Here is a 72,089-nt window from a genome sequence, read left to right as displayed (position 1 = left end):
CCCAGAGAGGTAGTTCAGGGTGGTAGGGCCCAGCCCCGATGTTAGGCCATTCCAGCTAGGCCCGAGGCTAAGGCTTCAGATGCAGTCATTGCAGGTATTATTCTAGTTTGTGATAGAGATGCTTCGCTGCTATTTGATCCAAGGTCTACGTACTCGTATGTGTCGCCTTATTTTGCACCGTATCTGATTATGCCTAGTGATTCATTGAGTGATCCTGTTTATGTGTCTACACCGGTGGGTTATTCTATTATGGTTGATCGAGTCCATCGTTCTTGTATTGTGGTGATCGGGGGTCTAGAGACTCGCGTGGATTTATTGCTTCTAGACATGGTCGATTTCGATGTTATATTGGTGATGGACTGGTTATCCCCGTACCACACTATCTTGGATTACCATGCCAAGACTGTGACCTTAGCCTTACCGGATTTGCCCCGTTTAGAGTGGAGAAGGACTCCTGGTCAATCTACTCGTAGTGTCATTTCGTATGTGAAGGCTCGGCGTATGGTCGAGATGAGGCCTATTTAGCTTATGTTCGTGATTCCAGTGCTGAGGTTCCCTCTATTGATTCTATGCCCGTGGTTCATGAGTTTCTTGAGGTTTTCCCTTCAAACCTGCCGGGGATGACACCTGACAGGGATATTGATTTCTGCATCGATTTGGCTCCGAGTACTCAGCCCATTTCTATTCCGCCATATCGCATGGCCCCGCCAGAGTTGAAAGATTTGAAGGAGCAGTTGCAAGACTTGCTTAAGAAGGGTTTCATTAGGCCCAGCATTTCGGCTTGGGGTGCGTCAGTGTTGTTCGTTAAGAAAAAGGATGGATCGATGAGAAAGTGTATTGATTACCGGTAGTTGAACAAGGTTAGGATCAGGAATAAGTATCCACTGCCGAGGATTGATGATTTGTTCGACCAGCTTCAGGGTGCCAAGGTATTTTCAAAGATTGACTTGAGATCTGGCTACCATCAGTTGAGGATTAGGGCATCCGATGTCCCTAAGATAGCATTCCACATTCGGTACGGGCATTATGAGTTCTTGGTTATGTCATTCGGGTTGACAAATGCCCTAATAGCTTTTATGGATTTGATGAACCGAGTGTTTAGGCCTTATTTGGACTCATTAGTGATTGTCTTCATTGATGATATCTTGATATATTCCCATAGCCAGGAGGAGCACGAGCAACATCTTAGAGTGATTCTTCAGACTCTGAAGGATAGTTAGTTATATGCTAACTTCTCGAAGTGTGAGTTCTGATTGAGTTAAATTGCATTCCTAGGTCATGTTGTGTTAGCAGAGGGTATTCAGGTTGATCCGAAGAAGATTGAGGCAGTCAACAACTGTCCTAGACCAGCATCAGCTACAAAGATTTGGAGTTTCTTGGGATTAGCAGGCTACTATCGTCGGTTCGTGGAGGGATTTTCATGTATTGCAGCCCCGATGACCAGGTTGACCCAGAAGGGTGCCTAGTTCAGATGGTCGGACGAGTGTGAGGCGAGCATTCAGAAGCTCAAGATAGCTCTGACTACGACACCGATGTTGGTTTTGCCCACAGGTTCAGGGCCTTATACAGTTTATTGTGATGCATCTCGTATTGGGCTTGGTGCAGTGTTGATACAGGATGGAAAGGTCATTGCCTATGCTTCGAGGCAGTTGAAGATTCATGAGAAGAACTATCTGGTTCATGATTTAGAGTTGGCAGCTATTGTTCACGCATTGAAGATTTGGAGGCACTATCTGTACGGTGTAGCGTGTGGATCATAAGAGTCTTCAATATTTGTTCAAGCAAAAGAAGTTGAATTTGAGGCAGAGGAGGTGGTTGGAGTTGTTGAAAGATTATGACATCACTATTTTATATCACCCAGGGAAAGGCCAATCTGGTGGCCGATGCCTTGAGTAGGAAGTCAGTCAGTATGGGCAGTCTTGCTTATATTCCAGTCGGTGAGAGACCGCTTGCCTTGGATGTTCAGGCTTTGGCCAATCGGTTTGTGAGGTTGGATATTTCTGAGCCTAGTCATGTATTAGCGTGCACGGTCTGTTGTTCTTCATTATTGGAGCATATCCGTAAACGACAGTATGATGATCCTTATTTGTGTGTCCTTAGAGACATGGTGCAGCGTGGAGGTGCCAAATAGGTTACCTTAGGTGATGATGGAGTTTTGAGATTGCATGGTCGAGTTTGTATGTCTAATGTGGATGGGCTTCGAGAGTTGATTTTAGAGGAGGCCCATAGCTCCAGGTACTCTATTCATCCGGGCGCCGCGAAGATGTATCAGGATTTGCGGCATTATTGGTGGCGTAGAATGAAGAAGGATATTGTAGCATATGTAGCTCGGTGTGTGAATTATCAGCAGGTTAAGTATGAGCATCAGAGGCCTTGTGGATTGTTTCAGAGGAGCTTCCCAAGTGGAAGTGGGAGCGGATCACTATGGACTTCGTTACTGAACTTCCGCTGACTCGGAAGAAGTTCGACGTAGTTTGGGTCATTGTTGATAGGCTGACCAAGTCAGCGCATTTCATTCCTGTGGCAGTCCCTTGTTCATCCGAGAGGTTAGCTGAGATCTATATTCGGGAGATTGTTCGCCTTCATGGTATGCCGGTATCTATTATTTCGGACCAAGGTACGCAGTTTACTTTGCATTTCTGGTAGAGCAGTTCAACAAGAGTTGGGCACCCAGGTTGAGTTAAGTACAACATTTCATCCTCAAACGGAAGGGTCGTCCGAGCGAATTATTCATATATTAGAGAATATGCTCCGAGCTTATGTTATTGACTTTGGAGGTTCGTGGGATTAGTTCTTGCCTTTAGCAGAGTTTGCCTACAACAACAGCTACCATTCGAGTATCCAGATGGCTCCTTATGCGGCTTTATATGGTAGGTGGTGTCGATCTCCGGTTGGATGGTTTGAGCCGGAAGAGGCTCGGTTGTTGGGTACAGATCTGGTTCAGGAGGCCTTGGACAAGGTCAGGATCATTCAGGATAGGCTTCGTACAGTTCAGTCTAAGTAAAAGAGTTATGCAGACCGCAAGGTTAGAAATGTGGCTTTCATGGTTGGTGAGCGAGTATTGCTCCGAGTGTCGCCTATGAAGGGTGCGATGAGATTTGGTAAGAAGGACAAGCTTAGCCCTAGGTTCATTGGTCCGTTTGAGATTCTTGAGCGAGTGGGAGATGTTGATTATAGAATTGCATTGCTGCCGAGCTTATCAAGCGTGCATCTAGTGTTTCATGTGTCCATACTTTGGAAGTATCACGACGATCCATCCCACGTGTTAGATTTCAGCACTGTCAAGTTGGATAAGGACTTGTCTTATGAGGAGCAGCCGGTGGCTATTCTAGATCGGCAGGTTCGTCAGTTGAGGTCGAAGAGTTTTTCTTCTGCTCGTGTTCAGTGGAGAGGTCAGCCTCCTGAGGCATCGACCTAGGAGTCTGAGTCTGATATGCGGAGCCGTTATCCTCATCTTTTCCCCGACTCAGGTACTTCTTTCTTCTATCCGTTCGAGGATGAACAGTTGTTTTAAAGGTGGATAATTTGACGACCCAAAGGGTCATCACCTATTTTAAACTGCATTCTATGCCTCCAAGGCCTTGAAAACCTCATTTAGAGTTGCCTCAATTTGCGTGCGCAGTCCAGATGCGTAGCCGGAAAGCTTAAATATGAAATTATGTGAAAATGATGAAATTTGAGTTTAAAATGAATAAATTTGACTTCGGTCAATATTTTGGGTAAACGGACTCGGACCCATGATTTGACGGTCTCGGAGGGTCCGTATGAAAATATGGGACTTAGGCGTATGCCCGGAATCGAATTCTGAGGTCCCAATTCCGAGAAATGAATTTTTAAGTAAAATTATTTTCTGAAAATGTTTAAGGAATTTTGAAATGAAATCTGATTAAAAAGCGATGGTATCGGGCCCATATTTTAGTTCTGGTGTCCGGTACAGGTCTTATATATGGTTAAGTCATTTCTGTAAAATTTGGTTGAAAACGGAGTCCGTTTGATGTGATTCGAACCTAAATTGCTAAAGTTGATGTTTTATGAAGTTTGAGAAAAATCCTTTGATTTTGAGGTTTGATTCATTGTTTTTGAGGTTATTTTGGCGATTTGTTCGCACGAATAAGTTCGTATGAAGTTGTTGAGTTAGTACGTGTGTTTTGTTAGGAGCCCCGAGGGCTCGGGTGTGATCCAGATATGTTTCGGAGGGTTTCGGACTTAGAAAATGTTGCAGGTTTCTCAACTGTTGGGTTTCTGGTACTTCCTTCTTCGCATTCGTGGGAGTACCCACGCAAACGCGATGGGTTAATTGTTGCTGAAGGAATTTCCTTCTATGCGAACGCGTAGCTCAGGTCGCGAACGTGAGGCTTTTGGGGGGGAAGGGTAACCCTTCGCGAACGCGGTCCTAGCCACGCGAACGCAAAGGCCAAATGGGTCTAGGCAGGGGGTGGGGTAGTTGTCTTACGCGAACGCGAACCCTTGGACGCGAACGCGAGTGCTCGAAGAGATTACTCTCCGCGAACGCGAGCCCGTGTACGTGAACGCGAAGGGTCAGTTGCGAATGCGAAGGACATTTTCGCCCAGTGATTTTTAAAAAGGCAAAAAACAGAACACTTTCGTGATTTTATAAAAATTTCACAAACTTCTTCTTCTCCAAAGCTCTTAGGCAATTTTTGAAGCTTCTTGCCACGACACAAAGTCCACTAAGGGTCGTGATGGTGCCGAACACCACTGTCAGGCAAGCCACCACTGAAGTATTAATAAATTTTCATTTTATTTAATTATTTTGAAATAATTTCCTTTAAACAAATAAATAATGAATAACAATCTCCACTAAATAAATGAGGATGTCTTTACAAAATTTAACTACTAAAATAAAATCCCGTGATCATCCCAGAACCCGGTGTCACAAGTGCATGAGCAATTACTAAGGAATCGAACAAAGCACCATAACCGTCCGGAATACAAAATGGACAGAAAGTAAATACAATACACTGAAAGAGACTGTACTGGCTGCGGGTCGCCTCGAGAAATGAAGCTCACCTAAGTCTCTGTATCAACCATGCTGCTACGCCTACTAGGCCACTAGATGCATGTGCCTGTGCAATCAAAAATGCACAGAAGTGTAGTATGAGTACGAAAACAATGCGTACCCAATGAGTATCCCGTCTAATCTCGAAGAAGTAGAGACGAGAGGTCAACTTCGACACTTACTAGCGGTCCAAAAATAATATAATAAAGATGTGAGAAAATCATGGATTTATATAGCAGTTATACTCACAAAGTCGGAAAACAGGTAAACACCTTCAACAAACGATAAAGGATTGCTTTTAATTATCTTTATCAATTTATATCGGGCTATGAAAGGTAATATCAACATTTAAAACTCTCAGGCAAGCAATATAAGCATGCGCGTATCATGCCGAGATCGTACGGCCCGCTCCAACAGAAATGTAAATTGTGCACTGCCGAGGGTCGAACGGCTCAAACCATAGATGCATCTATTACCCCGTTCGCGAACTATCCTGCAACGTGGTCAACATAAACTAAACAAATACCCTGCTCGCGAATCATACATGCGACGCAGGTACACATAGAAATACATGCTCAAACAACCAATTAAGGATTTATCGGGGAACATTTATCCAACTAAAATCCAATCCTCTTTTAACAATTTAAGAAAATGAAGTTTAATCTTTTTAGAAATTCATTTACTAATTCAATGTGTTTTAAGTAATTCAAGATGTCAATAAGTTTACGATTAATCCAAGTATAGCATACTTTTGGGTCCTAGACTACCCGGACAATAGCATAATAGTAGCTACGCACGGACTCTCGTCACCTCGTGCGTACGTAGCCCCACAAATAGGAGCACATAACCAATTAATTCACCTATGGGGACAATTCCCTCTTACAAGGTTAGAAAGGAGACTCACCTCGCTCCGAAGATCCATAACCGGCATTCCACGTTCTTCCGATGACTCGAACCGATGAACAAAGCTCCAAAGCTAGCCAATAATGATACCAATCCATTAATATATACTCAATTATTCATTAAAATCCAATTTATAACAATTCCTAACCCCGATCGAAAAGTTGACGAAAACGCCCTTGGGCCCACGTGCCCGGATTTCCAAAATTTTCAAAGAATAAGTTTACCCATAGCCTCACGAACTCAAATATATGATTTTCTCTTAGTTACATACCCAAAATCGTGGTTAAATTCCAAGCATATAAATTCTAGGTCTTTCTACCAAAAAACCCAAATTTCTACCAATTTACATGCTAAAATCCATACATAATCGATGTAGTTAACTCAAGATAGATGGGATTAGCTTACATTATCGCTGATGATGAAAATCCCACTTGAAGCTCTCCCAAAAATCGCCCAAGCCAAGAAAATATGAGAGAAAATGGCCAAATCCTGATTTTTATAACATCTCTCTGCCTCCAGCATTTTCCGCACCTGCGGTCCCTCGACCGCTTCTGCGGTTCCGCAGGTGCGGCCCTACTACCGCATCTGCGGTCCTTCCCAGGCTGCCTTTTTTCCACTTCTACGTCTTTTCCACCACAGGTGCGGTCCCGTATCTGCGGAAAAATGACCGCATCTGCAGTCCCTTCACTTCCAGTCCAAAACCGCATTTGCGGCTCTTTTGGCCGCTTCTGCGGCTCCGCACCTGTGGCCCAATTCTCGCAGGTGCGGTTATGACAGCAACCAGCAAGTTCAGCCTTCCAACAATTCCGTTTTCGATCCGTTAACCACCCGGAATCTACCCGAGGCCCTCGGGACCCCAACCAATCACACCAACCGGTCCCAAAACACATTACGGACTTGCTCGAGGCCTCAAATCACATCAAACGACGCTAAAACCACGAATCGACCTCCAATCAAAGTTTTATGAACTTTAGAATTTCAAACTTCAACTTTCGATGTTTAAACCTATCAAATCACGTCCGATTGACTTCAAATTTTGCACACAAGTTATATTCGACATTACGGACCTACTCCAACTTTCGGAATCGGATTCCGACCCCGATATCAAAAAGTCTACCAAACTTCTTAAAAACCTTCAAATTTCTATCTTTAGCCAAATGACTTCAAAATGACCTACGGACCTCCGAATTCACTTCCGATCGCGCTACCAACTCCAGAATCACCATACGAAGCTATTCCTAGACTCGGAATCCAAAACGGACATTGCTCACACTTAAATGCACTTCAACCCAAACTTATGAAATTTCTTCCAAAATGCTAACTTCCACAATAGGCGCCAAAACGCTCTCGGTTCATCCAAAATCTGCTCTGAACATATGCCCAAGTCCGAAATCATCATACGAAACTACTGGAACATTCGAATCCTGATTCCGAGGTCGTTTACTCAAAAATCTGATCTTAGCTAATTCTTTCAATTTAAAGCTTCTGAAATGAGAATTTTCTTTCCAAATCAATTACGGACTTCCCGAAGTTCAATTCCGACAATGCATACAAGTCATAATACCTGAAGTGAAGTTGTTCATGGCCTCAAACTGCCGAAGAACGGGCCAAAGCTCAAAACGACTGGTCGGATCGTTACATTCTCTCCCACTTAAACATACGTTCATCCTCGAACGTGCTAAGAACTGCGCTGGAGTTGTCTGAAATCACAATTAAACACTTTGTGCACCTATCCGTGCCACCACAACTCCGTTGAGCACGTTAGCTCGATTAATTCTGGAGATATTCCCTTTTATTCAAGCAAATAAGCCTTAGAGCCCAATTCCAATATCCGAAATTCTATGCCAGACCCGTTTCCAACATACGCTCACCATATCAATAACTACACGCAACACCAAGACATGACCGCATACCTTAGCTGAATTCACACCTTGCACCATTTTACTCACATGACCACAATAACATTCTCTGATCAATTTAGTCGAAATTCCATGGATCTGATACTCCCATTGCACCTCATGACATACATAGGTCTTGCTCTAACTCTTAATATACCGCCACGACGGAAGAGATGTGTAGAAATTCATAACCAACTGCTGAATCAATAAATCATTGGGTCTATACTCCCGACAAGAACCATCACCTTATTCTGAACCAAATAATGGTCTTAGCTACTTAATATACTTCATATAATCAGATTGCGCTAATCCTAAATCCAATGATCCCGTCTCACCTAGTACGAACTGCTCAGGCAATAAGCCATCCTAGACATATCAAAAGTCTCACATGATGCCACAATGTGCCAATAGGCTACCAATTCGAATGTGATACAAAGGAAAACAAACTCTGAAAAGGAAATCCAATTGCCCCGCTCGCGAATCATACATGCGACGTGGTCAACATAATTAAATAAACTCCCCGCTCACGAATCGTACCTGCGACGCGGGCACACAACTAATATGAGTTTTCCTCAGAAAAATAGGAAGCAAAACACATAAAAAAAGATATGGGAATCTGTACTCAACATCACACTGTTGCGGCGCGCAACCCGATCCAAAAAACATACCCATGGCGGCGTGCCACCCGATCCACACATAAAATTCACAAAGGAGTTACATACCGAGCCAGACTCAATACAACAAAATACCGAATATTGGTCACAAGCACACTAAGTGCATAATACCATCCCTGGGGAGACATATAGCACCATAGGCTACAAAACTCAAGCACAACTAAGGTGCGACATACGATCTGAATCTCGAGAGCTATCTTGCTCATATAACATCATCTCTGCGTGGAACTTCAACACATAAGAAATTCACCAAGTCGTCTCGCAACTCATACGACGCAATATTTCATTACATGAAATAGTTGACGATGAAATAGTACCCCAACAATTCTTCCATAAGGAGCACATTGCTGAAATGAACTCATCTGGCCCGATATAGAGCCCATATTCATATTTAAATCCATCCACAGACCTCAAGCTAATTCTGATTGCACTGAACTAGGCTAATAACCTTTCAAAGGTCCATAATGGAACAACCATCATAACTGGAGTAATCCCCCACAGTCCATAACCCAATAAACCGAGTGCCCTCCAGGCATCAATTCTCAATTTAACGACATCACTACAATCTTCATACTTGGTTTAACTTCTTCTATCAATCAAACGGCTACATGCCATGCTTATACAAGTCTGTATAACAGGCCTGTACATCCAAACCACCGGCCATTCTAACACTGAAAAGTGATCAGGAATCCTTAACCAGGATGCGAAGCCTTTTTCACAAAGCACCAATCTCAGGTGACGTTAAGGACAATACCAACTTACTTTAAACATCGAAACTCCTTTCCTACTCATCTGAGCTCGTGACATCCTTGTCAACACCGAACTGCAACCTTGATCCTCACTTCAAATTGCATACCACTCACTACACCCAACATGTCAATATGCGATAGAACACGTTTTTCATCATAACTTCAGAACCAGTAATAGATTAACACTTCATCATATATAAAAACTTTTCACTTAACTCATTTCAGGAGAACTATAGCAACACATGTGAATTCTCATAACCGTAGAATATGCAAATCTCTAAGTAGTGGTCTAAGCCACCATAGCTCTTCCAGGATCCGCCTACACATACCAGGTCATAATAGTAGAATACTTCTAAATAACATCGATTACGGCGGCCGACAAGCCTCACATGTACCGTCACCAATCACTTGCACAACTTGATCACACCGAAAGATCTGATCACTATCACCAATATGCCAATTCAACTATGGCCAACCAATCTATCTTTGTCCAATTCATCCTTGATTGCCTTTGAAATAATAATAACACCATTCAACACATGGCTCACTCCATCTGTACTCATCCCTAGTACCTAGAATCACGAGACCATACTGTCTCAAATTCCACGAACTATTTCATACCTCCTTTGTGCGCACATTCGCATCCTCAACTGGTACGCCCATCCTGATAATATCTTTACGAATCCGAAGTCCTTTCTCATTTTCCTCCCAAATATAGCATTGCAAGTCAAAACATCATAGAACATTCTGGGCCTCTTCTCATAAGCTGCTACAAAGCTTGAATCCTTAACCGTACCTATAGGCTCGAAATCATTAGGTGCCACACTTTACCCCTTTGAATACACTAGGACCGTTATTGAGAGCCACCCGCTCCAGCTTGGTCCCAAATATAATCAACTTTATGATTCTTCTAGCACATGCATACCCTAGCGACGAAGCACTCGGCAGAATCACTTCCCTCAAAACCTGCACTTATACAAGGCATAAATCTTGAATCCTTCCCCAAGTCTGGGCCTGAGCCAATAAGGCCAATCATAGCACAACTTTAACAATACCTTTGCTCAAATTACCACTTATGTCCCTTTCCCGTAGCTGAAATAACCCATCAATATGCTAAAAACCAGAAACCTCGCAAGCGGTTAAACATGCAACCCAATCATAGGCGGTAGGACTCTCCCACTTAGCTCGAAGCCACTATTACACAACTCTGGAATTCACCGGGATTCTTTATCTCTTATTGGCATAATCTTGTGCAATCAACCGCCAAAATTCTCGGAATCTTCCTGTAAAAACCCCTTTTATACTCTAAATCATCAACCACATTCGCACGATCGATCTCTTTGTCGTACAACCAATAGAATTCTTTGCAGAAGCCTCGCCAACCACGCGACCGCTAACTGCTCACAGGGAATAATCCACCTGTGAAAATCACTTCCCGACATCTTCCAACACTGCTGCACGGGGTACAATCACTATGACATCAATAACTCATCCTGAGTCCGAGCTCACTCTCTAGATGCACCAGTCTATTCACTTCTTATGGACATCAATTAAGTGCACGGTGACATCTTTCAAATTCAAAGTTAGGTTGTATCCTTCTTCATTTCAAGCAGCTCCTTTCCGTTATATCAAATCTCCTTCCGCATAATAGTCCATACTTCAAATTAATCAGTAGACCCTAATCGTCAATCACTAAAATTCCTAAATCGCTCCAAACCCTCCTTAAGAGGTGTAGTTATCTTACCACCAAGTCCATATGCAACTCCGCCACTCTCCCACTTTGGTGGAACTCACCCTTTTAATCGACCACTCGACCTTTACTTCTTATACCTGGCCTTTTAGAAATTTTAACCACCGCCTAACACTCCCCACATGTCCTTCCTCACCCATTGCTGCTCAGCCAATGCCTTAGACCGAACTTTAACTTGGTAGCATTTGAACCAATAGACCATTACTCACTTTTAAACCCTTATGAAGATCATCTTTCTCGAGCCGTCAACATTAAGAACACCGATTCAATCCTGAACCACCGCACTCCAAGATATCTAACAGTCGTTTCTCCAATACCATTTCACAATATTCTACCCCAAGGGCGAATTGTAGAAGTTCACATCACCGGCAAACCTAGTTCCTTCAACAAGGACAACGACACCTCATCATAGAAGAGAACTCCACCATGCTCGCAAATACCAAGTCTCGTTACCCCATCAACCCAAACCTGAACATTCTTAGCCTAATTGTTTTTCCCCTATCGGGAATAAAATACCGAATTCTCTAGATCATGCACTGAGTAAACCTCCCTTCAAGACATTCACTGCCCCGACACGTAGGCAAGCATCCTACCATCACGTCAATACTGCACGACAATTGTTCATAAGCACCATGGCAACTTGTCCCTAGCCTTAGAGCTCACAGAAGTACAACTACTGAGCTGAAACGACAGAATATCCTTCCATAAGGCGATTACAATAGTCCAATCAACTACGCCGGGAGAAACACCCCACACCACATCTGTAGTACCATTACAATCCTTTAAATTTTCGATTTATAACCAGCGGTTCGCGTCGCGTAAGATTGAGTAGGAAGAAAACAAGGGCATAAACCTCAAGGAATCAAATCGCACTATGAGGAATCAAGAAGGGAAGTACTTCTAACAGCCCTATAGCCTCTCGAAGATAAGTACAGACATCTCTGTACCGATCCGCGAGACTCTACTAGACTTGCTCATAACTCGTGAGACCTACGGGAACCTAGTGCTCTAATACCATGTTGTCATGACCCAAAGTCCACTAAGGGTCGTTATGGCGCCAGACACCACTGTTAGGCAAGCCACCGCAGAAGTATTAATAAATTCTCATTTTATTTAATTATTTTGAAATAATTTCCTTTAAACAAATAAATAATAAATAACAATCTCCACTGAATAAATGAGGATGTCTTTACAAAATTTAACTACTAAAATAAAATCTCGTGATCATCCTAGAACCCGGTGTCACAAGTGCATGAGCAATTACTAAGGAATCGAATAAAATACCATAACCGTTCGGAATACAAATTGGACAGAACGTAAATACAATATACTGAAAGAGACTGTACTGGTTGCGGGTCGCCTCAAGAAATGCAGCTCACCTAAACTCCGTATCAACCATGCTGCTACACCCACTAGGCCACTAGAGATGCATGTGCCTGTGCAATCAAAAATGCACAGAAGTGTAGTATGAGTAAGAAAATAACGTGTACCCAATGAGTATCCCGTCTAATCTCGAAGAAATAGATACAAGAGGTCAACTTCGACACTTACTAGCGGTCCAATAATAATATAATAAGAATGTAAGAAAATCATGGATTTATATAGCAGTTATAACTCACAAAGCCGGAAACAGGTAAACACCTTCAACAAATGATAAAGGATTACTTTTCATTATCTTTATCAATTTATATCGGTCCATAAAATGCAATATCAACATTTAAATCTCTCAGGCAAGCAATATAAGCATGTGCATATCATGTCGAGGTCGTACGGCCCGCTCCAACAGAAATGAAAATTGTGCACTGCCAAGGGTCGAACGACTCGAACCATAGATGCATCTATTACCCCGCTCGCGAACTATCCTGCGATGTGGTCAACATAAAATAAACAAATACCCTGCTCGCGAATCATACATGCGATGCAGGTACACATAGAAATACATGCTCAAACAGCCAATTAAGGATTTATCGGGGAACATTTATCCAAATAAAAGCTTATCCTCTTTTAACAACTTTAGAAAATGAAGTTTAATCCTTTTAGAAATTCATTTACTAATCCAATGTGATTTAAGCAATTCAAGATGTCAATAAGTTTACGATTAATCCAAGTATAGCATGCTTTTGGGACCTAGACTACCCGGGCAATAGCATAATAGTAGCTACGCACGGACTCTCGTCACCTCGTGCGTACGTAGCCCCCACAAATAGGAGCACATAATCAATTAATTCACCTATGGGGACAATTCCCTCTTACAAGGTTAGAAAGGAGACTCACCTCGCTCCGAAGATCCATAACCGGCATTCCACATTCTTCCGACGACTCGAACCGATGAACAAAGCTCCAAAGCTAGCCAATAATAATACCAATCCATTAATATATACTCAATTATTCATTAAAATCCAATTTATAACAATTCCTAACCTCGATCGAAAAATTGACGAAAATGCCCTCGAGCCCACGTGCCCGGATTTCCAAAATTTTCGAAGAATAAGTTTACCCATAGCCTCACGAACTCAAATATAGGATTTTCTCTTAGTTCCATACCCAAAATCGTGGTTAAATTCCAAGAATATAAATTCTAGGTCTTTCTACCAAAAACCCCAAATTTCTACCAATTTACATGCTAAAATCTATACATAATCGATGTATTTAACTCAAGATGGATGGGATTAGCTTACCTTATCGCTGATGATGAAAATCCCACTTGAAGCTCTCCCAAAAATCGCCCAAGCCAAGAAAATATGAGAGAAAATGGCCAAATCCCGATTTTTAAAACATCTCTCTGCCTCCAGCATTTTCTGCGCCTGCGGTCCCTCGACCGCTTCTGCGGTTCCGCAGGTGCGACCCCACTACCGCATCTGCGGTCCTTCCCAGGATGCCTTTTTCCGCTTCTGCGTCTTTTCCATCGCAGGTGCAGTAACGTATCTGCAGAAAAATGACCGCATCTGCGGTCCCTTCACTTCCAGTCCAAAACCGCATTTGCGGCTCTTCTGGCCATTTCTGCGGCTCTGCACCTGCGACTCAATTCTCGCAAGTGCGGTTATGATAGCAACCAGCAAAATCAGCCTTCCAACAATTCTGTTTTCAATCCGTTAACCACCCGGAATCCGCCCGAGGCCCTCGGGACCCCAACCAATCACACCAACTAGTCCCAAAACACATTACGGACTTTCGAGGCCTCAAATCACATCAAATGACGCTAAAACCACGAATCAACCTCCAATCCAAGTTTTATGAACTTTAGAATTTCAAACTTCAACTTTCGATGTTTAAACCTATCAAATCACATCCGATTGACTTCAAATTTTGCACGCAAGTTATATTCAACATTATGGATTTCGGAATCGGATTCCGAACCCGATATCAAAAAGTCCACTTCCGGTCAAATTTCTCAAAAACCTTTAAATTTCTATCTTTAGCCAAATGACTTCAAATGACCTACGGACCTCCGAATTCACTTTCGATCGCGCTCTCAACTCCAGAATCACCATACGGAGCTATTCCCAGACTCGGAATCCAAAATGGACATTGCTCACACTGAAATGCACTTCAATCCAAACTTATGAAATTTCTTCCAAAGTGCTAACTTCCACAATAGGCGCCAAAACGCTCCCGGGTCATCCAAAACCCGCTCTGAACATATGCCAAAGTCTGAAATCATCATACGAACCTGCTAGAACCTTCGAATCTTGATTCCGATGTTGTTTACTCAAAAATCCGATCTTAGCTAATTCTTTCAATTTAAAGCTTTTGAAATGAGAATTTTCTTTCCCAATCAACTCCGAACTTCCCGAAGTTCAATTCCGACAATGCGCACAAGTCATAATACCTGAATTGGATCTGTTCATGGCCTCAAACCACCGAATAACGGGCCAAAGGTCAAAATGACCGGTCGGGTTGTTACACTTTTCTTCACCATAATCTCTTGGTAAGTAATCTTTAACTTGTTTTCTTCATTTTCCATCAACACTCACTAGATTTTTAGGCCTAAAACATGTAATTAAGGGTATAAATTAGGGATTTGGGTAGAGTTATGGCTTTTTTATTATTTGTGATTTAAACCTCATTTTGGGGTCGGATTTGAAAATAAATTATATATTCGGGCTCGTGGGTGAATGGGTGATCGGGTTTTGGTCTGAACCTCGTGTTTTGACCAAGCGGGCCTGGGGTCGATTTTTGGGATTTTGGGAAGAATGATTGGGTTATAATTGAACATTGAAATTGGATTATTTAGCACTTATTGATGATATTGAGTCAATTATGTATAGATTCGATTGGGTTGGAGCCGAATTTGAGAGGAAAAGCGATGTTCGAGGCTTGAGTTGGCCGTGAAAGTTTGAGGTAAGTGTTCGGTCTAACCTCAGCTTGAGAGATTAAGAGTTGAGTCCTATTTGCTACTTGCTTCTTATTGAGTACGATGTATAGGCATGGTGACGAGTATCTATACATTGCTGTCGAGCATGACCGTGAGTCTTAAATTTGAACGTTGTGGTGCTCTTAGATGGCACTTCGGATGCTTTAATTAATGATCTCCTATATTAAGTAAAGATTGATTTTATCCTCGTAGATCTTAGTTATGATTGAGTATTGTCATTAATAGATCTGAGTACAAAATGAGTTAGGATTTGGTTATAGCCGATTCTCCCTTACCGGGATGACTGTTTCGATATTGTTGTTCCCTTGCCGAAAAGTTATTATATATTTTTGTTCCCTTGCCGGGATTTCTTGAAATTTTGTGATGACCTGTAAATGGGAGCGGGTGGTACACCTACCACAAGATATAATGAAATGGGAGCGGGTGGTACGCCTACCACAAGATATGATGAAATGGGAGCGGGTGGTACGTCTACCACAAGATCGATGAAATGGGAGCGGGTGGTACGCCTACCACGAGATATAATAAAATGGGACCGGGTGATATGCCTACCACGAGATATAATGAAATGGGAGCAGGTGGTACGCCTACCACAAGATATAATAAAATGGGAGCGGGTGGTACGCCTACCACAGAATATGAGAAATGGGATTGGGTTGCACACCTGTAACAAGATGAAACTGAAAGTGAAAGTTACCTTATTTCTTTTTATCCGTGTTAGAAGTTAAATTGTAGTTTCCTTATTATTCTTTGATATTCTGTTTTATCTGCTACCCCCGAAGCATGTTCCCCTTCCCCAACTTTGATTGCTTATTACCTGTTTACTTTTTCCGCTATATATTATATAACTGCACAGGTTTATCTAGAGTCTGGTCCTAGCATTGTCACTACCTCGCCGGGGTTAGTCCAGACACTTACCAGCACATGGGGTCGGTTGTGCTGATGCTACACTTTGCACTTATGTGCAGATACCGGAGCAGCATTTGAGCAACAACATTATCTCGAGCGCCAACCTTCAGTCCACCTAGACACCGAGGTAGCCTTGCAGGCGTCCGCAGGCCCGGCGTCTACTCTATCCTATTTTATATTCTGTTATCTCATGTATTCGAGATAGATAGCATTATATTTCTTTCAAATTGATGTATGTAGTATTCTTATAGTCCGTGGATGATGTGACACCAGGTTCTAGGTAGAGATATGTATTGGTTTCTAGATATTTGGGTTTCATATTTATTTAAGACTTCCGCTAAATTTTATTTTCCGCTGTCATTTAAATGCTTAATCATTGATAATTTAACTAGCGAAACATGTATAAAAACGAATAAGTTAGTGGTTTCTAAGTTCATAGCTTGCTTAACTTTTACGAGTATGCGTCATCACGACTCCCGAGGATGGGAATTCCGGGTCGTGACACCCACATATAGTATTGGAAGCTATATAACCCAGTGTATTATAATGCAGAGAAGTGTAAAATAGTGCAACATTGGTATCTAGAACAAGTTAGTGGAATTAAATAATTTAAAATTTTGTTTCCTATATATTTTGCTGGATGTATATATTGCGAAACCATAATGTCCCTACAAAAGATGTGCACAATCCAGATTTTTTACCCTAAGTTTGACCAATTTATTAATTGAAATAAAGTTGTAAGGATTGAAGATTATAATTTCAATGGTGTGTTTTTAAGTATAATATGTTAAATTTAATAATTTTTGCTGATGCAACTCTTGTTGGAGTTCTTTGCTTGTTTCCTGTAAATTATGCTGGAAAAACTATTTATTAATCCATATAGGCCAATATATTATTATGAAGATGTGTAAAATAGTGGAAAATTTCCTCTTTAAATTCAAGAAATAACTGAATAATTACCAAACTTTTACGGTTAAATTTGTGAACACAATCCATAATAATGGAGAGAAGTGTAAAATATTACAAAATTTAGAATTACTGGAATTAAATAATTTAAAATTTTGTTTCCTGTATGTTTTGCTCGAGGTATATATTGCAAAACTATAATTTTCAGTATTTTATACTGAATGTTCAGAATCCACATTTTTAACCTATGTTTGTTGATGCAATTCTTGTTGGAGTTCTTATTTTAGTTGCTTTCTGTAAATTGTGCTGGAAAATCTAGTTATTAAGCTATAGAGGCCAGTATATTATAATGGAGATGGGTAAGACAATGGAAAATTTGTATATACTATAACTTACTGGAATTAAATAATTTAAAACTTTATTTCCTGTATGTTTTGCTGGAGGTATATATTGCAAAACTATAATTTCCAGTATTTTATAGTGGATGTTCAGAATCCAGATTTTTAAACTAAGTTTGCTGATGCAATTCTTGTTGGAGTTCTTATTTTAGTTGCTTTTTGTAAATTATGCTGGAAAATCTAGTTATTAAGCTATAGAGGCCAATATATTATAATGGAGATCGGTAAGACAATGTAAAATTTGTATATACTATAATTTGCTTGAATTAAATAATTTAAAAGTGCACAATGCAGATTTTTTTTAGCACCAAATCAAGAAACAAAAAAATAGACTAATAATATTTTGAAAAACAAAAATACCGAACAAATTATTCGGGATTACAATCAGTTTTTCATATGAGCCAATGCAACTTTATTGTATATAATCAATCATTTTTTTCCTGTATTTTCTTGCATAAAGATGAACTACAGCAGAATTTGTGCAATTTGTTCTGTTATGCCCATATTTTTTGCAACGACCACATCTTGGTTCCTTCTTGAATTCTTACCAGAAACATGTCGATTCTTCTATCTTCTTCCTAGCATTACTTTTACATCTGGAGGCTTAGTGATTTCTGATTTAACATTGTCTGGTATAACCCATGTTGTTGAATCACCTACAGAATTTACTTGTCCTTCATATGTTTTCAATTAAAAATCCCTTGAATAATAGGCTGATCAAAAGGTCGATTTCTTGTGATATATATTGTCAATTGCAGCAATTACATGTTCACAGGGTATCTCATCTAGCTGAAATTCCGAACAATCACATGTTCTTTTGTCTAGATCAACAATAAATTTCATACCCCTTCTTTGACAATGAATTTTAGTCGATCAATGGGCAATACTCTAAATGTAAAAGCTGGTTTAATTTTTTCTTCCAATATTGTTTCTGCCCAATTTGATATCTCACGGAATATTCCTTCTGTGGTTGTCCTTCTTTCATAGAACCAGCTTTGCAATTTTTCTTGTATGAAATCCATCATTGTTAAAAGTGGAAATTCTCTTGCACATCTCAAAACATTATTCATTGACTCAATAATATTTGTTGTTAACATATCATATCGTCGTCTTGGACAATTTGAACGAGCCCATCTTCCTAGTGATTCCTCCATCAAATAATTGAATGTTTTCTTATCAACAACAGCTATTTGGGACATGAAGTCATCAAATTATGATTGAGGGTATACTCTTGCAGCACTTTGAAAAAGGTTTATTACAGTGTTTCTCACTCTTTTTTTGCTTTAGATTCTTTTCTAAATGATATATGCAAATACCATGGTATCACTCAGGGAAAACTTTTGAAATTCCATTTGCAGTGGCCCTGTGTCGATCTGACAAAAATATTAAATCTTTACGAATCCCAATTGCTTTTCTTAATTCTCTGAAATACCATTCATATGATTCGTTATACTCTGAATCCGCCACGCCAAATGCTATAGGGAATATCTGGTTATTTGTATCTTTTGTAACAACCACTAACAGGACACCTCTATATTTATTTTTAAGAAATGTTCCATCAACAACAATAAGTAGTCTACAATACTTCCACCCAGAAATTGATGCCCCATATATAAAAAACATGTAAACAAACATGTTAGATTGAAAAGTAAATAACATTCAGTTATACCATATGTCTAGCTGAATAGTAATAACATAGTGGACAACAAGCTTAAAGACGATAGATTTCCATTAAAATATACTGAAATCAAAGAAAACTCAAGTATTATATACTGCATTAAAGATCATAATAAAAAAAGAAGACAAAAATCACTCAAAAAAGGTAATGACAAATAAAACAAAGTTCTAGGTTAAACAGAAATCATCTAGTATAATATAATGGAGAGAAATCTTACACATGACAGACATCCAGTAAAATATACTGGAATCAAACATAACTCAACTATGTTATAATATTCATCCAATATAACATATTGGAAAACCTACATTTACACGAGGCCAATTCGAGGGGCAAAGGCGTCGCGAGCTAGAGAATTAGCCAGTTCGAGGTGAGTAATGGTTGTAAATGATGTCCTGAGGGTTTGAAACCCCGGATTGCACATCGTAGTGCTATATTGAGGCAATATACGCGTTGAATAATGAGCGTGGGGTCTTTCACTACTGGGATTGTGACTTGGTCCATCCCGATTGATGATTTTACCGAATATTTGATTGAAATTCATTGGTTATCATCATGATTTGGGTTGATTGCCATATTTGGGCTTCGTGCCAACTATTTGAACCCTTCAGGGATTTTTATCACTGTTTCCTCACTACTTGACTTATTATTTGAACTCAGTCCTGTTGATATCTACTGTTTTACAAACTCAGCCACTTTTACTCGGTTTTGAAACTAAAATGATATTTCTACATCATGTTTTGGGTTGAGGACTACTGTTTTACTAATGCCCAAGGGGCTTATGATGATTTTCGGACTGAGTGAGGCCGAGGGCCATAAGTGAGGACATGCTAAGTGATATGTGGCCGATGGCCTGAGTTACTATTTATGCCACGCGGTGGCTTGAGTGATGTGAGGCCGAATGATATGAGGCCGAGGGCCTGAGATACTTTATATGCCACGCGGTGGCTTGAGTGATGTGAGGATATGCTGAGTGATGATGCCACGAGGTGGCTTGATATAGCGCTTGGGCCGTAAGGGGCCCCTCCGAAGTCTGCACACCCACAGTGAGCGCGGGTACCCATTGTTCTAAGTGATTGATGCTATGCCCGAGGGGCTGATATGATTGATTGTGAGGTAGCCCGAGGGGCTGATACTATTCCGAGAGTGAGCCCGATGGGCTGATACTGTACTGAGAGTGAGTCCGAGGGGCTGATACTATGCTGAGCGATTAATATTGTGCCCAAGGGGCGGATTTCTACTTGTTATTTACCTGTTTTACTTGTTTTAAAAAGGAATATCATTTGATTCTTCACTGATTTACCGCTTTAAGTGATTTTACTGCTTAATATGGAATTGCTTTGTGTCTTTACGTGTTTTCATACTTTCAGCCATTATTTATAATTGTTACTCACTGATTCGGAGTACTCACATTACTCCCTGCACCATGTGTGAAGATTCAGGCATCGCAGAGTCCGCTCATAAGTGCTAATTTCTCCTAGTCCAGGCAGTGATTTGGAGACTATGAGGTAGTTGTTGGTGTTCGCAGCTCCGTGCCTCCCTTATCCTAGCATTTTCATGTTTTTTTCTGAACTATTATATCGGATTTTGTGTTCAGTAGACTTGTATCCGGACTTCTTAGTTGCTCATGACTTGTGACACCCCGGTTTGAGCTATGTCGGGATGGTTCTTGTTGTTGTTAACGTTAAAATTCCGCAATTTATGAGTATTATCTTATATGTTATTACTATTTATGATGATTAACTGTTTAAAAGAGGTGTTCCATTTTGGTCTGGCTGGCCTTGTCTTCACGAGAGGCGCCATCACGACCGGGTTCGGGGATTGGGTCGTGACACAAATCAATTTGTGATTATAGAAGAAATTTAAACTAGTTAAATTCAAACAATCAGACAAATAATTGAGAGAACTTACTTGGATTTGCAGATTGACGCCGCAAGATTGTGCTAAAGAAGAATATGAGGTCAAGTCGCGTAAATTTAAAAAACAGAGTAGGGGTATTTTAGTCAACAAATTGTTACCGTGCTAACTTGGCGGCTAAATATCGTTGACCTTTGATTGTGTGGCTAAATTTAATTGACCAGGCGTAAAACTGGCCATTTATAATTTTTTCGCTTTAATACTTGGGAAAATGACACTATATAGCTGCTCCCAAAATAATAGCAAAAAAATATATCTCTCTCTCTCTCTCTCTCTCTATATATATATATATATATATATATATATATATATATATATACAAAAAATTATACAAATTTTATATAATTTTCGGCTACAGAATGTAAATATTTTATGGCGCAGCCTAAAAATAAAAATACTTCTCATTTAGGGGTCGTTTGGTAGGATGCATTAGATAAAATAATGCTTGCATTAGCTTTGTGTATTAATAATACCTTGTTTGGTAGACATTTTGAACTTATACATTAGTTATGCAAGCATTAGTTATACATCCTATTTGGTATTATTCTATGCATAACTAATGCATAAAAAACCATGGTATTAGCAATGCAATGGGTTTTAATGCATGGATTAGCATAGTTAAAGACAAAATTGTCCTTCAAAATTTATGCTTGATTAAAATATGCTAGTTATTATATTAATGCAAGTTTAAAATAATTCAAATAGTGAGAAATAAAATTATATCTCTAGTAAATAAACAAATACTTAGCATATTTCCTTTTTTTTATAAATAATATTTAGTTCTATATTACAATATAGGTAGACAAATCAAATAATTTTTTTAAACTTTTTCATATAAAAATATTTTTCAATATATGTTTCTTTTAAAAAGTTTTAGAGTGATGGACTGGTTTTTGAGGGTATTATAAACAAGCAATTCTTTAAGAAATTGTGTAGTACTTTAATACATCAAACCAAATAATGGATAAGAAATATGCAAGCATAACTAATACCAGCATAACTAATGCAAACATAACTAATACCAACATTACTAATATACCATATTAAGCATTATTCTTATGCACCCTGCCAAACGACCCCTTAGGGTTGTCATTTAGGGCTGGGCCTCCTCCTATTACGTTTGGGTTTCCTTGATTCAGTTGGGCTTCTACAACGCCACAATCCACAAATAAAAAGGACTTCGATTTTATCTCTTAGTACCGGAAAATGGAAGAATAATCCGGACGGTGTTAGAAGAGTTAATGGACTCGTTGTCTTTACAATCTCATCTCAGTTTGAGGAGGTAATTTGTAGTTCTCTTTTGTTTTCTTATAACAGATTCTTCATGTTTTAATTATCATAAAGTTTAATTCTTGATTAGTACTTAGTTTCAAAGATACGTTTAATTGGAAATTCGACTGAGTAATTGATGTTCTTTTGTGGTGTTGAAACGATGAAAGCTCAACCAGTACATACCCAGCAAGAAAACCAGGAAGTGCAGTTCCTGAATTTGTAAGATTGCATAAAGGTCCTTCAAAATCCAGATATTTACCACAAAGGTATTGTATGGCCACTGCAAGTAGGGAGGGGTTGAACGGGATAGGAGAAGGCGATGGAGTTATAATTGTGGATCATGGTTCCCGCAGAAATGAGTCCAATCTTATGCTAAGTTAGTTTCTGGCACCTTTCACACTTTTCAATTTTGATACTGGTTTATTATGAGTTTGCTTATAGTTGTAATTTTGATGATAAATGTCAGATGAATTTGTAGCAATGTTTAGGGAGAGGACAAAATACCCAATTGTAGAGCCTGCACACATGGTAAGAATGTTTTTATCCCTCCCTCTTTGTATGATTACGGTTGTGGACCTTGTTGTTCGTTCATTGTTTCATTCCTGATGCCTTTTTTACGCGCTGATGTTTGGAATTAGAAAACGGATGAGGAAAGAAAAATGCAGTGGAGAAGGATAAGAAATGAGGAGTCTTCAAGTATGTTTTGATGTTAAGAGCAAAGGTGAAGGAAAATGAAAAATTTAAAAGTATATGTTTTCAGGAAAAAAATTAACAGAAATGGTATCACAGAAAGGGAAAGACAAAGTAGGTTTGGATGTTAAGCACAAAGGCAAAAATATAAAAACAGAAGTATATCTTTTTAGAGAAAAAAAATGATATCCAATCTATGTAAAAGAAAATTTTAGAATATATCTTGTGCGAAAACCTAGGAAATCAAAGATTTTTGGGATTGAAAGGATAGAGGGATCTCTTTAGGGTTGGTGAAGAAGTGGTGATAGGAGTAAGAATGTGGTAGGAATAAGAGAATCCTAATGTTTTCCCTAGCCACAGAGTACAAAACTATAGATTTCTAATGAATTTATTTTCTTTTCCTCGATGAATACTTAGTCCCAAACACAACCTTAAGCTCTCCATTCTCCTTTATATTTAATCTTCTTGAAAGGTTGGAACTCTTATTTTTCCTCTGTATCTCTTTTATGACAAATTAGGAGCTAGCAGAACCATCGATCCGAGATGCATTTAGTTTGTGTGTTCAACGAGGAGCACGTCGAGTAATTGTGAGCCCATTTTTCCTTTCTCCTGGACGACACTGGAACCAGGTATTGTTCGTCTCATGTATTCTAAACTTGTGCTAGGTTATCTAGAATTTCCTTTGATGTATTATGCTAGGTCTTGGCCTGATACCTTTCCCTCTTCAGGATATTCCTTCTTTAACGGCTGAAGCTGCAAAAGAACATCCAGGAGTATCATATGTCATTACAGCACCTCTTGGTCTTCACGAGTTACTTGTCGTAAGTTCTTGTTATGCTTCTGTAGCTTTACTTTCACACCAGTTATTCTTTTCATTTAGATATGGCATCCAACAAATATTGAAACCTAACGTTATTCCTACTCCCTGGTTTGAGGTTTTGGCTAAAAGTATCTCTCAACTAAGGTACATCCTTGTCTTACCTAGTGAATAAAAAACATCCCTGTACTATCCAACTAGTTGCAAGATTCATCCTTCCCGTTAACTTGTGTCAAAAAACTAACGACACCCACAAAAAATGTGATAAGCACGTGACTTTCCCCTAAGTTTCCCTATTATGTGTTATCTTCCACCTTCAGCGAAGCAGATGCTAAGTTTTCTTTCATTCTAAACGGCCTAGAGCTTTTGAGAATTTGCTGGTGCAATGGTGTACTGCAGCATATGGGTACTGGCTTTTGCTGATTTTCGCTGCATGTTATTGGGGTTTTCTGGTGTTAGTGTAGAGGTCTCAAGATGTGAAGGGTATACAGGTGTGGAAAAGTGTTTATTGTTGCTGGTTTTTTATTGATTTGAAGTGCCGACAAAAATGAAGTGTTAATTGTATAAGAAACGAAACAAATACTCTTAGGCAGCGGGAGTACTTTTCGTTTAACATACATAATAAGTTTAATACAATAAGTGCAGATAAAACGACTAGTACAATAAGGTTTTGCGAGTTTTTTCCTCTTTCACTTCTCAACTTTCTTTCGAATTTCAAGACTATTTGTTGCTCTTGTTGTAACGATCTTTAAGTCGTGCCTCGCGATCAACCACTATTCCTGAAAGCTAATGGATCACATGAACGGATCTTCCACTAGGCTCTTCATTGCTCCAATTAAAAGATTTGCATGGTTTTCTTTTGCGGGAAAATAGAAAAAATTTAAATATCTCCACGCATGAAATGGTCCTTGATGTAAAATTGTAACCGGAAAAACATGCTAAATATTTCCATCTCAAAAAAACATGCTAAATATTTTCTTTCGGGGCGCAATATGTAGTTATATACCATGACTGATGAAACTAACAGAGTAAAGAAAACAAACATTCTAGAATTGACATATAGTGTGTGAGCACCTAATTTTTGCCTCACATAGGAAATTACTCCTAAAAATAGTCCAAAAATAATTTTAATTGTTTTTATAAATTTTAGGAGTTTTTGTTTTATTTGTTTTGCATTTATTCGCATTATTCATGCATATTTAGAAATGTGTTAAATCATAAAAATCATCAAAAATAGAATGTTTCAAGTTGATGGTTATTCTAACTTTGGGCTTAATAATGGGCATGAATACCACGCTAGCCTAATGTCCCTATTTATTCCATAATTATAATAATCAAATCTTACACCCTTCCACAATAATTTCCTTAATCAATGGCCTTTCACTAATAATCTCAAACTTAGGAAAGGGTGTAATTTATGAATATTCGTAGGATGCTTTAGTCGCGTTCTAATTTATTATCGTGATTATGTATATGTTCGCGTGACATAATTATGATTTTCCACAAATAAATCAAAGTACGCGTTCGTGCGACTTTGGCCGAACAACCTTAATAATTAATAAAGCGTGATAAATTGTGTACACGTTCGCGTGACATGATTTCAACGCCTCAAATAAAACGGATTTACACACATGTAATCCGTTTCAAAGATTAAATCCATAGCGCCATAATTAAAAACGGTAAAAAAAGTAAACGTACATAGGTTCTAAAAATGAGTAATTAAACAATTTAATTAAGCCAAGTATGATTAAAGCGACCGTGCTAAAACCACGGAACCCGGGAATGCCTAACACCTTCTGGTTTTCGCGTGCTTTAAAACAAAGTCAAATTTTCTCGATTTGGGATTTAAAAATAAACCGGTGACTTGGGACACCATAAAAATTATTCCAAGTGGCGACTCTAATTAATTAAATAATCCCATTTCAAATAATGTCACTGTAATTGGAAAAACTCCCTATTCTTCGGAAAAAGGAGGTGTGACTGTGTGCGAAGTGATTAAAACACTAACAAGTTAACCAGAGTAAACTAACGGAGAAAATGACAGCGTAGCAATACAATTTTTGTCAAAAATCATAGCTCTTCTCAGTTGGTAATGGTGTAGCAGAGTTGGAGAGAGTGGTTTCTTTCCCAAAAGCTCTAGGCCGTTTAGAATGAAAGGAAAATCAGCATCTTCTTTGCTGAAGGAGGAAGATAATATACATAATAGGGAAACTTGGGGGAAAGTCACGTGCACGTTTTTTGCGGGCGTCGTTAGTTTTTTGACAGAAGTTAACGGGAAGGATGAATCCTGCAACTAGTTGGATAGGACAAGGATGTACCTTAGTTGAGGGATATTTCTTAGCCAAAAACTCCCCTAGTTTGCATTCAAGCTGGTGAGATAGATCAACATTTGCACTTATAGTTGCTTACCCTCCTGTCTTTCCCATCCATTGACCTCACGGCAGTTCTTGCCTAACTATGGATTTTCTTTCTTAAATGAGTTGGCAACTGCTTTTTCTTTCAGTCTGCTGGCACTTGTATCAGGAAACCCTTTAATTTATTCTTTGTTCCTTATGAATTATCATTCTGTTTTCTTTTGTGTCAATGGCTTTGCTGCATCCTATTTAAATCCCATTCTTTTCTTACTCAAGTAACTCGCAAACGTTTATGTCATGGGATGACCCATGATGGTCAGATGTTTTTGCATTGACATCCTTCCATGCTAAAGCTGTTAGGCTAAATTTTTAGTCCTAGACGGTTGATTTAAAAACAGCCAAATGTTTTCTCATTGAAATTCTTCTATAGAAAGCTAATAGGTTAAAATTCTAATTCTAGAAGATTGTTATTACAGGACGTTGTGAATGATAGAATCAAGCATTGCTTAAATCATATTGCTGGGAAAGCAGACGAGTGTTCAGTTTGTGCTGGAACAGGAAAATGTCAGCTCCGCCAGTGACATACTTATGAAGCTTAGCTAGGCTTTGTTATGTAGAAAGAATCTATTGCTGGTGGCAGTTGATTTAGTTGGGTCTGGCTGGCTGAGTGATACTATACCGCTTCTTGAAAGGGATAAATGATAATGGTCAATTATCTCTCCCGCAACTCGAGCATCCAAGTGCTCATGAGAACTTTGATATTTGGGAGTTAGTAATAGCATTTCAACTACAAATGTCGACCGCAGGGTGCTTAGTTTCTCCACTCAGCTGATGGAGAGTTGGGAGAGCAAAGCTGCATTTCAGATTATCCTTGTCTTCTTTAAATAAATTTTCCTAGTGTTGTAAAATACTTCATGTGTTCACTCAGAATATGTACCTCCAAACAATTATAACTTATAAGTTGCCTTCCTTTCTTTGTAATCACAGTTGGCCTCTTTATTCCTCAACAGTTTTGGTTTGAGACCATTGCAGTCTAACAATGAGTTTTACTGTTTTTGTTTACTCATTACCATAAATTAACAATGATTTTTATCACATGGGTTGTAGCCGAAATTGCTGGGTATTGTATTTAGCTTTTCTTGTCAACAACAAGCTCTCTTTTTTTTCAATGATGGATGAGCTTGCTGGTTGCTCTCCGGTTTCATTCATGCTTGAATTTGGCACTTTACATATTTCTATTATATAGAAACATGAAGAGTTTCGACGTGTGTTCTTAAAGGCATAAATTTCAAATCAAGGGCATTTAGACTTTTAGTAGTACTGGATTATGCATGTCTCTTAATTTGTAAGTAGACTGCCACGTTGCTCAAATTATCTATCTTCTCGATCGTTTTCTTCATCTAGATTCAAGAGCATTCTGCTCCAACTCTTGTTCTCACTCTTTCTCTATTCTTTGCCTCTGGAGTCACCTGATCTTTTCCTTCGCGTGTCACTCGATTAATACTTATGCTTCAGTATGTGGAAACTCGGAGAAGTTTTCAAAATAAAGATTCTGCGAAATTGAATGACCGACTTTCAAACCTTAATTTTGGATCCATTTGAGGTAATCACGTATTTCAAGGTTAGTTCTATCCTCTATTTTGTTACTTTTGTTGGTTCATTTTGTTACCTGTAACTATAGTCTATATTAATTGGGGTTTTGCAATTTGGATCGATACTGATATTTGCCAATTTGTGCTTTTGATGGTTGAAGCATATTTTCTAGGTTCTTTTTATGATGAATTGAAGGAGTAGGGCTTCTAATTCAGTTTCTCTGCTTTTTGGAACCAAGCTAACTGATCAGATTACCTTTTGCAAAGGAGCACACTTTCTTTTTCTTTTCTTCTTCCAATCGCTACCCTAGGTAAGGTCTGCGTACACACTACCCTCTCCAGACCTCAGTAGTGAGATTTCACTGAGTTGTTATTGTTGTTGTTGTTGTTGTTGTTTTTCTTCTTCTTCTTCCAATCGCTAAGCCCATTGCTAATGCTTAGATAAGTTGGTCTCATTATGACGCTTAATGGCCATTGTGTACCTCAAGTACTCTCCTATCATATTTGGACTTTTGAGTTTAAAGTAGGATCAATCTAGAGATGATTTCTGAATTTCCTTTTGACGTAAGTTGGGTAGGGTAATCAAGTAACAAATGTTTGACACCATAGCCACTTTCTCGCTGTTCCGTCACTCAATCAAATTTTAACGGTGTTCCTTTTAAATTGGTTATACAATGTTACTCTTCAAAAATTGGTTATCTATCTGTTCCAATTGAACTGTCTGTCTAAAGTATTCACTACAGTTTCTATTGATCTAACCAGATCTATTTTGTACTTTATAGTTTGCGTATCATGAGATTGATATCATATTATTCCAAGTTATACGATATGCAAAATTAATACTCCCTCTGTTTCAATTTATGTGAACCCATTTGACTGGGCACAGAGTTTAATAAAAAATAGAAAACTTTTGAACTTGTGGGGTAAAATGAAGCACATATATTTTGTGTGGCTATAAATCATTGCATAAAGGTACATTGTTTCCAAATAGGGAAAGAGGTCATTCTTTTTGGCACGGACTAAAAAGGAAATGGGTTCACATAAATTGAAACGGAGGGAGTAATAGATTAATATAATTTTCCTTTAAAATGCTGCAAAGATTAATGACTTCAAGCCTATTTTGAGTTAGAGAATGTATATATTTTTCTCTTGTTTATTGATGTTTTTCCAATTTAATTCCTAAAAATATAGGAAAAAGAGATATCTTATCTGTTACTCCCTCCGTTTCAATTTATGTGAACCTGTTTGATTGGGCACGGAGTTTAAGAAAAAATGAATACTTTTGGAATTTGTGGTCGTAAACAAGTCGAAAAAGGGCCCAGAGTATTTGTGTGGTTATAAAAGTTCTCATTAAGGATAGAATTGTAAGCTTAAGCTAAATTGTTATCAAACTTACAAAGGGGTCATTCTTTTTGGAACGGTCCAAAAAGGAAATAGGTTCACATAAACTGGAACAGAAGTAGTTTCTCTTATCTCTCTGAAAAAGACAACGAAAAGCTTCAAGCCTTTCTCCAATGAACTTTGAACATATGTGTGCAGAAGCGATGCTTAGTATGAGTGATAGGTGCCTTCTTCATTGTTGCCTAAGTCTGCTGTTATTATCCTGGCTTTTAATTTGTGAAAGTTTGGTGTATGTGGCTGCCAGGCATGGTGTTTGGGGTTTATTGGATATAGTTGCTGAAGGTCTGAGTAGCTTTGAGGCTGCCATGGGATGGAGCTGAGGATCGTCTTCTAGCTCTGATAAATAGATGTCTCCTTGAGTCTGTTAGTACAAGCGAAGGTTCATTCTTGTAGTGTTTCTTATCTTTAACAGACTGATCAGGTCTCTCCCACAGGTTAGTTCTATAGCTTTTTACCTACTTTTGACTTAAACACTGTAGTTTTTCATTCTAATTTTCTACAAATACTCAGTAATATTGTATAACATATCAAACTTTTTTAATTTAGCACTTAAGTTATTTTTAATGGAAAATGGTCAAATATAACCCTTTACTATTGGGTATTGTCTAAAGTTTTCCGCCGTTATACTATTCTAACGAATATACTTACCGTCTAACTATTGATCAAATATACCCTTAATTTGACAGAAGGGCCACGTGGAGGGCTTCTAAGCCATCTTATGCCCCAACCCATTACCTATGCTCAATACCCGATACCAAAAAGTCATAACCCTACCCTTCCCAACAGCTAAATAATTGAACAAATTCCTTTGCTCGAAAACTTCCAAAAATAGAAATATGCTCTTTGTTTTTTGATGTTCTTAATAAACGACTTAGAAATCCTTTTCTGAAAGTGCAAATCTGAGTTCAAGTTTCTGAAAATCGTTGAATATTATTGTAGAATGTCATTATTGGGAGCTGAAATTCGTGATTGAACATTATTGGAGAAAAGAAAGAAAAAAAAAGGTGTTTCAACCACCATTGACTCCACTTTGAGCTTGGTTCAGAACTTAAGATCTGAAGTTTTTAAATCAAAATCAACTGGGTGAGTTTTAAAGCTGTTGTAAAAGCTTGATAGAACCTGAATTCAAAATGGATCTGATTTGACAAGAACTTGATCGAAAATTTTTGAAGCCTAATATGTGGAGAAGATGCACTGGGTTTCTTGACCTCAATCTCTTATTGCTGAAATTGTTTGTTGGGTCTTGTTCAGTGTTGTGAAGAGCGTGAAGCGAGGAAAAGCGACAACCCCCATTTCACGAAAAGCGAGAAGCGAAGCGCTCGCTTTTTTTAAGTGAAACGGAATTAAAATAAATATTGCATAGATAACACATGTAATTGTAAGCAAATGTTCAATATTTCAATTAAAAAACTTAAGAGTAGCATCAATTAAAGCACAAAATGACATCCAATTCTTCTATCAGATTGTCAAATTCTTGTATTCCACTATCATTATTATATTGTTCGTCATCTTCTTCAACTTCATCTTCTTCATCAACTAGGGACAAAGTAGCTGCCTGTTTTCCCTTCCTCTGTGAACTTGAAGTTGAGGTACTCCCCCTCAAACCATAAATCCTCTTCCCAATTCCACGCGCCTCCGCAACATTACCCCAAGTGAAATTAGAAGTATCCTCAAATACTTCTTCATCTGCATGATCTTCCGGGACTCCAGTTAGCCATTCATTAGCATCATCGATGTTGTCCAAACTAAATGGATCAATTACATTGCGAGCGTTGTAACGACACCTCAATGTTCTATTGTATTTAATGAAAACTAGATCACTGAGACGCTTCAAGGTTAGTTTGTTCCTCTTTTTGGTATGAATCTGCAAATACTAAGTAATTAGTAAGATTAGGACAATTGAGATATAATTTAATTATCTCAATATACTAAATCTTTCTTATTAGTTCTTACATGTTCAAACACGCTCCAATTCCTTTCACACCCGGATGAGCTACATGTTAGACTTAGAACCTTGATGACAAACTTTTGTAAATCTGGAGTGGAATGACCATATTGCTTCCACCATTCAACTGTAGAAGTAGAACAAATTTTCAAAACATAATATTGATAAAGAAATAAGTTATTAACTATAAAACAACATATAATCACTCGCTCACCTGGTGACTTCGTTTTTCTTTGTCTAATGGCCATGTTTTTTCCAAAAAGTTGCTCAGCATTCCTATAAATACTAAATTGCTCTGTGATTTATCTTGCACGGATTCTTCAGGTATCAACTTCTCAATACATTCATAGTATCCATTCCACAAAGGTTCATCTCCTAGAATCCTCTCTTGATTGTCATAAAACAGTTCCGGGTTCAAAACAAGTCCAGCTGCATGCAAAGGGCTATGAAGCTTACTATCCCACTTTTTATCTATGATCTCAAAGACTCTTTTGTATTTTCTTTGATCACTAAAAGAGGCTTGAATAGCCTCCTTTGCTCTATCAATTGCTTCGTACAGGTAGCCCGTTGGTGGCCTTTGCTCCCCCCATCCACCAAACGAAGCACTTTAACTAAAGGACCACCAATCTTCAATGCATGAACCATATTGTTCCAGAATGAAGGAGAAAGTATAATATCTGCAGATTCTCTCCCTCGAGCTTCCCTTCCATAGGCACTGCTAGTGTACTCATCTAAAACAAACAACTTCTTCAAATTGTTTTTTTGCTCGTGCATCCTATGCAAAGTCAAGAAAGCAATAACAAATCTTGTCTTTGCAGGTTTCACCAAGCTTATTTGTTTAGTGAATTTCTTCATCATGTTCAATAACAAAGGCCTTTGAACAATATAGGAATGCACTCTAATTGCTTGATTAAAGACAGTACTGAAGGGTCTTTCCATGAAAATATCACCGAAGATCAAATTAATGAAATGTGCTGCATACGGAGTCCAATAGATATGCGGGTACCCAACATACATCAAATCACCAGCTTTAACATTTTCACTGGCGTTGTCCGTGACAACTTGAACAACATTTTCTGCTCCAATAGAGTCTATTGTACTCTTGAACAAGGAGTACATTTTGGTTGAATCAGTCGAAGAGCCGCTTGCATCAAAGGACTCAAGAAACAGGCTTCCCTTAGGAGAATTCACCAAGATATTGATGATCATTTTTCTATTTCTCGCCGTCCACTTATCCATCATAATGGAACAACCAAACTTGTTCCATTCTACTTCGTGCTCCTTCACGAATTTGTTCACCTCTGCCACCTCTTTTTTTAGATATGGCCCTCTAACTTCATAATAAGTTTTCATTCCTGGACCATATTGGCCTACGACCTCAATAAAAGCAACAAAAGTGTCAGTATAATTAACACAATTAAAAGGAAGACCTGCATCATACATCCACCGGGCAAAGCAGGTAACTGCACGGTCCCTCAAAATCGCTTTGGCATCAACTTGAGGATTATCACTTTTTCCTCCCTTATCTCCAGATTTTTGCTGGAAGTAACAATCCATAGGACCTTTGGTCTTGCCAGTAGATCCACAACTAGAAGACATTGGTGGAAGCATCCTTCCCCGCTTTTGTGATTTTTGTGAAAGCAACGAAGCATCGTCACCTTCTTCTGTTTCATCATCATCATCATTAAGATTATAAAGTTCTTGTTCATGAATCATTTGAGTCTTTAACTCTTTTTTTTGAAGGTATGCTTTCAATTCTTCCTTCACATGCCCCGGAACTTTAGGACAAGATGCGACATTTGGATCACCACCGATTAGATGCGCTTTTTGACGATGGATTCCTCCATTTGTAATCTTATCACAAAAAAGACATCTAATGGCCATGTTGTTGGTCTCGTTAACTCTTGCAGAGTAAGCCCAAGCAGGGTCTTTCCTATCTTCTTTTGGCGCCATTAAAAGAACAACTACATAACACAGAAGAAAGACAATAAGAACTAAGAATAAAAGATATTATAATTGGGCAGAAACTGGGCAGAATTTTAAAGAAAAAGAAAAAGAAGAAGAAGAAGAAGAAGAACCCTAGTTTGAAGAAGAGAAATCGCTGCTTGAAGTTAATGAAGAAGAGAGGAAGAAATCGTTGCTGCTGAAGAACCCTAGTTTCTCGCTGCTAAAGTAGTCGAAGAAGTCCAGAGTACTAAAACAGAATACCAAGTTTTTAATTAAATAGGGCTTTGGGTCTTTTAATTAAAAAAGCGTCCGCTTCGCTCGCTTCTCGATTTTTACAGAGAGGCGGTCGCTTATACATACCAGAGTCGCTTTTAATGGCAGAAGCGCTGACCCTTCCGCTCCGCTTTGCTTCTCGCTTAAAGCGAGGGAGCGCTCGCTTTTTTTTATTACTGATCTTGTTCGTATCATTGTACAGAAGTTGTGGGTAAAATCTGAGTGCATTTTGTGAAGTTTTGGTTAAGTTAGATTGAACAAATTAGAGTTGCCTTCGCGAAGAAGACAACCTGAGCTTCCTTGAATTAATCACCAGGCTTTGTTTGAATTTTGGTTGAGAATCTTTGGTTACAAATTGAGATCAATTGGAGAAGCTTAGATTGAGTTCGGAAGCAATGGTTCCAAGAATTTTCTGCTCTCAAAGAACTTGAAACTCTCCATTCATGCTAGCTATAGCACTATTAGCTTGATGAATATTCGCATACTTAACAAATTCATAACCTTTACTCAGATCACTTAGAATGTCCTTTGTAACTTTAGCCATCACAATGATACCAAAAAGAGAGAATAAATTGATCAAACCATCATCATCAAGAGCAGGTGGCAAATAATTGATGTACAAGTTTGTCTCGTCAAACTCCTTTGGCTTGATCACAATTGAACCTAACCCAGAGAAAGAGAGAATTTAGTTCTTTAAGTGTTGAGAAGGATCGGGTTATGGGTTAGGGGTAACAGGGCATAAAATGGATCAGAAGCCCTCCACGTGGCCTCTCCGTCAAATTAAGGGTATATGTGATTAAAAGTTAGACGTTAGGGATATATTCGATCGAATAGTATAACGGAGGATAACCTTAAACAATATTCAATAGTAGAGGGATATATTTGACACTTTTCCGTAATTTTAATGATTAGATAAATATCTCACTTGGTTACTTCATGCAACTGACTGGTTCAAATATGTTTATCAAGAGAGTTTAAAGAAGAAAAAGAAAGCTCGTTAGAGTGTAAGGGGGGTAAAGTGATCGATCATCGAAGTGGATGCATTACCTTATATCCAGTATGCTATATGCTATAAGTTTCTGTCATGGAAGATGAAAGTGCCCTGTTTTGGAAATGCTCGACATTCATAGTGTAGATATTTCATAATCTTTTGAATATATTGTCAAGCTTTATCACTCATTGACTTAAATCAGTTGACAATGTTGTCTCTCTTCCCCCCCCCCCCCCCGGCCCAACCATTAATGCTGGTAAACGCTTGAAAGTTTCAGGTAGCAGGGATGAGAGGTAAACCTTTCCGGTAGCCTTATAGCTGTTTTTTATGAAATTTGAAACAAATGAAGTCAAGGGGTAGTCTGATGTACGAAGCATCCCGCGTTCACGCATGGTTCGGGGAAGGGGTGCACCCAAAGGGTTGTGAATGCAAGCATTATTGGCTAGTTCTACAAACAAATGAAGTCAAAATGGAAAAGAAAAAGGAAGGTAACGTCTGTTAGTTTGGTCGGCGCATGTCCATACTTTGTTGTCATTATTTTCGTAGAAAGTGTAATGATTGAAATGGAGTCCTTGTGCTTAAAAAAGGACAAATCTCTTGTTCACAATCTGTTTTTTTGTCTGTGTGTTGATAGTTCTTTCAAAGCTCCATTTTGTCAGCCATACCAGCAAATGATACCATCAATTGGAGAACGAACAGTATACATTGCTAGAAATATCCAAATTAGAAGTTTGAGAAGCTCATGGTTTGTGATTTGCTTTGCTAAGAACAATGTCCTATTTTATGTGGAACAATGTCACAATCTGTTGGTAAATGACAATAAAAAGGTTTTATATTACTGCATTCATGTGAATCTATAACCTTGTATCTACAGACAACAACTACCATTTGATGGGACTCTGAAGAGTACAAATTATTTGATATACATCTTCCTGCCCAAAAATGAGGCCCTTCTTTATAATGCAGAGCAATAAGGTCTGCACTCTTTTTCTATGTCAAATCATTTATGCATTTGTTGTAGACCATTACCGAAGGGGAGCCTTGGTGTAACTGGTAAAGTTGATGTCATGTGACCATAAGTCACGTGTTCGAGCCGTGGAAATAGCCTCTTACAGAAATACAGGGTAAGGCTGCATACAATAGTCCATTATGGTCCGGCCCTTCCCCGGACCCCGCGCATAGCGGGAGTTTAGTGTACCGGGCTGCCCTATTTTTAAGACCATTACTGAAGCTAATACATTTTTACTTGGACAAGCATCAGAGAAATTGTAGTTTGGTGGAATTGGCTTGGTAGAAGATGATATAGCTGACAAAAGTTGCAATACAGTCTTCAATATCTTATTCCTATATGCTTAAATTTCTTTTATCTATACTATTATGTCAAAACTAAGGTAATTCTTACTTTCACAATATTGGGCTCGTGCCGGCACTGACCATATCCAGAAATGAGTGAACGAGAATTAATTAGATTAGCTTCACCTCATTATATACCACTTCAACCAACAATTTAAACATTCCATCTTTAGTTTCATTTTTGCACGAATTCGAGCTTGAGCTCTGGCTAGAGTTTCGTAATTTCACTAGCGGGGTCTGGGAGGGTAGTGTGTACGTAGATCTTACCCCTACCCTTGGAGTAGAGAGGTTGTTTCCGATAGAGGCTGTTTCTGATAGACCCTCAGCATCCAGCCCTCCAAGAATTCCCCACCTTGCTCTTGGATGACTCGAACTCACAACTTCTTGGTTGGAAGTGGAGGGTGCTTGCCACTAGAGCAACCCACTCTTGTCAATTGTGCTTAATAATAACATACGATTAAATAAAAGAAGAAAGAAATATACATTTGGACAAAGTGATTGTGGGTTCTCATTCACTAGTCAGTACCAGGGTGTAAATCCTGACCTTCACCCTCAAAGAAATGGTATGCCTATGGAAAATGGAGATCCGTTGTATCTTAAAAGTTAATCTTAGGTTAACGATTCTATTACTAGTTGTGTCAATAAACATATTAAGAATAAAACCAACAGGGGCATTGTCTCTATTGACATTTTGTCCTTGTGCTATGTGTTACGAACAAGGTAGACCAAACCAAATGGATTGGGCTTGAGAATTGGTTTCACGTGAGTCAGAATATTAACCAGCCCAAAGAGAGGTTATTAGACTACAATTGGGACCTAGGTTGAGGTACATGTGTCAATGAATTACTGGACAAGAGGGATACAATTACTATAATAATCAGTTCGTGCAAGTGTACGCTTATGCGAATTGTTATCGGGAAAACTTATCCCTCCTGGTCTCTCTCCCTCGTCTATTTCTCTCTGTGTATTTGTCTTCTCATCCCTTTTCTTTCTGTTACTATCCTTAGTTACTGTCACTTTTTAGTGTAATTTCTTTGTTCTCGTTAACAATATATCAATCTGTTAATTGGGTATTTGGTTGTGGATATTGGATTCATTACATTGGTGCTTTTATTGATTTGGACTCCATGGATCTCTACTCTTCTACCATTGTCCTCTATCACCTCAATGCCATCCAGGATTTGATAATGGCTATGATGGACAATAATGCTCGTATGCTCAGGCACCTCGACAACATGGAGCAGATGATGTCTGCCTCTTCCAAGAAGATCCCTGACACTCCAGAGCACTCGAATGTGGTTGTCTTTGGACGATAAGTGTGAGTCAGAGGAGGTCTCGACACCTCTTGTTATTGCAGAATCAATGACTAATTTTGATTTGGATAAAGGACTCTCCAGCCCTGTGGACGATCCCGAAGAAGAGGCTTATTCGAGAAGCTATGCCTACCAGGTGTTTGCTGAAATACCCAACGGGGAACTTAACATGGAAGTTAAAAATTCAGTGAAGATTGATTCAGTCATTACAGCAACCCAGCTGTTTGATGAAGTGTTTGACGTAGTTTCTGCAGTTAAGTGTGCTTACAATGATCTTTGTCATGTTTGATAATCAACTTACAGTGCCTTGTATGCTTTCTGCTTGCCGACACAACCAACTTATCAGTAGAGGTATACTTGATTACTTGTGTAAACTCGGTTGTGCTGAACTTTTATTCACTTTGCATCAATTTCCACCTGATCACTCTGGATTAGACTTTCCCTTTGATCCTGGCTCCAGTTTGCCTTCCACATATGTTGGCGCTACAAGAAATTTTGTATTTACCCAGTGGAATGCTTGTACTGTGCCCTTGAACCTTGCGTTGCAATATATTGCAACTGTATGCAGATGGGTAATAACAAATAGTGTGGGCTCAAATGTTCTCATAGGGATTGCAATTCATGGTTTTCACATAGATATTGATGATGTTGTTGCGTTAGACGAGCAAGGAGCTTATGGTGAATGGCCACTTGGCCTACCAACAAAGGATTCCCTGGTTGCTGATGATAAAAGAAATAACATTGCTGCTTATATTCATCTAATGGTCAGGGTGTGGTCATTTTTTATTAATCTTCCGAAAAATGCACTGGATATTAAGGAGGATGAGAGGCTAGGAATGGCCAAAAATCTTCGATGGTTAAGGGGCATCTTCACTGATGAAGATGTATATTTTTATGTTCTTCTATTTGAACTTCCTACAATATCTTATATTAGTCACAAGCTAGATGAGCTCCTGTTCCATTTTAAAAAGATCTTGAAAACCTTCCTGATGGTTTCCTCTTCCCGTCACTCTTGGTGTGCAATTGATTCTTTCCTGATTAAAGCCCTTGTCCATTCTTACTTTCTTTATTATGAGAGTATTACTGTAGCGACCTTCCAATTGCATCTTCCAAGAATTTCTGAGGCGGGGGATGGTATGAAAAAGAATGGATATTATGGAAGTCATTCATGGGACTATACAACGTTATGTGAAGAACACCAAATCTGGAATCCAAATGTTGAAATAGCTTTTATATGTGAGAAGTTGCAGCTAGTCTATCATTTTCTGATAATAAAATTATCAACTCAAAATATTTTGAGTAATCATGGAGCTATAATAAAGTTGCACCAGTTTCCACTTGTTTCCAGTGCTACTATGTATATTGTTAGTCTTGGTGGAATCGTGCTTCTTAATTGTGTATGGGATCCAGGAATCAATTCCAAGACCATGAATCTATATGTTCATACAGAGACCTCGGAGGCACAACTATTACTGGGATCTAGGGGCAATTTTTGTTTCTGTGTATATTCTGATTCTATGACTAAGGTGTGGGATCCCGGCAGACAAAGGGATATTTCATCTCACTCGACGGATTTGGCTAAAGGGAGAGTGAAATATGGAATTTATCATCTGACATATTTAGCTTTGATATAATCCGTGAGGGAAACCTCGCTCTTTGCAATCAAATGGACGAACCTGGTATGTTTAGCCTGATTGCAAACAGGTTTGCTGATGCTTTTATTTCATGGGTTTCAACGTGTGCTAAAGCTCACTTGCCGTTCTTCATGTACTTGTGGTGCCCCAAAACTAAGAAAACTGCATATGTCTATGACCCTTTACCTAGTCTGGTAATTTCAAGGCATGAGATTGTGATTGAGCAAAACAAGTTGGAGTTAAGGAACAGAGGAAGAGAAATGCTTTTCTACTGGCAGAGAGCTAGTAGCTATGGTCAAATGAGGATTTGTCACATTTTGCAGTATCTTGCGTCGCAGTCAACTCCGCCATACCCACTTCAGCAACAACGACAAGGCAGCTTAATTCGACCACATGTCAACACTCATTCCTTATTGATAAGGCTATACTCGAACCTTGAGGACAAGGTTCTTTTTGAGGGCGGGATTATTGTTATGAACAAGGTAGACCAAACCAAATGGATTGGGCTTGGGAATTGGTTTCGTGTGAGTCAGAATATTAACCAGCCCAAAGAGAGGTTATTAGACTACAATTGGGACCCAGGTTGAAGTACATGTGTCAATGAATTACTGGACAAGAGGGATATAATTACTATAATAATCAGTTCGTGCAAGTGTACGCTTATGCGAATTGTTATCGGGAAAACTTCTCCCTCCTGGTCTCTCTCCCTCGTCTATTTCTCTCTGTGAATCTGTCTTCTCATCCCCTTTCTTTCTGTTACTATCCTTAGTTACTGTCACTTTTTAGTGTAATTTCTTTGTTCTCGTTAGCAATATATCAATTTGTTAATTGGGTATTTGGTTGTGGATATTGGATTCATTACACTATGCAACTTTCCACAACACAAAGGAAATTCTATATTTGCATATGAAAAGAAAATCTGTTTATTGTTCTTTTGGTGCCTATATAAAACTGAATATCTGAAGGGAACTGATTGTATTTCCAAAATATTCACAACACATAAAGGAAATTCTATATTTTCGATTGTAAATCTCAAGCATTCTGGTAATTTAAATAAGTGACTCTTTTTAATAGCTATTGCTTAATTTGTGAAACAAGTGTGTGAGCATTATCCCACATCGTCAGAAACAAATGCAGGCAAGGTGCTGGAGTAATATAAAAGGGGAGGAGGGAGCTACGCTGAAACATACTTACCTGGACGGGGTCAATGGGTGATCATGAAGACCCATGGCCTAGGTTGGTGACCTCCATTGCACTTTGGAGGGGTGCCCGCCTAAGGTCGGCTCAAGTGGCCGAGCCTACGTCATAATTTGTGGTAGTGGGGGCCAGCGTTCGCGCGGTCCCTACCCAAATCTTAAATAAATTTTTTATTCTTATGGTGTTTTATATAGTACTTCTAGCCTGTTTAATAAGTATCATTTGGTATGTGTTTAGGCCAAATTTGTTAATTAGAGTAATTTGCTAGATTAGCAAATAGTTATTTCGTTTTGAGTTAAATCTAATAAACCAGTTTATGTCAGATGTACTTTGATCCAGTGTTTTAAAAGGCGTACATGTTTTACCCAAGGGGCGAGGCATAAGCTCCGAGACACGGGGCGTAAGTCCTAAAAAAATTTAATTTATAATTAATAAAATAAAATTATTTTTAAATCTAAAAATTACATAATTCTTTTAAAAAATCCATACAAATCACAAAAAATAGATAATTATTATAATTATATGAACTAACAATATACTAATAAATGAGATACATCTTAACAATAAGTCAATAATATTCTAACCGAAATAACAATCCATATTCCAAACAAGATAAGCAAAATGCGTCATTGATTATTTGTAAGAAAATACAAAAATGAAATAAAATCAAACAAAGTTCATGGCAATGATATGCAGTTCTAAACTATAAAGACAAACATTATAGATGCCTTAGAATATAATATTTTAAAATATGAGTGAGGATAACTTTCTAGTAGTTTAATATTAGAGAAAATTTTGTTGCAAACAAATTAATTTGGTCAGATATTGATATCATTGCTAAGAGCACAAATGACACTCATTTTCAACAAAAAAGCATAAATGCATGTTAGTGCTTTTTCACTATCTAACGAGGAGAAAACTCAAGGTTCTATGGAGTATGGAGTGTGGATGATTATAACGAGGTTACTGCTTTTTTTTTAATGGGGTGTAGACAGATTTGGGGTAAAACCAAAAAGGATTTTAAAAATATAACGGTAATTGTCAAAATTATTCTTCAATTGGTTAAGTTCCCTGGGGCGTGAGTCTTAGTTCTGAGGCGAGTTTTGCGCCTAAGCGTGCGCCTCATCTCTTGGGGCGTGCGCCCAAAGGATCTACGCCTCTCATTAACGCCCAGATGCGTTTTACATACGCCTCGCCCTGATTCACGCCCCGAGACTCGCTCCATAAACGCCCCTAAAAACACTGCTTTGATCTTTACGGTACTTTGACCGAAATCCTCTTAACGAATTATATTTGAATCAATATTCTATCCAATGTTTTATATTTCAATTAACCAACCTCTACAAGCTACAAGTAGGGGTGTACATAGGCCGGGTTGGTTCAGATTTTACAATTACCAAACCAATTGTGTCAGGTTATTAAATCTAAAGACCAAACCAAACCAATAAAACTCGGGTTTTTCATTATCGGTTTTTCTCGGGTTTTCCAGTTTTTTTGGATTTTTTCAGGTAAAATCTTCGTAGAACAAAACATATAACGTATGCTCAAAATATTTCTTTAATCCTAGTAAGATACAACTATATAAAGTATTTTCCAAGAAAAGAACACAAAATAGGAGATGTGTCATGGCATTATCCTAAAATATTCAACAATAAAGACAATAAATTTATGTAATATAAATATTGCTAATTAAAAAGCCATAATAAAAATAAACATAATCTAAAAGTACTAAGTCATGCTAAAATAAATAGACTAATAAGTAACAAGGGAGTATTAATTATATGACTAAAAGCTAAAGCAAAATAAAAATGGGTTATACATTTTTATCTAAATTATTGCAAAACAAAAAATAGATATTCAATACATTCTCGTTCGTAATATTGAAATGAATGTCTTTTGTTAGCATTAATATTGATTGTTAGCATTATTTAATTTACTAATATTAATGGCTATAAAATTTATTGGAGCATTCAAAAGTTCTAAGTCCAACCTTGAAATAATACCTTAAAAGATAATTATGAAATTTCTTAAAAAATATTTATAAATTACATCACAATAAGTATATTTATATATTAAATATATCTAAAATTTCTATATATGTAATGTCGGGTTGGTTTGGTTTCGGTTTGACTTTCTTTAGTTAAAACCAAACCAAACCAATTATGGTCAGTTTTTTTTTCCAACATCAAACCAAACCATAATTGGGTTTTTTTTTCTCGGTTTGATCGAATTATCGGGTTAGTGCGATTTGTCGGTTTCCTTTGTACACCCCTAGCTACAACAATAACATTGATCTATAAAATTATACGACTTTATTTTGGCAATCCATATTTACAATGATAATCGATTTCTTTAAAACAGTGTCATAATGGGTGTGGCATACCTTTTCCTGTTAAACCTAAAAAACTCTCTCATTTCTAATTTCACCAATTTAATATGTTTGGTTTATAGAATAGTCGGTTATTCCTAATTTATTGGACGTCGCTTATATCGCATTTGGCTTTTGAGGTTTTAACAAAACTATGTTTAAGCTGGAAATTTCAAAAATGTTTGTGGAAAATAAGAAATCCTAAACCCAAGAAGACAAGCTACACAAATATAGGCCAAGTATTCAGCAGCAGGAGCATTCTGCGAATTTTGAAGGAACAAAAGGTAATCGTGAAGAGATTTTTAGGGTTTTGAGGGGGAAAATGCGAATTTGAATTTGTTTTTCACCCGTAAAGAACGCGGTGTTTATATAGTAGTTGGGGTCAACAGTAATTGCGTTTTATAAGTCACATTTAGTCGTTGCGTTTTATCAGAAATTACGATTTTTACAACAACAACAGCAACAACCCAGTAAAATTCACAAGTGGGGTCTGGGGAGGGTAGTATGTACGCAGACCTTACCCCTACCCCGAAGGAGTAAAGAGGAAGTTTCCGAAAGACCCTCGGCTCAATGAAATTACGATTTTTAAGTCGCATAAATTTATTAAGTCACATGTTTCTAGCGATTCACATGGCATCATCAAATGATGCAAGTCTTAGATAAAAGTCTACAACGCACTAGAACGCCCTTGTTGACGATCCTTTACTCCAACAACATCTAAGGTTCCTCGAACAATGTGATATCTCACACCGGGTAAATCCTTAATCCTTCCCCCTCTTACTAAGACTACAGAATGTTCTTGTAAATTATAGCCAATACCGGGTATATAAGCAGTGATTTCAAATCTAGAGGTTAATCGTACTCTGGCAACTTTACGCAAGGCAGAGTTTGATTTTTTTGAGGTGATAGTGAAAAAATTGACAAATAAGTCACCCTTACCGCCACTATATATTGCCATTTATAAGGCTTCAGCAAATCCAAGGGTAATATTTTTTGAAGAATTAATCCAAATAGCGGTCCGTCCTATCACTTAAACTAATAATAGCTAGTGAATGTATAATATATGCATAATTTATGTATTATATGTATATAATTATGTATAATCAATGCATAATTTATGTATATGGCTAGTAGTTAATATGGTCGGCTGTTTTAAAATTAATATGGTCGGCCATTTTTGTAAAGATCCCAATTTTTTTTCTGGACTCTATGGATAATGGATCCGTTCCACTACCCTCATCCTCTTAAATACCATTTTGTCTGCAGCAAAATTCGAAGCCCTATCTCGCGCCGAACCTACTGCCTACATACAATTTTTTTTTGTTGGTAATAAACGATTTATTCATACAACAAGCTAAAAGTTATTATAACTAGAGATCAGTCTAGGTAACATAGTGCCTAGATTGTCTCTTTTAAGTACATGAATAACAAAAGCGGGAGGAAGAGCATAAGTTTGCAAAATACAAAAAGTGTCCAAGCTACAATCATTTTTAGCTAATAGGTCCACTACTCCATTAGCCTCTCTAAAAACATGCTTCAACTGTGGATCATTCACCTTCCGCAATAGGTACCTGCAATCATTAATCAAGTTTTGGTAGAGACAATTATTAGATTTTAGGAAATTTATTAGCTCCAAACAGTTTGTCTCTATTACTAATGGGAAGAGTTTTTCTGTTAGTGCTAGTTTGACTCCATGGAGTAGGGCCAGGATTTCCATATATATGTTAGTAGCATGGTCGATTCTCATATTGAAGCCTAAGATCCATTGGGCCCTATCATCTCTAAACACCCCTCATATTCCTCTCATTCCTAGGTTTCCTACACATGAGCCATCAATATTTAGTTTATAAAAATTAGGATTTGGGGATTCCCATTTTACAAGGATAGTTTTCTTGGGGGGTTTTAAGCTAAGATTTTTTGCCAGGTAAAAGTATTCAATGGCTTTGCTAATGGGTTGACTTATGGTGATAGGAGATTTAATACCCTGGAAGAGTATCCCATTTCTGAAGTTCCAAATATGCCATAGGAGGAATGAGAGAAAATCTAACCAAAGTAGGTGGTCGTTGAAGGTTTTCCTTGATACGAGTTATTTTTTAAGCCAATTACACAAGGTATCTTTTCCTAAGGAATTCTGAGGGAAAAGATGGTTATTTCTTGTTTGTTCCCAGATGAATCTTGAGTAGCTGCAGCGGAAGAAGATGTGTTCCATGTTCTCAGTCTCCCTATTGCATATGCTACAAGTGTCGTCATGACAAATCCCTCTTTTGGCCAGCATATGCTTTGTGGGTAGCCTGTCCCATATGACTGTCCAAAGGAAATATTTCAAATTGTTTAAGGAGTTGATTTTCCAGAGCCAAAAGTAGTCTTTTTTATTGCAAGTAAAATCTGAGATTGCTTCGTAGGTAGCCTTAACGGAGAACAGTTATAACCCTTTGAGTTCCAAGTATATGAGTCAGTAGTGGGCGTAGTTTGCTCTATGTAAGTGCAATTTATCTTGGAGATTATATCTGGGGGTAATTCGAAAGACAAGTCTCTAAGGTCGAATATTCTGTTTTTGATAATGAATGAGAGGTTTAGGTCTAGCTCCCCAGCAGGAATGGGACCCTGAATGTAGTCTCTAAGAGCCCCTAATTGATTTATCCATTTATCGTGCCATAGATTGATGGACATACCATTTCCTACCAACCATTTGGTGTTGGCATTGCAAATCACAGAGCCTTTCCTAATGACCTTCCAAGTATGAGAGCCTATATATTTGCTTTTCGTATGGTCATATTTACTAGATATAGTTTTGACCCATATGGCCTCTTTCTCTTTTTTATATCTCCAAGCTAATGCCACATTGAAAGAGGAGTTTTTCCAATGGGTGTTGGGAATACCCATGCCTCCTTGCTTTTTAGGCATTGTGATTATGCTCCATTTAACAAGGTGGCATTTCTTTTTTTCCTCCGTGCTACCCCATAAGAAGTTTCTTTGGATAGATTCTATCTTGTTGAGGGTTGTTTTGAGGAGATCATATATTTGCATGGTGTGGTTAGGGATTGCGGCTAGGGTTTCTTTTATGAGGGTTGACCTACCGGCTATATTAAGAAACTTAGTTTTCCAACCTTTTAGTCTAGTATTCATCCTATCTAGAATGAATTGGAAGTCTTTTTTGATAGGATTGGCATTGGGCATAGGAAAACCGAGGTACTTACCAAAGTTATTAGTATATCTCATTGAAAAGTAGTTGCTAATATGATCTTTATAATCCGTGGGTATTCCTGGAGAACACAATTTTTGATTTACCAAAATTGATTGATTGTCCCGAAGCATCGCAAAATTTGTTAATAGTGTCTATAATTGAGTTATAGCTTTTTTGGTTGACTTCGGCTAGGTGGAAAAGGTCGTCTGTAAAGAATAAATGGGAAAGCTCCGGGCTTTTAGGAGCTATTTTGATGGGAGTCCATCTACAACAATCTATTTCATGGTCAATTAGTCTAGAGATCATTTTCATACATATGATATAGATATACGGGGAAAGGGGATCCCCCTGTCTAATACCCCTAGATGGTTCAAAGAATTCCGTTCTCGAGCCATTGATAAGAATAGCGATAGTGGTGGTAGAGATGCAAGACATTATAAGCTCGATGAGGTCAGGAGGGAAGTTAAGAGAGGTGAGAGAGAATTTGACAAAAGACCATTCAATTTTGTCAAAGGCTTTTTCCAGATCGATTTTAATCATCATTTTAGATTTTTTACCCTTAGTTTTCCTGAAGTGGTCTAGTACCTCATTTATGACTAGAGCTTGTCAGCAGCTCTTCTGCCCATGATAAAGCTAGTTTGTGTAGGGTGAATGAAATTTGGTAGGAAGGGTTTAATGCGGTTAGCAATTATCTTAGTGACGACCTTATAAGTCGTGTTGCAAAGGCTTATGGGTCTAAACTGCCTGATTGTTTCAGCATTTTGACATTTGGGAATGAGACAGACTAAGGTGTTATTCATGATTTTAAGCATTCTTTTGGATTGGAATGATCCTTGGCAGAAGTTGATGAGATGATTGCTTGTCTCCTTCTAGTATTTCTGGTAAAAGAAATGATGAAGCCCATCCGGCTCCAGAGCTTTGTAGGGTTTGAAAGAGTCTAGCGCCCTTTTTATTTCTTCTATAGAGGGAATACTACTTAGGTATGGATGATCTTAGTTACTAATTTTGGTATTGTAGGACATGTAGATATTATTAAGCGTGGATTGATTATGACCCGTAGAATAGAGGTTTTGGTAGTAGTTAATAATTAGGTCTTTGATGGACTTTTGATCTTGGAGCCAATTCCTTGCTTCATCTTTTAGACAAATAATTCTATTTTTCCTTCTTCTTTGCATTGTGGTAATGTGGAAGAATTTTGTATTATTCCCCATCTTGGATCCACTGAACCCTGGATTTGAGCTTCTAGAAATCCTCCTCCTGCATGAGTACTATGTTATACTCATGTAGGAGTTCATTTTCCAGGTTTATGAGGAATTGGCTGTGGGGATAGTTTAGAGAGTTGTGGATACCTTTTAATCTAGCTAGTAATTTGCTCTTCCATTTGAAAATGTTATCAAATGTATTTTTGTTCCATTCAATTGCCTTGGAACAGAAATTGTCTATGGCTTTAGTTATATTTGGTTGGTCAAACCATGAGTTATCGACCAAGGTTCTAAAGGTGGGGTAAGATAGCCACATAGATTCTATTCTAAAAATATTGCTATTAGTAGGGAAGCTTTTGTACAAGTCTAATTTTATTGGACAATTTTCTGAGTGGACTCTAGTTAGATGCTTGACGCTAGCTTCTTGAAATAGTTCTAACCATTCCGTATTTGCAATGCATCTATCGAGTCGTTCCATAATTTTTTTTTTACAATTTTTTCTTTTGTTTGTCCAGGTAAACTTTGGGACCTTAAACCCTAAGTCCACAAGGCCACATTGGTTCATATAATCTAGGAAGTTTGAGACTCGATTATAATTTATGGGTAAACCTCCAAATTTTTTTGAAGCACGAGTGACTTCATTGAAGTCTCCTACGACTAGCCACGGTCCTTTATAGTTATTAGCTACTATTTTTAGATTTTGCCATAGAATTAATGTTTCTTCCAATAGGTTACTAGCATAAATAATAGAACATAACCAACTTTTTGTTGAATTCCGTACCTTTATCATGTCGTGTATCTCTTGGTCCGTCCCTCCAATTTGGTCCACCATTGTGTCTCTATTGTTCCACATGAACACAATGCCCCCCGAGTTTCCATTGGCGGGCATTTGGATAAGGCCGAAATCTTGCACCAAAATATGGTGGTCTTCCATTTTTGTTTCTAGCAAGGCCACAATGCTAGGTCTATGATAGTCCAACATTGCTCTAAAAGCTTGTCTAAACTCTGTGCTACTTGCGCCTCGACAGTTCCAGATAATCATATTCATGCTTATGTTTCTGTTTGAAGCTCCTCTTTCATGGCTGCTGGTAGGGCTTTGGTTGTTCTTCATGCTTTCCCGTTGTGTCCAGTTGTGTGTGAACATTGTCGGCACTAATACCACTACATGCTAGTACAATCTTGGGGGGTTCATTTTCCTGATGGAGATGGAGAACTTCCTCATCCACTGGGCAACTTAAGATGTACCTTTTTTTTACTTTTCTTGCTTGGAATGCCATTGTTTTTGGGTATCGTAACACCCCGTGCTCCACTATTCTTTCTGTTGGAACTTCTTCCTCTTTTTCCATTTGTGCTTGGCTCGAGTTCTGTAAGGGTAGAGGTGTGACTGTCCGGGGTAGTGGAGTTAAGAGACTGCTGCTGCTGAGGTTTGGATTCTGGCTGTTTTGATGGGGGGTTTGCTGAGCTAGTGTAGTTTGAAAAGCGGGAGTTAGGGTTGGAGGGTTTGCATGGGACGTGTAGAGTGGTAAGTTTGAATTGGATAGGTTGTGTGTAGGATGCTGAGACCATGCTTGGGGGTTCCATGTGGATGGGTGTGGCCCTAGGTTCAGTGACATAGGGTGAAGCTGGTGAGGGCTTATCCATGGTCGAATCATTGCATTGTTTAGGCTTAGTTGGAGTCCTTCCGCTACTATCTGGGCTAGGTATCTTGGATCCCCTATTTGGACTATTAGATCTCTCCCCTCTAGTTGTAGACTTATGTTCAAAACATGGACCATTAGTCCCCATTCCAACCAAGATTGGGGAGCATAGTTTGGTTGGATGGGCCTTGTGGTGAAGATCAGAGGGGTTTGGGGCTGGTTCACTTGCTGAGGTCGTGTCCAAACATTCCTTCGAGGCCTGGGGAACCTCTTGTTGTAATTGTTGGGTGGTAGTCTTGGCATTTTGTATTTTATTTTTGCTTTGATTTGTGTCTTGTAGTGTAAGGGATTTGGGTTTATTACTTGTATATAAAGGTCTACTTGTATCCCTTGCCCTGTTGCTTGGGTCATTAGGCTTTGAAAACGTTTGATTTATCCTAGGATTCAAGATGTCTTGTTCATTAATGGATGATTTTGACTTGGGGTTGACAAGGGGTGAGGTTGATTTGTACTATGTTTGTTTTCTAAAAGGCTGCTAGCTTGTTGGGTTGGGTTGATGTTCCTAGTTTGTGGGCTAATAATGACTTGCATTAATGAGGAGTATTGGTTAGTTATAGGTATAGTAGGATCTATATCCATGGATTGGTTCTTTTGACTTTCATCCGTCGGCTCCATTAATGAAGGGCTCTTTTGGATTTTTGTTTGGGAGGAGTTAATGCCCAAGGGTTTATGTGAGTTAAAGCTAGGATTAATGAGGGATGGTTGCTTTTCTGGGTTGGTTACAACATGGTCTATTGTGGAAAAGCCTGGGGTATTTTTATCCTGATGATATTGATGTCTTAGTGTCACACCTCCTTTTTTCATATCCGTGAGGGTACAAGGGAGTTTTTCTAATTAAAGGACAATCGAAACGGGATTTGTTTATTTATTTCAGAGTCGTCACTTGGGAGATTTAGGGTGTCCCAAGTCACCAATTTTAATCCCGAATCGAGGAAAAGAATGACTCCATATTACAGTCTGCGTACCAGAAATCCGGATAAGGAATTCTGTTAACCCGGGAGAAGGTGTTAGGCATTCCCGAGTTCCGTGGTTCTAGCACGGTCGCTCAACTGTTATATTCGGCTTGATTATCTGATTTTATATAAATATGAACTTATGTGCAAATTTTAACTTTTTACCGCTTTCATAATTACTATTATTATTTTTTACAAGGAATTGCAACGTTGTGAAAATGTATCTCGAACCGCGTTACAATCAATGTACCCGTGGTCGTCGACACACTTTGACTCCGTTGAGATTTTGAATTTGGGTCACATCAATGTGCACCCAAGTTTAAGGAAATTAAATTATTAAAGGCGCGCCTAGAACGACTAGCGTATTGTTGTTTTGGGAAAGGCCGTAAAATTTCTCTAGACGGCCAACTCTGATGTTCTAAGTATTTAATGCATACATTTGTGAGGGCCCCACAATCTATACATTTTACTAGGCGAGACTCATCTCATTTATTTTAAGTGGACAAATCCTAAAGCGACTACATTTTTCTATTAAAATTAGTCTCTAAAATAAAGAAAGATAATCCTAATTAATTACGAGCTTAAAAATAATAACACATAACATACTAATTGCTAGATTAAGACAAATATTAATAGAAAGGAATTTTACTAAAAATAAATAAAAAAATTCGAAATTGTAAAAATTTTACGAAGTTCGACAATTAAAAAAAATCAAAAGATCCTGATTATAGCTAACTTAAAGCTTACATTGTTATAAAAAAACTATTGAAATTAGTTATTCAAAACCATTTAAAACTAGATTTAACCATAATTACTAAAGCTTATTAAAAAGTTTATTAAACTTAAACGTTGACTCATTTTGCTCAAACTCGCACCTAATGGATTAATGTTCTTAGCCTTGCAACGTTGAATCACCCATTAAAACATCATTTCATTTTTTTTTCTTAAAAAATGAAAATATTTTGTAAAAAAATTTTTTTTTTTTTTTTTACAAATTTCTTTTTCAAGTTTTTTTTTTCAAAAAAAAAACTGAATAAATGACGAAAAAAATAAAATAATAATAATAAAAAAACGAAAATATTTGTAAGCCTGCAGATTCTACAAAATTATTGGCCTATTATGTTTGCCTAATATTTGCGGGCCTTTGTTATTAAAAAAATTTAAAGATAGAAAGAAAATACAAATTGCTTCTATTTCAAAATTTGCAAATTCAAATCTAGAGTTTACTAACCTTCCCTTAAATTAAGTCGGTTTCCCGTATTGAATATTTACTAACGATTTGAATGCGATTTTAAGCTAAAAAATTAACAAAGCCGAAACTAATACTTATGGTGTTCATACTGACACCCATCCACTAGTCCCGCAGTTTAATATTTCGCATAATAAATACTTCTACCATTTACATAACATGAGACACATAATGAATATTTAACTAAAAATGCGAATATTCTATAATTAAAAAAAAACTTAAATCTTCCGGCCATTTCATTTCATCTTCAATACATATGTTGAAATGATTCAGAGTAGTGTACCTGGTATTTGAATACAAAGAAAGGAAGAATAGGATCAGCAGCAGTAGCAACAGCGCAGCAACAACAAACAATCAACAGTCAGAAAACCCAGTAGTAGACTTGAAAACCGAACAGAAATTCCAGCAATCACCCAATAAAGCAATAACAAAGGACCAACAGTTAATTCAAGAAACCAATTGAAAATCCCGGAAGCAAACAGTTGGCAGAAATCACACTCAGGAATATACGGAAAATAGTATTCAGATATTTTAGAAATCCTCTTCTTCAAGATTAAAAGTATGTTCTTATCTCCTCTTTAGTTCTGAAATTTTTTATCTCTCCCAAAAAATTCTCCTCCCTATTAAGTGTCAAATGAGTCTCTTATATATCCAAGCAAGACCTAATCCTTCCACTATGTGGACCCTTTAACTTTTATTATTACTCACACTTTTACTTTAGTAAAAGTAGTCAACGTGGGCCCTCCGTGTTCCCTCTTTTTGAAAAGTAGTCAAAGTGGGCCCCCAAGTAGTCAAAGCAGTCCGAAGCTAGATGGTCGTCTTGTTCAGGTGTCATTTGGTGGTTGTCCATGGCAGCGTGGCAGCAGCCATGGCTGGAGCAACTCGCCGGATGAAGAATGAGAAATAGCAGTAGCGACGAGCGAAGAAGAGGAAACAACGGGCAACAATACGACGGGATCTCGTGCTCGTTTGAAGAGCATGGAGACGCAGCCATGGCGGACAGCAATGATGAGATCTTTTGATCATTTTGAAGAGCTATAAACGCAGCCATGGCGGGCAGCATGTGAGGAAGAAGAAGCAAAGCAATGGACGCAGTGGCAAGATCTTGAAGACGCAACCATGGCGGACAAGAGAGGGAGATCGACGAGTTGTGTGTGTATGCGTCGCGTATGTGTGTGTATATGTACTGTGTGTGACGTGAGGGAGAAGGGGTGTGAGGGGGAGGGGCTTCCATGGGAGGATATTTGGAGAAGAAGGAGAGAAAGAGAGGAAGAAGAAGAGAGAGGGGGGGGGGTTACGGGTAGTCTTAGGTTTTTCTTTTTTTTTTGGTTTATATTTTTTTGTTTTGTTTTGCTTTTTTATGAAAAATGAAAGAAAAAAAAAATGAAAATGGGGTTTGGGTCTTTTTGGGTTATGTACTGGGTCGACCCAGTTCGAAATGGACTGGGTCGTTTGGGAAGATTGGGTCTCTTTGGGCCTGTGACTTACAATTGAGGAAAAGGCCCAATCCGATCTCTTCTATTTTTATCCTTTTCTATTTATTCAATTTTCCTAAATAATAATAAAGCTAGAATGCTAAGATTAAATTATAAAACCCAAAATTATCTCGAAATACTAATTAACTCTTAATAACAGTTAACACACAATTAAATAGCGACTAACGAGAAAATCACCCAATTTGGACATTAAGTGCTAAAAATGCAGAGTACATTATTTTTATAATTTTTTCGTTTTGTAAACAAACTTAATTAAATATTAAACGCAAATGCGACATATTTTATATATTTTTTATTAACCTAACAAATAAACATGCAAAGACAAAATGCAAATAATTACACAGAAATGCCACGAAGAACACAAAAATTGCACACAAGGAAAATTATTTTATTTTGAATTTTTGGGAGTAATTCTTTCATAGGGCAAAAATCACGTGCTTACAGCTGCCCCTCTTTGCCCGAAGACACGAAGGGTTTTCGTGCAAAGATAAAGCAAGCGATTTTTGCCCATCCGAGTACTCCGTGTGAAGCATTTTTTTGAAAAAGGTTTAACCGAACCTTTGCTTCAAAGGTTTCCTACATATCCCTGGCTAAAGGGGAATCAGGTTAATGTAGTTCGGGAAGTTTTGGTAGCTGGGACTACCATGGGACTGCAATGTTACTGCTGTTGCACGCTATTACCACTGCTTATCGATCTCCTTGTTACACCGTGATTAAAAGAAAACAAGAGGCTAGGCTAGACTACGGATCATAAAATCTCATCTATCTTTAACTCGTTCTTGTTGCCCTGCTTTCTTGTCGGCTTGTGCTTCTTCTGGTGCCTTTCTTCCGAGAACTTGGGGATGAAACTGGCCTCTTGCTTTTCTGAATACCAGTTTTCATCATTTTGTTCGGTCCGCTGGGGATATGGCCTCCTTAATTAAATTTGTTATGCTGGGCATAATTTGATGTTCATAGGCCGCTTCTTTCAAGACGCGTCTTTCTTCCTTTTGACTCATGCGCTTGAATTTGTGCTGGGACCTCTTGTTGCAACCTTCTGCTTTCCGGTGCTGGGGATTTTTTATTATTTTCTGCTGGGCATTCCTGTTGTAACCTTCTGCATTCCGGTGGGTTACTGATTTCAAGATCTGCAGTATAAGACTGAAAAGTATTCCTCTCGTTATACAGGTGGGTGCCTGAGTGAAAAATATGAAATGTATGCCCGCATTATACTGGTGGGCGACCGAGGACATGAAATGAAAAGACAGAAATGTATTCCCGCATTATACTGGTAGGCGACCGAGGACATGAAATGAAAAACTGAAAGGTATGCCCGCATTATACTGGTGGGCGACCGAGGACAGGAAATGAAAAACTGAAAGGTATGCCCGCATTATACTGGTGGGCGACCGAGGACATGAAATGAAAAACTAAAAGGTATGCCCACATTATACTGGTGGGCGACCGAGGACATGAAATGAAAAGACAGAAATGTATTCCCGCATTATACTGGTGGGCGACCGAGGACATGAAATGAAAAACTGAAAGGTATGCCCGCATTATACTGGTGGGCGACCGATGAAATGAAAACAAAAATGTATGCCCGCATTATACTGGTGGGAGACCGAGGACATGAAATGAAAAGACAGAAATGTATTTCCGCATTATACTGGTGGGCGACCGAGGACATGAAATGAAAAACTGAAAGGTATGCCCGCATTATACTGGTGGGCGACCGAGGACATGAAATGAAAAACTGAAAGGTATGCCCGCATTATACTGGTGGGCGACCGAGGACAGGAAATGAAAAACTGAAAGGTATGCCCGCATTATACTGGTGGGCGACCGAGGACATGAAATGAAAAACTGAAAGGTATGCCCGCATTATACTGGTGGGAGACCGAGGACAGGAAATGAAAAACTGAAAGGTATGACCGCATTATACTGGTGGGCGACCGAGGACATGAAATGAAAAACTGAAAGGTATGCCCGCATTATACTGGTGGGCGACCGAGGACATGAAATGAAAAGACATAAATGTATTCCCGCATTATACTGGTGGGCGCCTAGAACAGGAAATGAAAAACTGAAAGGTATGCCTGCATTATACAGGTGGGCGCCTAATTCTAAGTAATAACTTGAATTTGTTTCCTCGTGTTTCCGAGAAAATTTTCAACGGTGGCAGAAAACTTTCTGCCCCAGTTCTGGTGCCTTTCCTTGTGACATGTTTTTCGCCATTAATAAGATTTCCTTTTCATGCTTCAAATCAAAGAAAATTTGTTAGTTTTAAAACATGGTGAGTGGTCGTGCCGCTCCTGCTGGGGATGGTTCTTCCCTTTCTCCCTTATTCCTGTTTGGCGTTCCCAAAACTTGTTGGGGATGCTGTTATTTGCTGGGGATAACATTCTGCTAGGGATGGTTCTTCCATTTATTACTTCTCCGTTCTGTGTCTTGAAACTTGCTAGGGGTTATTTTGCTGAAAATACATTTTACTTTCCTCCCTTCCCACTCTGTGTTGTCCGACCACCTCGGAACTTTGGTCGATAATCGGTCGGAGTTCTGCTGGGGATCCTCTTGGAACTTAGCCCACGATTTGTTCAACATGCTGTTTTTCCGGTTCTTTCCGTACTTTCCTTGCCATTTTAGACAAATATTATTTGGCCTTGCAACCAACGTCTTTTGTCTTATCGCCTTGTCTCTGGCCTGTCCTCTTCTCATTTTGCATTGTACTATTTTGGCAACTGGTAGTAAGCTTTGAAAGACCTTTCTAAAAAATAAATTTCTGGAGAAAGTCTTTTAAACAAAGAAATGAAAGCATAGAAAAAGAGAAAATCTTTCTGAACAAATGCTGGAGAAAAGAAAAGAAATGAACTTATCTGGGTGGTATAACCGATTCTAACGATCATGTTGTGCATTCCGGATTAATCAACCCAGTCTATTTGTGTCGATCAATCTTTCTGATATCCTCACTTGCTAGGGATAAATAGGTGTCCCAATTCTTCGCAAAATGCGGATTCCTTCCGCCAATCTATCTTGTCGCCTCATAGTGCCCTTCGAGGGGTTTCCACTGATAAGACTCTCTCAGTTCTCACAACTCTCGTTGCCTTATGGTGCCTGTGAAGGTTTTCACCGATAAGACTCTCTCATTTTGCTTCTCTCAGCCGGGGATTGGAGTATTGCCGGTAAGATTCTCTCTGCTGGGAATTCCCATGGCTATCAATTCTTTCAGCTCATGATCCTTATTGGGTCGGGGACCAACGTGTTATCCTCGACATTCACTTGACTGTCTTGGCACCTCTCGTATACTGATTGGGAGGTCTTTTTTGGATATCAGTATGGGTTTTATGTGGGACTTAAAAGAAAGGATATAAAAATTCAAAATAACTTTGATGGGTGAAACATTACAACTCTTGGAATCAAAACCTTCTCTTTTTTTTTTCTTCAAAATTTTAAACATAACTTCTGCCCCAGTTTTACTCGGGGAATTTTTTTTTTGACTTTTGTTACATTACGACCGAGCCGTGAGGCGCCTACGTATCCTCTTTGAGGAATCAGGCCGAACGTAGTTCACTCAGTTCCATTATTTTATTTTTTTGCGAACTTCCCTTTTTTTGTTATTATTTTCCTTCTTTTCTTTTTTTCATTAATTTTCATTTTTGTTAATGATTTCAAGAGAGGGGTATGAAAGAATAAGTAAGGCTCAAAGGGGTAAAGCAAGGGTAACAGTGTTTGGATAGAAGAAAGAATTACCTCTGTCATTTCATTATCCGATAAACACCAAGTACAAACAAACAAATAAACAACAAAAGAGAATTACACGTAATATCTCTTGACTGCATCAGAATTGATAGCCATGTCGATGCATCTTCCTTCGACATCTGTCAGACATAAAGCGCCATTGGATAATACTCTGGTCACGACATACGGCCCTTGCCAATTCAGGGCGAACTTGCCTTTTGCCTCAATCTGATGTGGGAGGATCCGTTTCAATACCTGCTGCCCCACTTCAAATTTCCTGGGGCGCACCTTCTTATTGTATGCTCTTGCCATTCTCTTCTGATATAATTGGCCATGGCATACTGCTGCCAATCTTTTTTCATCAATCAAGCTCAACTTCTCTAGTCGGGCTTTGACCCATTCATCATCATTAATCCCGGCCTCAGCGACAATTCGAAGGGATGAAATTTCAACTTCTGCTGGTATTACTACTTCAGTTCCGTATACCAACAAATAAGGAGTCGCACCTATTGAAGTACGAACAGTAGTGCGGTATCCCAACAATGCAAATGGTAGCTTTTCATGCCATTGTCTGGATCATTCAACCATTTTCCTCAATATCTTCTTTATGTTTTTGTTGGCTGCCTCAACCTCTCCATTCGCCTTGGGCCTATACGGGGTGGAATTACGGTGTGTAGTCTTAAACTGTTCACATACTTCTCTCATCAAGTTGCTGTTAAGATTAGCACCATTGTCCGTGATTATCACTTTCGAGATCCCAAATCTACAGATGATATGGGAATGGACAAAATCCACCACTGCCTTCTTGGTTACTGACTTGAAAGTTTTGGCTTCAACCCATTTAGTGAAATAATCGATGGTTACCAGAATGAACCTGTGACCGTTCGAAGCTGCCTGCTCAATAGGCCCAATGACATCCATGCCCCATGCCACAAATGGCCATGGTGTTGACATTGTGTGCAATTCCGTTAGTAGAGAATGAATCAGATCTCCGTGGATTTGACACTGATGGCACTTTCGCATGAAACTGATACAATCATGCTCCATAGTAAGCCAATAATATCCCGCTCGCATAATCTTCTTTGCCAATACATATCCGCTCATATGGGGCCCACAGACTCCAGCATGTACATCTGTCATCACTATCGTGGCTTGACCCGCATCAATACATCTCAGCGATCCCAGATCTGGGGTTCTTTTGTACAACATTCCTCCGCTGAGGAAAAATCCATTTGCCAGTCATCGAATGGCTCTCTTTTGATCTCCGGTTGCCTGCTCCGGATATATCCCTATCCTGAGATATTCCTTGACATCATAAAACCATGGTTCGCCATCCATTTCTTCTTCTATCACGTTGCAGTAGGCATGCTGATCACGAACCTGAATATGCAATGGGTCAACATGGATTTTGTCTGGATGGTGCAACATCGATGCCAAAGTGGCTAAAGCATCGGCCACATCATTGTGAACTCTCGGGATGTGTCTGAACTCCACTGATCGAAATTGCTTGCTCAGATCGTGCAAACATTGTCGATAAGGTATAAACTTTAAATCACGTGTTTCCCATTCACTCTGAATCTGATGTACTAGGAGGTCCGAGTCTCCCAAGACCAAGACGTCCAGAACATCCATGTCTGCAGCCAATCGTAGGCCCAAAATGCATGCCTCATATTCAGCCATGTTGTTGGTACAATAGAAACGTAGCCGAGCTGTAACAGGATAGTGATGTCCTGTTTCAGAAATAAGTACCGCTCCTATTCCAACCCCTTTCGCATTCGCAGCCCCATCAAAGTAAAGCTTCCATCCTGGTTCCTCAGTCAGTTCTAACTCCTCTATATGCATCACTTCTTCATCTGGAAAATACGTCCTTAAAGGCTCGTATTCTTCATCAATAGGAGTCTCAGCCAAGTGATCAGCCAATGCTTGGGCTTTCATGGCCGTCCTCGTCACATAGATAATGTCGAACTCTGTGAGTAATATCTGCCATTCTGCCAATCTCCCTGTGGGCATAGGCTTCTGGAAAATATACTTCAATGGAACCAGGCGTGAAATAAGGTAAGTGGTGTACGACGACAGATAATGCTTGAACTTCTGTGCTACCCAAGTTAGGGCACAACATGTCTTCTCAAGCTGAGTGTACTTGACCTCATAGACTGTAAACTTCTTGCTGAGATAATAGATGGCTTGCTCTTTCCTTCCTGTGATGTCATGTTGCCCCAGTACGCACCCAAATGAATTTTCCAGTACCGTTAGATAGAGAATCAACGGTCTTCCTGGTTCAGGTGGAACCAACACATGTGGGTTTGATAGATACCCCTTGATTTGGTCGAAGGCTTCCTGACATTCTGTCGTCCACTCTATTGCAACATCTTTCCTCAGTAGCCGAAAAATGGGTTCACAAGTCGCTGTGAGCTGAGCGATGAACCTGCTGATATAGTTCAACTTTCCCAACAGACTCATTACTTCTGTTTTATTCCTCGGGGGCGGCAATTCCTGGATGGATTTGATCTTTGACGGGTCCAACTCAATGCCTCGCCGACTGACGATGAATCCCAACAGCTTTCCAGATGGAACACCAAATGCACATTTGGCTGGGTTGAGCTTAATGTCGTACCTTCGAAGTCTTTCAAAAAACTTCCTAAGGTCTGCTACGTGGTCTTCCTAACGCTTGGATTTGATGATCACATCATCTACGTACACCTCAATCTCTTTGTGCATCATATCATGGAACACAGTAGTCATTGCTCTCATGTACGTTGCCCCAGCATTCTTTAAACCGAATGGCATTACCCGATAGCAATAAGTCCCCCATGGCGTAATGAAATCTGTCTTCTCTGCATCTTCTTCATCCATCAGAATCTGATGATACCCAGCATAGCAATCCACCAAAGATCCGATTTCTCGTCCGGCGCAATTGTCGATCAAGATATGGATATTGGGTAAGGGAAAGTTATCTTTTGGGCTGGCCCTGTTCAGATTGCGGTAGTCGACGCATACCCTGATCTTCCCATCTTTCTTTGGTACTGGCACCACATTAGCTAACCAATCAGGATATCGAGTGACCCGAATAACCTTTGCTTGCAGCTGCTTGGTTACTTCTTCTTTAATCTTCACACTCATATCTGTCTTGAACTTCCTCAATTTCTGCTTGACGGGATGGCATGCCGGGTCAGTGGGTAATTTGTGAACCACTAGCTTGGTGCTTAAACCAGGCATGTCATCATACGACCACGCAAAAACATCTTTAAACTCAATGAGTGCTTTGATCAGTTCTTCCCTAATGCTAGGCTCAATGTGGATGCTGATTTTGGTTTCCCTGACATTGTCGACATCCCCCAAATTGACTGCTTCAGTGTAACTCAAATTGGGCTTAGGTTTCTCTTCGAACTGGCTCAACTCTCTGTTTATCTCTTCGAAGGCATCCTCCTCTTTGTATTCCGATTCATCATCGTAATCAATCTCTTGTGCGATTAATTCAGAATCAGATTGATTATTTAGACTGGGTTGAAGATCCGTTGTGCATGCCACATCGTTAGTACCAGTGCAAAGAGAACTGTTCAGAAATAAAAGAAGAAGAAACAAAATTAAAACAAAACAAGAAAAGGAAACTTTCACTCTTTATTAAAATGCAGGATAACAGAGTTTCACACTTTTATTGAATAAAAATCAAAACTGGATTACAACTCTGGAATAATCCAGGAAACAAGAAAAGAAAATCCAAAGCCTACTACCAAGACTCCCTCCGGGTAGGAAGAGGAGTAGCTGTCCAATTGTTGATCTTGGCCCTAGGCCCCACAAATTATATATCCACCCTACTGGAACCTTCTCCAGCTTCTACCATGTTGACACCGGCGAACAACCTTTCAAAGCCCTCATCTAAATCTCCATCTGGCCCAATCATTGGTCCGAGAACTTTCGGGACCGACAACTTTCTGGTACCTGCTCTGACAAAGGATCTGGACAGGCACGGGACTGGCTTGGGAAGAACCCAAACTTTCTTCTTCATCTTACGGGCATGTCTGACATCTGCTGATGTGGGCTTGAATCCCAGCCCAAAGGTCTCTACATTCTTGGGTTAAGAGACGGGTTGGACAATACCTTGAAGTTCAGCCCCCAAACCTTTTCCTGGCACGAACCCGTTACTCAGCATCTCTGAAACTATCATGACGGTGGCAAAAGCTATTCTGGGGTGTGGAATGCTTGTACCCTCGGGGATCTTGTTTGCTGACACTGCATCAAAAATCTGGTAAACTCAAGGGCCTTTGTCATCGTTGGTTTCTATGAATGGCACCTCCTATAGTGCATGCAACGTCTTCCCCATGCAGCACCACATCTTGTCTGTTCCATTCAAACTTGACCATTTGATGCAATGTGGATGGCACTGCTTTGGCCGCGTGGATCCACGGTCGTCCCAACAAAAGGTTATAAGATACCGCGGCATCCAATACCTGGAACTCCATAGCAAACTCGACTGGACCGATGGTCAACTCAAGTACAATATCCCCCACGGTGGCTGTTCCATTTCCGTCAAATCCTCGGACGCAAATGCTATTCTTGTGGATTCTTCCGTGGCCGATTTCGACTGGTTCAGGGTGGATAATGGACAAATATTAGCGCTTGAGCCATTATCCACCAATGCCCGAGTAACTGCCGAATCTTCACATTTGACAGTTAGGTAGAGAGCTTTATTATGCTCCGTGCCCTCCATTGGCAGATCATCATCTGAAAATGTTACCCTGTTCACCTCGAAAATTTTGTTGGCAATCATTTCCAGGTGATTTACAGAAATCTCGTTTGGCACATGAGCTTCATTTAGTATCTTCATCAGGGCCCGACGATGTTCATCCGAATGGATGAGTAATGATAGCAGCGAGATCTAGGCCGGTGTTTTCTTCAACTGTTCGACCACGGAGTAATCCTGCACTTTCATCTTCTTTAAGAATTCCTCAGCTTCTTCTTCTGACACAGGTTTCTTTGTTGCAGCTGGATTGGGTCTTCTCAACTCCGCCGGAGCAAAACATCGTCCTGATCGAGTCAGTCCCTGCGCCTCACAACTATTCTCCTCCACTTGTTGTCCCTTGTACATCACCATTGCCTTCTCGTACTTCCAAGGCACGGCCTTGCTATCAATCACTGGTGTTTGGACTACTGGTTTTATGATGACCGGTTCCCTGCAGACCCCCTTCACAACAACCACGGGTGCAGATGATGCTCCCGTTATTACCAACTTGGCTGGTTCTGGTTTCCTTGTAGCGGCAGATGGATTCTTCCCCAATATCACCACTGGCTTGACATCTTCCCCCTTCAACTGTACCCCTGCTTCCTCATCGATCGATTTTTCTTTCGGAGTGGCACGGATCATCATCACTGTCTGTGAGGGTTTCTTCGGCTCCCCTCCTTCGTGCACAAGCTCGATCATGTGGGCTTCGGGGTGCTTTGGCAATGGGTTCTGGTTAATGTTGGGTGCCTCCGGGGCCTGTACCTCGATCTTGTTGGTATCAATAAGATCTTGTATTGCATGTTTCAGCCTCCAACATTTCTCGGTATCATGTCCGGGAGCTCCCGAACAATATTCACATCTTACCGAGTGATCCATATTTTGGGGTAAGGGATTTGGTAATCTAGGCTCAACAGGATTTAATAAACCCAACTGCCTCAATTTGTGGAACAAGGCAATATAAGTTTCCCCCAACTCAGTAAAAGTTCTTTGCCTCTGCAATCTTTCATTTCTGGCGGCCGGATTTCCCCTGAAACCCATCCCTGGAGGGTTCCTGTAGGCTCTTGGTGGTGGATAGGTGTTTTGTGGTGGTGGGTATGTGTTATGTGGAGGTGGGTATGTATTGTGGGGAACCGGCGCGCGCCATTGTGGGCGAACCGGAGGTTGGGTGTATGTCTGGGCTTGATGGACGGTGAAATGTTGTTCTTGTGGTTGGTAGTAGGGTTGTGGAGGGTAATTTGGAATGTGTGGGTAGTTTAGACGATGGGGTCTGGGTTGGTAATGAGGGGAAGGACCTCTAGATCTGGACCAATTGTCGGCCTCTAATGTCGTGACCTCCTCTCTCCTTTTCTTCCCTAGCGCACCTCCCGTGCCGCTCTGAATGGCCTGAGTTGTTGCCTTAATTGCTGAATAACTCAGGATCTTATTGGACTTAAGTCCCTCTTCTATCATACCTCCCATTTTCACAACTTCATTAAATGATTTGCCAACTGACGTCACCAAGTGACCAAAGTAAGTTGGCTCGAGAGTTTGTAAGAAGTAATCCACCATTTCTCCTTCTCTCATTGGGGGATCAACTCTGGCTGCCTGTTCTCTCCATCGGAACCCAAATTCCCGGAAGCTCTCTCCGGGTTTCTTCTCGAGCTTTAGCAATGTGAGACGGTCTGGGACTATCTCAAGGTTGTATTGGAAATGTCCTGCGAAAGCCTGTGCCAAGTCATCCCAGGTGTACCACCTGCTCGGATCTTGTCTTGTATACCACTCTAACGCCGACCCGCTCAAACTCTGGCCAAAGTAAGCTATTAATAGCTCATCTTTGCCCCCTGCTCCCCTCATTTTGCTACAAAAACCTCGTAGATGTGCCATAGGATCACCATGCCCTTCGTATAAATCGAACTTGGGCATTTTGAACCCTGCTGGTAATTGAACGTCAGGGAAAGGGCATAGATCCTTGTAAGCCACGCTGACTTGGTTACCTAACCCGTGTATGTTCCTGAAGGATTGCTCCAGGCTTTTAAATTTCCGCATCACCTCGTCCTGCTCTGGGCTCTTAGCCGGCTTTTCAATCTCCGCCGGGACCTCAAAGTGGGGATTATAGGTATGTGGCTCGGGTGCTTTGAATGTGAGTTCAGGGGGGTAGTATTGTGTATCGTGAGCCTGAAACATCGGCTCGCTAGATGATCTGTGCAATGGGGCTGGGGGAGATGCTACAAAGACGAGAACATTTGGTGGAGGAGGGTTTTGACTGGGTGGTGGGGCTTGGTGATCATAGGCCTCTCTTCCCTGATAGTAGTGATGGCTTGGGAAACTCGTTGAAGGGCCAGTGGAAAGGTATTCCGGCGTGTTTATTGGTTGGAGGGTAGGAGTAACGGGTAGTTCCTGTCCCTTCTGGGCTCTAGCTAAGGCTATCCGCATTTCATTCATTTCTAGCCTCATTTTTTCCATTTTCTCCAAGGCATCCTTCAGCATCTGATTGGCCGTCTTTTCTGACTCAACGCTGTTGTCTGACCCAGTCATGATTTCTGGTATAGGACCTTTCGATCTTGTTTGATAATGGTACTGTGCCAGCACGCCCTAACAAACTAACTGGTATTGGATTGAAAAACAACAAACTTGTCAGTGTTAGCGTCTTAACAAATATTGTAATTGCACATTGGGATGCAATGTTCCTAGGCAGTTAACCATTTCTAACATGCTTTTGCTCTGACCGCACGCATCATCCCGGCTTATTTTATTTACCTCTTTCGAGTGTTCCAGAATCTCCTTTTTCTTCTTCTCCCTCTCTCTCTCCTTTTTTTTATATTTTTTATTTTTTTATTATTTAACAATTACGATGGAATCCTATAGAGATTGCCTACGCATCGTGACCCCGCACGAATGAGACCAAACGTAGTTCATGCAGAAAGATTTTCAATGTTTCATTACTTAAAACAAACATTACAAACTAAAATCCTTTTTGCAGAAAGAAAATGACAAACGTAAACTAAGGTCAGATACAAGTTCCAAGACTACGGAAACACTTTGATGTGAAAAAACAATGGACAGACAAACCATAGGCTAAAAAAATATATAAAGAAATACAGACACGAACTACGCATACTCTAAAGCTTCAAATATGGGTGCCTGCGGGGCATCGTTCGGCCTCGCCGCGGGCCTAGGTTCCAAGTCCCTTTTGAGTTGCTCTAATTCATTCATGGTCCGTTTCACATAGATCAGCACTGCTGAGACAAAAGTAGCATGGGTCATGTCTTCACAAGCGCGACATCTTCTAAAAATGGCGCGGGCAATGGCTCTAATCATGTCCCTTGCTTGCTTCTTTTCTAGAATCAGGCATTTTATTTGATCACTGCATGTTTTCAATGCCTAAGAATCCTGCATATGCTGATTTTTCAGTTGCCGCACTTCTACCTCCATTTGGGCCAACAAGTCGTAACAGTGTCCGCTTTCAATTTGGAAATCCTCAGCCTGCTTAACTGCTTTACCCTCAAGTGTAGCCACCTTTCTCTTCATGTTGGCAAGAGCTTTCTCGTGGTCGCGTTTCAATTGATTCAAGTATCGGCGATGCTTATCTGCTCTTGTACCCCACTGTGCTTTGAGTTTTGCCATGATGTTCTCAGATTTTTCTAAACCATACCGCCATTCCCTGACTTCATTTTTCAGCCCTTTTATCAACTGCTCATCTGATCGACTCCTTGGTTGTTTATCAGGAGCCATTCTCAATTTCTGGATTTGGGCCCTAAGTTCTTCATTTTCTTGGGCCAATCTATTCCTTTCACCTCGATCCGCAGCAACTTGCACACTGTTATTGAATTTCAGACTTTCAACTTGTTGCTTCAACTCACCGATCTCCGCCCGATAACCCTTTTCCTTTGCTAACCAGTTCCATTGCTCCTGGGATGACTCAGCAAAATCTATGAGATGAGGTCTTTTAGCTGGTCTCCCGCAGGACGTGTCACCTCTGAACCAAGCGTGATACCCCGGGGAAACTTCTCCTTTAGCTGTATCCAACACGCAAGTATTTGCCGTCAAATGTTGACACTCACTCCAGATCTAGCGAACTTCTTTTTCGGGGAACCGACCGTCAGGACTGATTTCAACCACCCGGGTACTCAAGTCTTCATCTTTCGGAACTACTTGATACCTCCCAAGTTGCCTCAAAACCCGATACGGTACATAGGGTTGGATGCTTTTGAGTCCCATCAACAGAAAGTGGGGCCTGGTTGCCGGCATGTATAGGATTTCCTCAACAGGCAACCATCCGAGCATCCACTGGATTTGGTTGGCAGTGAGAGTTCGGAAGAATGACATCCAAGCTGTGACTTCCTCGGGTAGACTAACCCCTTTGATTCTTGTGTAAAATTCTCCAATGCAAGTCTTCTCGGGCGAACCGTAACCCAAGAGCTGGGAGCGGTGGCATAAATTATCGGTCATCCACATTTGCAACAATAGGTTACATCCCTCGAAAAAGTTGCCCCCGGCTCGGAAAGCAGTGAGAGCCCGGAAGATGTCAGCCATAATCATAGGCGCCAGAGTGCTTTTATCTTGGGTGAGCAAGGTACTGACGACCCCAGCTACTTTCAAATCAATGTTTCCGTCTTTCCTTGGGAATACTATAAGACCCAAAAAAGCTATCATAAAAGCTACCAGCCTGTGTTCATCCCACTTCTGTCGGTTATCTCTACTGCATAGTTTGAAGTCTGGCTTATTGAACCCGCCCACGTGGCCGTATCTAGCATATATGAGGCGGAGACTGCAGAAACCTTTTGCAAAATCTGGATGGTGAAATGTTCGGGGTATTTTTAGGGAATCCAGAAACCGGTGTACAGTGACGGCCCTGGGTGCAATCAAGTACTTGAACCTTAACAGAGCTTCATCATTTCCGATGTATCCCGCTATTTCTTCCAATGTCGGGAAGAGCTCAAAGTCCGAGAAGTGGAATACATTATGTGCTGAATCCCAACAAGTGACCAATGATCTGATAATATCACCCCGAGGCTGGATGTTTAGCAAATCCGGGAGATCTTTCAGATACTTCTTTACTTTGTCTTGCCCTTCCTTGCCTAGGTCATTCCACCATAATCGCAACTCAAAAGGGATCTTGGTCATTATTGAAAAGGGTTCGTTTTGTATTGTGCTCATCCTGCACATTTATTAAGGTGATTATGCCAACGAAAAACTTTTATTTGACTCAAAATAAAACTATCTATATTCTTTTCCAAGATTTTTTTTTCAAAACGATGGGCTCGGTTTTCAAATGCGGCCTTTTAGCACTTCGAGAACGAAGCATTTAAGGTTGCGAGAGTCAACTGGTCAAAAATCAAAAATGATGACCAAAGATGGTCGTTTATGCAATGTCAGCCTTCCGGCGTTCTGTTTAGGAACATTCGGCTATTTTTGCAAAAAACGGCATCATCCGACTTATTTATAACGAAAATTAAAATAGACTTTTTGGATATTTTTTACAAAAAGGGAGGTTGGACCCGATGAGGGTTGCCTACGTATCTCACACCCATTGAGAATCAAACCAGCGTAGTTCGGGCCAATAAACCAATTAATTTTGAAAACAAATATATTTTCCATTTTTTAGCAAAAGACACTATTTTTCCTTCCTGTTTGTTTTTTGAAAACAAAGCAAACTAAAATAAAGGATTCTTTCCTACACTGAATGCTTTTTATTTCTCTCTATTTTTTTTTATTATGGGTAAATAAATAAAAAATTAAAAATTAAAATATTTTTTTAAAAAAAATCGGCAGAGTTCTGATAGTACTTGGACACTCGGTTTTCTAAAAGAATCAATTAACTCCCTATTTGTTATTTCTCTCTTTTTCTTCCTTTTTTTTTCAATTTTCCAACGTTCCCAAGATTAAAGCCGGTCAACATGCGGGTTTGGAACAAATAAATGCACAGCATAAATAGGATGCATCAGGATGGTCTTTTCATTTCAGGTTGCTAATCCTAGACGGACCCAACCCCTGTGTTTGTGTTGAGTCCCCTAAGTCAAATGCAACATGATGCAAATAATCGTTCCTACTAGGGATCCGACATGAAGTTTTGTTATATTAAGTTTCAAACCTGGGTTTTTTGTTCTAAACCTGGCTTACCCGAGCGGACAACTCGAGTCGAGGAGGGGGCAACTTTCCGGGAACCAAAAGGCCATCCGACTTAGTAACTTGTCCGAGCCTCTTTTTTATTTCAGGGTATGACACTAACATAATAGGGAGTCTCAACCAGTAAGCACATCCCCAGAGGTGAGGAGAGAAGGGTTCAGCACAGTTTATATATACAGTCAGATAATATCAAAGCGGTAACAAGACATCATTTTGCACATTAAGCATGTATCATATGAAAATATCAGATAATAAAGCAACATTATAACAGTTTATCAAAGGCTCGAATTTCTAACCCTGAACCATTGGATCTGGGTATACTCCCCAGCAGAGTCGCCAGAGCTGTCACACCTCCTTTTTCCATACCCGCGAGGGTACAAGGGAGTTTTTCCAATTAAAGGACAATCGAAACGGGATTTGTTTATTTATTTCAGAGTCGCCACTTGGGAGATTTAGGGTGTCCCAAGTCACCAATTTTAATCCCGAATCGAGGAAAAGAATGACTCCATATTACAGTCTGCGTACCAGAAATCCGGATAAGGAATTCTGTTAACCCGGGAGAAGGTGTTAGGCATTCCCGAGTTCCGTGGTTCTAGCACGGTCGCTCAACTGTTATATTCGGCTTGATTATCTGATTTTATACAAATATGAACTTATGTGCAAATTTTAACTTTTTACCGCTTTCATAATTACTATTATTATTTTTTACAAGGAACTGCAACGTTGTGAAAATGTATCTCGAACCGCGTTACAATCAATGTACCCGTGGTCGTCGACACACTTTGACTCCGTTGAGATTTTGAATTTGGGTCACATCAATGTGCACCCAAGTTTAAGGAAATTAAATTATTAAAGGCGCGCCTAGAACGACTAGCGTATTGTTGTTTTGGGAAAGGCCGTAAAATTTCTCTAGACGGCCAACTCTGATGTTCTAAGTATTTAATGCATACATTTGTGAGGGCCCCGCAATCTATACATTTTACTAGGCGAGACTCATCTCATTTATTTTAAGTGGACAAATCCTAAAGCGACTACATTTTTCTATTAAAATTAGTCTCTAAAATAAAGAAAGAAAATCCTAATTAATTACGAGCTTAAAAATAATAACACATAACATACTAATTGCTAGATTAAGACAAATATTAATAGAAAGGAATTTTACTAAAAATAAATAAAAAAATTCGAAATTGTAAAATTTTTACGAAGTTCGACAATTAAAAAAAATCAAAAGATCCTGATTATAGCTAACTTAAAGCTTACATTGTTATAAAAAAAACTATTGAAATTAGTTATTCAAAACCATTTAAAACTAGATTTAACCATAATTACTAAAGCTTATTAAAAAGTTTATTAAACTTAAACGTTGACTCATTTTGCTCAAACTCGCACCTAATGGATTAATGCTCTTAGCCTTGCAACGTTGAATCACCCATTAAAACATCATTTCAGTTTTTTTCTTAAAAAATGAAAATATTTTGTAAAAAAAATATTTTTTATTTTTATTTTTTACAAATTTCTTTATCAAGTTTTTTTTTCAAAAAAAAAATTGAATAAATGACGAAAAAAATAAAATAATAATAAAAAAACGAAAATATTTGTAAGCCTGCAGATTCTACAAAATTATTGGCCTATTATGTTTGCCTATTATTTGCGGGCCTTTGTTATTAACAAAATTTAAAGATAGAAAGAAAACTCAAATTGCTTCTATTTCAAAATTTGCAAATTCAAATCTAGAGTTTACTAACCTTCCCTCAAATTAAGTCGGTTTCCCGTATTGAATATTTACTAACGATTTGAATGCGATTTTAAGCTAAAAAATTAACAAAGCCGAAACTAATACTTATGGTGTTCATACTGACACCCATCCACTAGTCCCGCAGTTTAATATTTCGCATAATAAATACTTCTACCATTTACATAACATGAGACACATAATGAATATTTAACTAAAAATGCGAATATTCTATAATTTAAAAAAAACTTAAATCTTCCGGCCATTTCATTTCATCTTCAATACATATGTTGAAATGATTCAGAGTAGTGTACCTGGTATTTGAATACAAAGAAAGGAAGAATAGGATCAGCAGCAGTAGCAACAGCGCGGCAACAACAAACAATCAACAGTCAGAAAACCCAGTAGTAGACTTGAAAACCGAACAAAAATTCCAGCAACCACCCAATAAAGCAATAACAAAGGACCAACAGTTAATTCAAGAAACCAATTGAAAATCCCGGAAGCAAACAGTAGGCAGAAATCACACTCAGGAATATACGGAAAATAGTATTCAGATATTTTAGAAATCCTCTTCTTCAAGATTAAAAGTATGTTCTTATCTCCTCTTTAGTTCTGAAATTTTTTATCTCTCCCAAAAAATTCTCCTCCCTATTAAGTGTCAAATGAGTCTCTTATATATCCAAGCAAGACCTAATCCTTCCACTATGTGGACCCTTTAACTTTTATTATTAATCACACTTTTACTTTAGTAAAAGTAGTCAACGTGGGCCCTCCGTGTTCTCTTTTTTTGAAAAGTAGTCAAAGTGGGCCCCCATGTTCCCTCTTTTTGCAAAGTAGACATCATTACACGCCTTTTCCTTTTTGCTTTTATCATTATGTCTGGTCCCCACCATAATTAAATAATTTGTAATTGGTTAATTTCCATTTTACCCCTAAAACTACTGTTACGCCCCGATTCAAAATCTGTTTAACTTCAAAATTATCTAAGAACCTAAAATTAAATTACCAGCTATAACCAATCCTTAATCCAGTTCAATCAACGAATTCCAACTTAAACTATGAACAACGAATCAATAATCGGAATTATTTTGACTGAACGATATTTTTTTAACAACACATATATTTGCATATTCAATAATATTAACAAACAAATATATTCAAATTAAACAAAATAAATGAACAGATTCAAATCACTAAAACTCAACTAATCAATTAATCTTCAAATTAAATCCAACAATATTATAACAAAGATTCATGATTCAAACAAAATCAAAGATTACAAACCAAAACATAAACTCACATTAATTCACTAGATTAAAACGAACTTCAAACAATCAATAAACACGAATTAAATCTAAATTAAACAACAAAGAACAGATTCAAGCGATTAAACTAACATATTTCTATATTACAACTTAATTCTTTTAAACGAATAAAATAAACCGAAGAAATAATTGATTGAATTTCAACTTGAATCTAACCATATTAAAATTAAACTAACAATTTCTTTTACGAAAATAAATAAAAACACATGAAACAAACCAAAATAAGTAATTAAATTTCAATTGATTATAACAACATTAAAAATTAAACTAACAATTTCTTTTACAAAAACAAATAAAACACATGAAATAAACTGAAAAACAATTAATTAAATTTCAATTCGAATCTAACAACATTAAAATCAAACTAACAATTTCTTTTTACAAAAATAAATAAAAGCACATGAAATAAGCTGAAAAACTAATTAATCAAAGTTACATTTAAATCTTAAAATTAAATCAACAAAACATATGAACAAACTAGAAAATTAATTCAACAATAGACACGAACAAAACAAGAATCGAACATTTATCGATTTTAGATCCGAGAATATCAAAATAAAAATACGGGCAACATGAAACTCAAATCTACTAACCGGATCGAAGCGACGACGAACTCGAACGGAAAGTAGTTTGTTTGTTTGGAAAAGGACGGAGAAGGAAGCATGGCAGCAGCGCGAACAATGAAGAAATGCAACAACAACAATGACATGATCTTGGAGAAGAAGAATCCAACGTGATCTTGGAGGATAAGGAGCGCGGGCAGCAGCAAATGGACAGTGAAGAACGCAGCAGCAGTCCGAAGCTAGATGGTCGTCTTGTTCAGGTGTCGTTTGGTGGTAGTCCATGGCAGCGTGGCAGCAGCCATGGCTGGAGCAACTCGCCGGATGAAGAAGGAGAAACAGCAGTAGCGACGAGCGAAGAAGAGGAAACAACGGGCAACAATACGACGGGATCTCGTGCTCGTTTGAAGAGCATGGAGACGCAGCCATGGCGAACAGCAATGATGAGATCTTTTGATCATTTTGAAGAGCTATAAACGCAGCCATGGCGGGCAGCATGTGACGAGGAAGAAGAAGCAAAGCAATGGACGCAGTGGCAAAATCTTGAAGACGCAACCATGGCGGACAAGAGAGGGAGATCGACGAGTTGTGTGTGTATGCGTCGCGTATGTGTGTGTATATGTGCTGTGTGTGACGTGAGGGAGAAGGGGTGTGAGGGGGAGGGGCTTCCATGGGAGGATATTTGGAGAAGAAGGAGAGAAAGAGAGGAAGAAGAAGAGAGAGGGGGGGGGGGTTGCGGGTAGTCTTAGGTTTTTCTTTTTTTTTGGTTTATTTTTTTTTGTTTTGTTTTGCTTTTTTATGAAAAATGAAAGGAAAAAAAAATGAAAATGGGGTTTGGGTCTTTTTGGGTTATGGACTAGGTCGACCCAGTTCGAAATGGACTGGGTCGTTTGGGAAGATTGGGTCTCTTTGGGCCTGTGACTTACAATTGAGGAAAAAGCCCAATCTGATCTCTACTATTTTTATCCTTTTCTATTTATTCAATTTTCCTAAATAATAATAAAGCTAGAATGCTAAGATTAAATTATAAAACCCAAAATTATCTCGAAATACTAATTAACTCTTAATAACAGTTAACACACAATTAAATAGCGACTAACGAGAAAATCACCCAATTTGGACATTAAGTGCTAAAAATGCAGAGTACATTATTTTTATAATTTTTTCGTTTTGTAAACAAACTTAATTAAATATTAAACGCAAATGCGACATATTTTATATATTTTTTATTAACCTAACAAATAAACATGCAAAGACAAAATGCAAATAATTACACAGAAATGCCACGAAGAACACAAAAATTGCACACAAGGAAAATTATTTTATTTTGAATTTTTGGGAGTAATTCTTTCATAGGGCAAAAATCACGTGCTTACACTTAGGTCATTGGATAGGGTATTGTACTTTTGTTGGTTGTAGTTTACGAAGGGATGTGGGGGATGTCCAATTTTACCTACTGGGTAATAGGTATTATCCAGTGAGTATTTGTTGTTTGAGTCCCTAACCTCCTTTTGGTTCGTTGGTTGCTTCTGGACAGAGGCTGCATCTGTTTTTTGCCGCTGTGGTGAGCTTAGGTTAGGCATTTTTGTGGCATTCTGTTAGGGTTCTCGAGGTTTTTACTAGGGTTTGGGTTAGGAGAATTATTTTGATACTTTTTGTTTTTTCTTTGGTGGGATACAATTATCTATTGGTCGATCTTTTGTGTAATTGATTCCATAGTGTTTGGCTTGGGTAAGTTCTTGGGTGAATTTGTACTTTCTTGCTCAGCCGTTTTAGGGTTTTGGTATGGGCAGCTGCTTAGGCTATGCCAAAGTCTACCACA

At 39.0% G+C, this 72,089-nt stretch overlaps 4 protein-coding genes and 1 non-coding gene across 11 annotated transcripts; 3 read left to right on the top strand and 2 right to left on the bottom strand.

Annotated features, from left to right (window-relative positions):
* Positions 1-22,299: 22,299 nt before the first annotated feature.
* Positions 22,300-27,405, top strand: LOC104234139 (sirohydrochlorin ferrochelatase, chloroplastic). The gene is made up of 6 exons (XM_009787647.2): positions 22,300-22,459; positions 22,617-22,825; positions 22,916-22,977; positions 23,658-23,768; positions 23,868-23,960; positions 26,787-27,405. The coding sequence occupies exons 1-6, from the start codon at positions 22,419-22,421 to the stop codon at positions 26,889-26,891; spliced, it is 621 nt and encodes a 206-aa protein (XP_009785949.1). The 5' UTR covers positions 22,300-22,418; the 3' UTR covers positions 26,892-27,405.
* Positions 27,406-27,818: 413 nt separating this feature from the next.
* Positions 27,819-39,594, top strand: LOC104234137 (uncharacterized). 7 transcript variants are annotated; one of them, XM_070167638.1, is made up of 4 exons: positions 27,819-27,931; positions 28,064-28,213; positions 29,548-29,737; positions 34,737-39,594. In XM_070167638.1, the coding sequence occupies exon 4, from the start codon at positions 37,395-37,397 to the stop codon at positions 38,757-38,759; it is 1,365 nt and encodes a 454-aa protein (XP_070023739.1). In that variant the 5' UTR covers positions 27,819-27,931; positions 28,064-28,213; positions 29,548-29,737; positions 34,737-37,394; the 3' UTR covers positions 38,760-39,594. The 7 variants fall into 7 exon arrangements, with proteins under 7 accessions (XP_070023739.1, XP_070023740.1, XP_070023742.1 ...); XM_070167639.1 differs by lacking the exon at positions 28,064-28,213; XM_070167641.1 differs by lacking the exons at positions 27,819-27,931; positions 28,064-28,213 and having other exon boundaries at positions 29,519-29,737; positions 34,737-34,947; positions 36,991-39,594.
* Positions 31,720-33,201, bottom strand: LOC104234140 (uncharacterized). Its single transcript, XM_009787649.2, has one exon. The coding sequence runs from the start codon at positions 33,199-33,201 to the stop codon at positions 31,720-31,722; it is 1,482 nt and encodes a 493-aa protein (XP_009785951.2).
* A 351-nt stretch (positions 39,595-39,945) lies between the features above and the next one.
* LOC138886609 (U1 spliceosomal RNA) lies at positions 39,946-40,106 on the top strand. Its single transcript, XR_011405659.1, has one exon. It is a non-coding gene; the product is annotated as a U1 spliceosomal RNA (small nuclear RNA).
* Positions 40,107-57,061: 16,955 nt separating this feature from the next.
* LOC138882254 (uncharacterized) lies at positions 57,062-57,454 on the bottom strand. Its single transcript, XM_070162782.1, has one exon. It carries the CDS (start codon positions 57,452-57,454, stop codon positions 57,062-57,064), a length of 393 nt encoding a protein of 130 aa, XP_070018883.1.
* Between the last annotated feature and the right edge of the window lie 14,635 nt (positions 57,455-72,089).

This window comes from Nicotiana sylvestris, chromosome 2 (assembly GCF_000393655.2).
Source record: "Nicotiana sylvestris chromosome 2, ASM39365v2, whole genome shotgun sequence".
In the NCBI taxonomy this organism is placed as follows: Eukaryota; Viridiplantae; Streptophyta; class Magnoliopsida; order Solanales; family Solanaceae; genus Nicotiana; species Nicotiana sylvestris.
This window is presented reverse-complemented; position numbering and strand designations above follow the sequence as displayed.

Coding starts and splice junctions, on each gene's coding strand:
- LOC104234139 (XM_009787647.2), top strand. CDS start 22,419: ATGGACTCGTTGTCTTTACAATCTCATCTCAGTTTGAGGAG. Junction 22,460..22,616: donor TCTCATCTCAGTTTGAGGAG/GTAATTTGTAGT, acceptor AAACGATGAAAG/CTCAACCAGTACATACCCAG. Junction 22,826..22,915: donor TGAGTCCAATCTTATGCTAA/GTTAGTTTCTGG, acceptor GATAAATGTCAG/ATGAATTTGTAGCAATGTTT.
- LOC104234140 (XM_009787649.2), bottom strand. CDS start 33,201: ATGGCGCCAAAAGAAGATAGGAAAGACCCTGCTTGGGCTTACTCTGCA.
- LOC104234137 (XM_070167639.1), top strand. CDS start 37,395: ATGATCTTTGTCATGTTTGATAATCAACTTACAGTGCCTTGTATGCTT.
- LOC138882254 (XM_070162782.1), bottom strand. CDS start 57,454: ATGGATGTTCTGGACGTCTTGGTCTTGGGAGACTCGGACCTCCTAGTA.